Source organism: Eschrichtius robustus, chromosome 4 (assembly GCF_028021215.1).
Source record: "Eschrichtius robustus isolate mEscRob2 chromosome 4, mEscRob2.pri, whole genome shotgun sequence".
Lineage (NCBI taxonomy): Eukaryota > Metazoa > Chordata > Mammalia > Artiodactyla > Eschrichtiidae > Eschrichtius > Eschrichtius robustus.
The window spans coordinates 65,878,196-65,944,792 of record NC_090827.1 but is presented as its reverse complement, the minus strand read 5'-3'; the positions used below and the strand labels follow the sequence as shown (position 1 = coordinate 65,944,792).

Genomic DNA, 66,597 nt, shown 5'->3' with positions numbered 1-66,597 from the left:
CCGTGGTCCATTTGTCAAAACTAAGAAATTAATACTGGTACAATACTATTAACTAGCTACATACTTTATCTGGATTTCACCAGTTTTTCACTAATGTCCTTTTTTCTGTATGGATCCAATCCAGGATACCACAATACATTTAGAATTGCCCCATCTTGATCATCATGTAAGTGTACATTGTAATGAATATCTTCCTGAAATTTTATGTACAAATTGGATTTCTGCAAATTAAATAGTAAATTATCATAAATTATAAAGATAATAAATAACATCTATATTGTGTTTTATAATTACAGAGGCTATTTACATGCATTTTTTACTTCATTCTCCTAAGTTATTGACTATTAGCACAGAAAGGATATTTAGCAGTCACCTCAGTATACAACCCTATTTCTTTACAGAGGATGAATCAAAGAGGTAAAGAGTTTAAATGTCTTGGATAAATTCACATCATTACAGGTACAGAGCCACAACTAGCTTCATCCCTTGTTGAGTATTTCTCTAGTATATTATACCCAGATCCCAACAATTGGAATACCTGTTCCGTGACTATCATAAAGAATAGGGAGTACTACGTCCTGAGGTCAGGCCTTCATGAACATGGTTGGAAAGCAGCCAACCTCCTGAGTTTTGAAGCAGGCGTCTTTGTCCAAAGATGTTGCGGTAACACTTGAACTGGCTTGAAGCTGATTATTAGAGACTATTTAGAAGAACCTAGAGGGAATTCCTTTGCGAAGGAAATAAACCTTTTCAAAATGTGAATAATTATCATCTTAAGTGGTCTATGAATTAGGATATATGCATATCACATTTTCCTGAAATATTTTTAAAAAATTGGCCATAGAGCAATAAAAAGACAAGTCACTGTAGATTAACGATTGAAATATATTTTTCAAGACACTTTATTGTTTGATTTAACTGCTTATGCAACAGTGACTAGAGATAAAATATAATAAATCATGCTCCTAAGTTTAACCTTCTTCTAATATTGGTAGAAAACAGATGACAAACCTGAAAATCCCTAAGTGGGACTTCATGTTTTTGTGTCTTTCTAGGCACTATGCTGTAAATGCACCTGGATGTGCCCTAATTGGGTGATAAAGGCACCTCAACCCCTTTATGAAAGAGGATGCTCAGAGCCCTACTCCAAAGATCCGAATTCAGCCACAGTCACTGTTCACCATAGACTCAAACTATACTATCCAATTTCACATCTTTTTTCTTGACTGAAACAATGTTCAGATCATCTCCCTTCTCATCTTCGGCTTGTTTTCTCATCTTTAGTTTGGCAGCCAGCACCTCTAGCCTGGAGGCATCAAACTTCAGCACACACCAGAATCTCCTGGCCTGCCTATTAAAGCAGATTGTTGGACCCCCACTAGCATTTATGCTTCAGTATGCTTGGGTAGGGGCTGAGAATTTGCATTTCTGACAAGTTCCCTGGTGATCTGTGCGCTGCTAGACCTAGGACCAAATTTTGCGCTGCTCTAACTCGCTTCCTCTAACTCATTCTTTGGGCTACCTCTAAACCTTCTTTCAGTACTGCTTTCCTTATTGCGTTCTGGACTGCACCGATCTTTGTGTTAGTCTTTTGTTTCTGTTGCTTAGTTTATTTGCGGTCCCATTCCTCTTGGCTCTGATGTCATTTTATACTCTGGATCCTGCCTTTAGACATGCCTTATATTTACCATTACAAGGTAATAGAAAAAGAATTAGTAATTTCTGCTACAGAAAATGTTTGTGATTGGTTTTTCTAGCAAAGATAACTGGGATATATGTGGACAGAGGGAGGTAGGTATGGAGATAGAGAAAAAGTTAGTATGGAATTCTGTCACATAAATGTGCAAGGCATCATAAAATCTGAGGGAAGCAGTGATGGAGAATACAATCCTGTTGATAATGTGGTTAAGGTTATTGTATACTGAGTGCTTGTAATTAAGGTTTTTACACAAATATAGGTAGCCCCATTATCTCATATAAAAGCACAATCATAATACTCCAGAGTAGATGAAGTTGAAGACTTCAGATACAGCTAAGAAAAACTAAGAAGCTGGGTAAATGGAGAACTGTTCCTATAATCAACTATCAGCAGGAATGAGAAATAGAAACTGGCTTTACAACCAACCAGCAGAAATCCAAGAAAGCCTGAACCTACACTCAGGTCAGCTAGCTTCTGAATCCTGTCCAACGCTAGGTCACTGATTTCCTCTTCAATGATGTAGTGCCTAGAGGCTCAGCTATTTGCAACATCTTCTTTGCCAGTGATGGCATTCTAGAGAGACCTTCATCACTTACAATTCGTTGTACGTCTATCTATAAACATTCTTGTGGGGACATACTAGACAACACTATTCTCACTGAAGAAAGTATTGAAAGAGTCATCTCTCACAATCCTCTTATCACTGGGCTTTGGGTGGGATGCTGGATTTTACATTCCAGGAAATAGAGCTCCCAGCAGCTATTTCTATTCTGGACACTAACCTCACCAATGTGATTAGGGATGCTTTAATGCAGGGTGGTAGAAACAGGAAGCAACGGTGAGGGAATAGGTACTGAGTCCAGGTTATCATCTCCAATAAGGTAGGAAGAGAGATATCTGATTTAATAATTAGTAAAATGACAAGTTTAGAATAAACATACTCTAAAGATTCTTTATTATCAATTAAGGTAATATTAAGTAACAATGGCAACAACAACAAATTACCTGCATGAATCCTCAGCCCTCTGCTGGTGAGATTTCATGTTTAGTTCCAAATGTTGGGCAATTCTGGATGAAAGGAATAGGCAAGAAATAGATTTGCCTACTACCAAGTTTCGTGGATAGATCTGGTGATTGCTTCAAAATGGGAGATGCTCCCATCACTTTTAATACTTCTACTGAACAGAAATGATGGTCATTGATGACATCTAATCACAGCTTCTCTTTATTCATTCAAATTGCTGAAAGACGGGTTGACAGACATCATACTCCTTCTTTCTTGGTAAGAGATCTCTCTTCTTTCTTGTTAACAGAATATCAATTTTGTTCAGACATAAGGCTGCCATGAGCTTCACGGGAGGCTAGATTTCTCCCTAACCCTAGATACTGAGTTATGATTGGTCTAAAATAGTCAAAATCCCAATCTCCTTAAAGTTGACTGGTTTAGGCATTGGCATGTTAGGCGATTCAGGATAATAAGTGAGAGGTTGTCCTATGGATGGGTTTCTGAAGAAGATTCTCCCTGTTGATAAGAATAGACACATCATGGAAATATTCCCTTTTGTGTCTTTGGACTTACTCTGTGAGGAGATGACTCCTGCAGCCGTTTCAAGTTTTTCCTGGCCAAAATGGACAAGCCTGAGATCAAAAAAACTGATACAGTGCATATGCCAAAATCCTAAATTTCCTGGAACTCTGAGTCAGCTAAGCTCTGGAATGCTTGTTATGTGAAATAGTTTCTTTTTGTTTAAGCCATTTTTAATTGGGTTTCTCATTCTTCTAGCTTAAAGCATCCTAATTGATAAAGGTAGTATTTCTCTCCATTACTGAATAGAAACATTAAGGCAGCAAACTTGTATTACATCTGCACTCTGAAATATCACAAAGAATTTTGCAGAGTTTTACATATTTCATTTCTCTTAGCATATACATGTAAATATATATACAAAATTATAAATATATAAAATATATATTACACACACACACACACACACACACACACATATATTTCCTTGAACCACAGTGTGGGTCTTGCTGTGTCACTCTTTAGGGACAATGATGATATTATACTAATTCCATCCTTTTACTGAAGAAGGAAAAAAGTTAACATTGGCAATGTCCCACAGCCTCTCAGCCTGAAGTCAGAATTGATCATTCAGAGTTGCTCAAGAACACCAAGATAAGAAATTTGGATTTTGTTTTAGGTGGGATGTGGAGTCATTAGAGAGTAAGCAGAGGAGTGACATTTTAATTATATTTAAAACGAGCATTCTGGCTGCTTTGTGGAGAATGGATTATAGCAGAGCAAGAGGAATTTGGTGAGAAGTTTGTGGCTCTAATCAGGTTGAGAGATGATGCTGGATTAGACTAGGTCAGTGACAATAGGAATAGAGAAATAGACAGATTTGGAAAATATTTTGAAGACTGAACTTATTGATGGATTAGATATAAGATACTATGGAGAGATAAATTAAGAATAAATCCTGGATTTTGGCTTGAACAAGTTAGGCATACTTTGGTGCCAGCATTGAGATGGAAAGAATAAATGAGAAAGTGATTTAGGGAAGAAATAAAGAGTTCATTATAACATAATAAAGATATATTGAGTTTAAGATGTGCATGTAGAGGAATCAAGTATAAATTTGGATCTATGAACTTGTAGCTTAGAGAAGTCTGAGCTAAATATATAAATTTAATAATATATAGTATATAAATACGTGTGTGTACATGTGCATGTGTTTGTATATGTGTGTATATATATATACATATATACACATATATATGTATATACACACACACACACACACACACACAGAGGACTGGGTGATATCCCCAAGGGGGAGAGGGTAGACAGATAAACCAAGAATCCCTAGATCTGAGCCCATATAAATATAAGGTAGAATAGAAGGAGAAAAAAATGAAACTGAGAAAGAACTCGTAGTGAGATAGGAGAAAAACTGGGAGGGGATGGTTTCACAGAGCTAAGACGAGTGTCTCAAGTGGGAAGCAAATTGGTATAGGAATTCATCACTGTCCAGTTCCACTCAAGTATTGATGCTGGGCTTTGTTCTTAATTTGTTAAGGAATTACCACCCCCTCTTTTCAGTGGAATTAAAAATATACTAGACTGATGAAAATTGGATTTCTACCCAGAACAGTTATTCAGATGGGGGCTCAGCCTTGTTTTAGGATGATGACTGTTTTCATGAATGGCCAAGGGATATTGTGCTGATATCTGAAAATGGAAGGCCATTCACCAGATAGTGATAAGAAAAACAGCAATGGGGCTCCTCTGTGACGGCAATATTATTTACTCACTTGAAGAGGGAGGGATGGCCCTCAGACATCAATTAAGCTTCCATGTAGCTCCCTGGTGCTTGACAATTTCCCAACCCACCTTTTTGTCTTGTGGTCTCTCCCAAGTTAAACTTTCTCTTTCAACTCCTGCCACTCCAGTATTCTCCAAGATATGGCCCAGTCCTCCTTCACCTGAGCTCCTTACAGAGAGAATGAACAATTGTTTGAATGTTGATGAAAACTACAGTAAGTCAAGAACAGAGAAATCACCATTAGTTTTCATAGTAGGGTGATCTTTGGTGACCTTTACTAGAGTTTCACTGGAGTAGTAAGGACAGACTACAAGGTGACAAGTGTTGAGGATTAAAAGGGAAGTCAGGAAGAGGAGTTATCAGGTGTGGACAACTCTTGAGAAGTTTTCTGGGAGGGAGAGTAGAGAAATGGATTGTGGGAGGTGAAGCTGAAATTGAATATATAGCCGAGGAGGATTTTTTTTAAGATGCAAGATAAAAAGCATTTTCATACAGCAATGGGAATGGTTTAGTAGAAAGGGGGAGATTGATGGTGTAGGAGGACAAGGGGATATCTGAAGTGATGTCCTTGAAAGGTGAGAGAGAATGGTATCCACAACACAAGGGGAGGAATTGGCTTTTAAGAGGAGCAGGGACAAGTCTTCCATTGTAATAGGAGAACACAGAGAACAGGATATAGTTTAGGAAGGTTTAATAGTGGGAAGTTGAGAGAGTGCTCCTCTGATAAATCTTTGTCAGTTTCTGCATTTCTATTTCTTTGGGATCTGTTTTCTATTGAATTTGACAGTGCTATTCTGATAGTGGTTGCATTTTGTCAAATAGCTTGTCATGGGATTGTTATCTGCAATGGACTTGGAGACCTTGTGAAGGTATTCCTGGGAACTACATCTATTGGGGCAAGCAATTGTTGTAGAGGAACCAGCTATCAGTGAATATGGTAAGTGCATCCTAGAAAGTAGAACACATCCAGCATGTTTAGTGATAGATAATTACTAGTTCCAGAGATCAACTAGTAATAGAGAAAGCAGTGGATGAGAGTGCAGCAAGATACATCCTATCAGGTGGGTGGAGCATAGGAATTAAAAATCTATAAAAGTAGGGCGCATTAGAGATTTTGGTACACAGACCAGTATAGTTTGCAGCAGAGATGCCTGAAATAAAATAGCATGTTCTCCTTAGTTAAAGTTGGTTTAGGAGCAGACTTCAGTCCCGTTCTAATGGAGAGGAGGCATTAGAATGGTAAGAATAAGGCAGGACCCCATTCTAGCAAGTCTAGCTTTCTGAAGAGATCACTGGGATAGTGAATTTGGCAAGAAAATAAGATTTGAATCCTTTTACCAGAACTAGTGTATAAGTTTGGAAAGTGGAAAGTGGCCTTAGAAATAATGCAGGGGCTTAGTTCCTATCAGAATTCATGTTTTCTGGGGCCTGAAGTTTTTACAAACATCACAAAATCTAAAAAAAAAAAAAAAAGTAATAATTTTAAGCATTAACTGCTTGACATAACTCTAAAGTACTTTTTCCACTAAATTATTTTGGCTGCATATTCCCTAATTATGTCTTAGTATAACAATGTTTTATAATATAATATTTTATATATTGATAGTTTTAAATTTTTTCTTTCAATTTCAAAATTCTTTGTAAGTAATGACATCCTAACATTTAATCGCATACATTGAGATGCATGAAACAGATGTACTCACTGGCTTTAGTACTGCTACAGTTTTGTACCCTACAAACACAGGAATTCTGATAAATTTTACATTTCCAGTCAAAAATAAAAAATAATGTAGGCATTTATAATTGTATATGCTGCATTGTTGAGTATATTTCTGAAAGGAGAGAATTTCTATTTTAACTAGGATTTGATGAGGACCCAATCTTTTTCTTACAATTTTACATGCTAAGTATATTAGTTTTCCATTGTTGCATAATAAATTACCACAAGCATAGTGATTTGAAACGACACACATTTATCTCACAGTTTCTGTGGGTGCGGAGTCCAGGCATGAGACTGGGTCTTCTGTTTCGGGTCAGCAGGCTGTAATCAAGATGTTGGCCAGGCTGTGCTCTTCTCTGTAGGCTTGACTAAGGACAAATCCACTTGCAGGCTATCAGGTTGTTGGCAGAATTGTTTCCTTGCAACTGTATGACTGAGGGTCCCAGCTTCTCATTGGCTGTCCACCAGAGGCTACCCTCAGGTCCTAGAGGCTGCCCACAATTCCCTGCCACGTACTCTCTGCAAAAGTAGTTCACAGCGTGGCTGTTTGCTTCTTCAAGGGCAGCAGGAGAATTTTGGGCTCAGCTAAGATAATCATATATAATGTAACAATAGTCATGGGAGGAACATCCTGTCACCTTTACCTTATAGCTTAATCAAAGAAATGATATCCCATTACCTTTTCCATAGGTAAAGCATGGTTGGAAGCAAGAGTAGCTTATACAGGGGTGTGATTTATTGGGAATCACTTTAGGGTGGACATGCTAAGGAATGAAATAATTTCTGTAGACCAGTTTCTGTACGTTTTATACCCTACTTTTCCTCCACTACTCAAATAGTTCTGGTGCCATACTCTAGACACCTCCATATCATGATATGACCTCTGGCCCTACACTTTCCTGTCACTATGCCAGGTAAGTCAGTATGGGGGTAACAATATTTTATCTAGTACTATGCCTAGATGCTTACTGTGATGGTTAGCAGTGACTTAACTACACATGAAAGTGACCAAGAACCACAAAATATCCCTCTAGATTCAATGTAAATATATACCTAATTCAAGTTCCCCTTGGCTGGATCCCAAAGCTATCCATGGCCATTCCAACACCACCTCATCTGAGGGATGAGTGTGACAGAGGGTAAGTAAAAGTGAAAAGAGATAGTCTTAACTATTGCAATTATAATATCTTATTTTTATGAATTTTATAAAAACATGTACCCACGGGAAGACTTCTTTTCCAGGGCTCATGAGGGGGCTAAATGAGGAGCTTTGAAATTAAGTTTCATTAGCTTCATGGGAAATCCACTTCAAGTTGCCACTTTTTTTTTATTTTTTTAGTTTTGATCACATTTTAAAATTATTAATTTATTTGGCAATTATTCTCTTGATCTGAAGTGATAGTTAGAATTTTTTAAACTTATGCAAATTTCTTATCCAATGGACTAGTTATAAAAGAAAGTCAATAATTGGGTGGAAGTTACCCTCTATGCATCAGTTGAAGATTCCAACCACAGGAGTTTAAATGTTTGGATTTAGATTGTGAAAAACAATAAAGTTTGTTCTTTTCCCTTAGGGCTACATTTATTGTGTAATTACAATGTACAAGACTATATTTAGCCTTTATTCTTTGTGTTTAAATTGTGTGCTATTTAAATTTTGTGATATACATAGTCCTGATTTTATTTTGAGAAGGTAATTGGTGATTGTAGCAGGTACTTCTGTCTTCTGATCCCCAAAACATTCCCCTCTTGCTCTCACAAAAAAAGAAAAAAAAAAGAGAGAAGAAAAAAAGAACTAAATATTTTTTTAAAGTTATCAGCTGACTAAATGTTCAGGGAAATTGAGTGCTGCTCTTCATAAGATAAAACATACCCTTAAGGTGTTTATCCCTTTCTCCTTTGCTAGTGATAGTTTAGAGGTGGTCATGTGCTCCAGTTCTAGCCAATCTAAGAGGAAGGGCTGAGGGTTCTGGGAAAGAGAGATGTATGGTGAGAAGCCACCCTTTCTTTATGCCTTTGAGACTTCTAGTTGGTGACAAGTAGTTTCTGATCACGAAAGCCTAGAAGAAGCAGAGAAAATGACTCAAAGCTCTGAACTAACCAACTCTGCATGCTTTCTTCTGGACTTCCTGTAAAGTGAAATGGAAACATGCCACGTCTAGTCTGACATTTCTATTGCTTACAGCAGAAAGCACTCTAACAGAAACAGCACAAAAGTCATACAAACACACATATAATATTTATTGTACCTTTTTCTCTTAGAAAAGCAATATATGTTCATTCTGGAAATTTGGGATACAGGTATTCACAAGAAATTTAAAAAATCATTCAGAGATAACTATATCAACACTTTTTGCACATACTCTATTTTTCCTATTCATGCACTTTGTATATTATATAATTTTAAAAATTCGACTTATTGTTTTATACCTAATTTTTAAACTTAATAACCAAAAGAATTAAATTGAAGATTTAAATCAATTAATCTTAGAAATTAAATTGAATCTTATTCTATTTAGTTTCCTATGGACACAATTTATAGTAATTAGACAACAAGAATTGGTTCGACATTTGAAACTAAGCTAAAGGTAAAATAGATGAAATTCAAATGTATTTTAACTGCTCATAAATATTATCTCTTTGTGACTACCAAGTAAGTTCTGAGATCAGGGCACTTAAAATTTTTTTCTAACTCATTTACACTGATTTATGCTGCTGGGAAGATTATGTTTGTAGTACTCCAACATTTTTGGTTTGTTTGTTTTAAGCTATGATATCTCTGTTTTGTAGGCTAAAATTGAATTTGCACAATCTTTTAATTCATTGTTGTTTGTTCATGTCATGTATTACTAAATTGAATTTAGCAAGAGGAAATCCATTTTTTAACCAGTATTATATGCCAAATAGAAGAGGAGATATCCAAGATAGAACCTTAATTATCTGATATATTGGATCAACTCTGCAGAATGTATCCTTTTTTTTACAAGGAATCCTCATCTTTTATTATGACTGAAAATAGAGTAAATGACTGTAATACCAAATATGAAATACTCTATATTGAGTGATGTATCTTTAACTTAAAAGCCACATTTACCTTTTGCACTATTAATTTTGGTATAAATCCATATCCACATTATAATTTACAGACCGCAACATTTATATAATATACTTATTTCTGCCAAGTTTTTTATTACATGTTGAGCCTTAAGAGAGTTTTTAAGGTTGAAAATGGTGAGTGATCAAATTGAAACAATCCAGTACAGTTTCAATATTAACATTATTATGAATATATATATATATATATATATATATATATATATATAAATGTATCAGGTGAATACATTCTGATACATTTTTATTGTAATAAACTTCTTTATGAATGTACAGAATCAGTTGGGAATTCTTAACCTTTTTTGTGACATTGGCTCCTTTGGCAGTGTGGGATGGCCAAAAACCCTTCTCAGGATAATGTTTTTAAATGCATAAAATAATACAAATAGGAATAAAAGTAAAGCAGTTGCATTGTAATACAGTTTTGTGAATGGCCCACAGTTTAAAAACACCTGCATCAAGATTTTGAATAGCCCTTTAGTTAATGTATTAAAAAATGCCTGAGAGTGTATCTAAGTAGAGCAGTTTCTTGAATGTGTAAAAGCCAAACTGACATATGTTCAATAAACACATATCTAACAAAGCCCTTAGATTGTATCTTGTATATTTTTGCCTTTAAATCCATATGTAAGAATTGTTATCAGTTTGGGAATAAGAATACGTATGATAAAGAGATGGTAGAGAAGAATGGTTTTGTTGTGACTTATCTATATTCCTGTGTCATCTAGTGGAACTTTAAATTCTTGGTATTAGTATACACACCTTTAAAGTTAACTTTGAGCATTTTAGCACATTACAAATTTGAGTTCAGCCCAATTCAACTGTAGAGTTGGGGCATTGATTGGCTAATTAAAGTTATGAGTTTAGTAAAAAGATATGAATGAAAGAGTAGAAGGAAGGAGTTCAATAGTGACAGAAATAGGACCAATGGAGACAGAATTGGAAAATAACCTAGAATGTGGAAAAATAACTACTACACACTACAACACTAAAAGACAAAGTATGAGAAGAGAAAAATAAGGAAAGGAAATACCTACCATTAGTTTAATTAGTAGTTTACTTATCACAGTTCCACAGGGCCTGGAATGTGTGGAAATGACATTTCATCTTTTGTGTGGCACTACATACCTCATGTGAATATAATAATATTTTACCTATTTCTTTTAAAAAATAAGTTAAAGAGTGGTTGAATTTCTTTTAATTCCCTTATACGGTTTTCTTATTTAATGGATATTATAGAACCCTTTCATCCTATCCCCTTTTTCATGGAATGGGTGGAAATAGGCCTGAAATAAAAGAGGTATTGTGCTGACATATTTTGGAAACCATACCACTCAATGTGAACATCAGCAGGTATTAGTTATACATTTACAGAGAGTTTTTCTTTTCCCTTTTCTAATACCCTTCTGTCTCCTTTGACCTATATATAGTGAAACTGAGGTTTTCAGAGTTAATTTTACATATCAAATAACTTTTTCCTTGTGCATTTGCTTGATTTCTTATATATATATTTTTTTAGTGATTTGTGGATTATGGATTTAGAAAGATCAGAAGATAGAAAAAAATCCCTGATATTAAAAGAGAAGGTATGCTATTTATAAAACATAATCAGTATATATCTTTTCATGATTGCATTTTAAAACAGTGTTATTATTACTACACTTAATTACCACAAACTCCATAGACTACACAGCCCAAGAGGAATGTTCTAACCCACTGTCCAAATCTGAGCCCCTCTGAAACTCCCTTTTATATGGAGGCACTTCACAACCTGTACCAAGTGAAGAATGGGATGAAAGAGAACTATTTATAAGTCTTGTCAGGTTGGAGCAGTGGACGGTGGGTTGGTTGCTGAATACTCCAAACATCAGAATGCTTTTGAAGCCAAGGAAAAAATTTGATTCATTGCATTTTGTTTTTTTAAACCATAGAAGGGAAAACTGATCACATGGGCAGGGGAAATACTATCTCTGTGCTCTATGTATTTATTGTTTTAGCATAAGATTGTAATTGCTGCTAAGCCCCTTTGGAGAAAAACTCTCCAAGGCATGCTGAGGTTAGGACTGTGTTTCTCAGCGTTACTTTTTGGCATCTGTTTGCCTTAGGCCATGGCTATTTTAAATATTTATATATTATACAAGAAGAAAGTGATTTAAAAACCCATATAATGTGTTATAGGAGCTCAGAAAGTGAAGAGATTAATTTAGAAGCTAATGGTTAAGAGGAAATATTTAATTATTTTTCCTGAAAAAAATTTTCCTAGTAATTGAGTTTCTGACAATGTGATTTCCAAAGGAATAAATATAATACCATAATCTGAAACTCTGCTTTGTTTGTATGTAAATGTGCTGGAATATGCTTTGTGTTTATCATTCCCAAAAGGGGAAATTCATTACCTTGTCCTACATAGTTTACGTGTATGTTTACGTGACTGCCTATGTAGTCTGACAATTACAGAGAGAAATATCCATATATAAGTGGATCAAAGCATGGATTTAAAAAAGCAAAGAGAAAGAAGAAGTGATTTACTGGATCTGACACCCTGTTTACCATTTCAGGATCAAACCAATACCAAATTCCAAGGACATAGTAGGGAGTCCAGCAGACAGTAAATGAAGTGGCAAATGCAACCGTCATCTTTAGGGTCCTCAGTCGAGCTTGTGGTATATTATTCTTGGATTGATTCAGTTGTAGTTCTTTTAGATAGAGAAAAGAGAAGGCATTTAACAACCAGTTTTATTACAAAACCAAAGCAGACAAAAAGGAAAAGAGAATCATAATTCAACCTGATGAATATAATGGAAGCAAATTTCTAATATTTTTAATAATGACAATTTGTTTGAAAAGCTTGTTTATATTTCAAGTTTTCCACTATGTTACATAATAAATAGAAAATATTAAAGATAGTAGTACTCTTAAAATAAATTTTCCATCAAACTAATATGGATTTGAAATAAGGGGCTACTCAAATTCTTAAAATATAAATTTAAGAGAGCAGACTGAGGTTGAGCTGAGTTGAATTCCCTGCCTTTTGGTTGTCATGCCAACATAACCATGTTTACTTTATAAATTTATAAATTCCCCCTCTTTCCCGACTGGCCACGCAGGAGGTGCCATCGCCATCGTGGGAGGCAATGTAAGCTTGGCACATGGAAGAAACACATGCATTGGAACTGGTGTCAGAATCCTAGTTGGCATTAAGGACATTGAAGGACGAGGACAAGATGGTGGAGTAGAAGAATGTGAGCTCACCTCTTCTTACAGAAACACCAAAATCACAACTAACTGCTGAACAAAACATGCTGGAACCTACCCCAAAAGATACCCTACATCCAAAGACAAAGAAGAAGACTCAATGAGACGGTAGGAGGGGCTCAGTCGTGATAAAAACAAATCCCATACATGCTGGGTTGGCAGCCCACAAATTGGAAAGTAATTATACCACAGAAGTTCTCCCATAGGAGTGAAAGTTTTGAGCCCCATGTATGGCTCCCCAGCCTGGGGGTCAGGCAATGGAAAGAGGATCTCCCAGAGGGTCTGGCTTTGAAAGCCAGGGGTTTGATCACAGGAATTCCACAGGCCGGGGGGAAACAGAAACTCCACTGTTGGAGGCTGCACACAGGGTCTTGTGCACACCAGGACTCAGGGGAAAAAACAATGACCTCATAAGAGACTGAGCCAGAATTACCTGCTAGTAGGGGAGGGTCTCTTGTGGAGATGCGTGGTAGCTGTGGCTCACTGTGGGAGCAAGGACACTGGCGGTGGTAGTTCTGGGGAGTACTTATTGGCATGAGCCCTCTTGGAGGCTGCCATTTTCTCACCAAGACCTGGCCCCACCCAACAGCCTGTAGGCTCCAGTGCTGGGATGCCTCAGGCCAAACAACCAGTGGGGCAGGGACACAGTCCCACCCATCAACAGACAGGCTGCTTAAAGTCTTCCCAAGCACACTGCTGCCTGCTAAACACACCCGGTGACACAGCCCTGCCCACCAGAAGGACCAGACCCAGCTCCACCCACCAGCAGATAGGTACCAGTCCCTCCCACCAGGAAGCCTGCACAAGCCTCTTAGACAGCTTCGTCCACCAGGGGACAGACAGCAGAAGCAAGAAGAACTACAACCCTGCAGCCTGTGGAACAGAAACCGCAATCACAGAAAGTTAGACAAAATGAGATGGCAGAAGAATATGTCCCAGATGAAGGATCAAGATGGAACCTCAGAATAACAATTAAGTGAAGTGAAGATAGGCAATCTACCTGAAAAAGAATTCAGAGTAATGGTAGTAAAGATGATCCAAGATCTTGGAAAAAGAATAGAGGCACAGATCAAGACGATACAAAAAATGTTTAACAAAGACCTAAAGAACTAAAGAACAGTGAAACAGAGATGAACAATACAGTAACTAAAAAGAAAGATACTCTAGAAGGAATCAATAGCAGAATAACTAAGGCAGAAGAATGGATAAGTGAGCTGGAAGACAGAATGGTGGAAATCACTGCCACAGATCAGAATAAAGAAAAAAGAATGAAAAGAAATGAGGACAGTCTCAGAGACCTCTGGGACAACATTCAATGCACCAACATTCAAATTAGGAGAGGAGAGAGAGAGAGAGAAAGGACTTGAGAAAGATTTGAAGAGGTAATAGCTGAAAACTTCCCTAACATGGGAAAGGAAACAGTCACACAAGTCCAGGAAGCACAGAGTTGCAGGATAAGCCCAAGAAGGAATAAGCTGATACACATAGTAATCAAATTGACAAAAAATTAAAGACAAAGAGTAAATATTAAAAGCAACAAGGGAAAAGCAACAAATAACATACAAGGGAATCCACATAAGGTTATCAGCTGGTTTTTCAGCAGAAACTCTGCAGGCCAGAGGAGAGTGGCATGATATATTTAAAGTGATGAAAGGGAAGAACCTACAACCAAGAATACTCTACCCAGCAAGGCTCTCATTCAGATTCAACAGAGAAATCAAAGCTTCACAGACAAGCCAGCACCACCAGACTGGATTTGCAACAATGCTAAAGGAACTTCTCTCGGCAGAAAAGAAAAGGCCACAAGTAGAATAAAGAAAATTATGAATGGAAAAGCTCACCAGTAAAGGCATACATACAGTAAAGGCAGGAAATCGTCTGCACAGAAATATGATATCAAACCCAGCAATCGTGAGGAGAGCACAAATGCAGGATATTGGAAGTGCATTTGAAATTAAAAGACCAGCAACTTAAAACAATCTTGTTTATATATAGACTGCTATATCAAAAGCTCATGGAAACTGCAAATTGAAAATCTGCAGTAGATACACACACAAAAAAGAAAAAGGAATCCAAATACAACACTAAAGTTAGTCATCAAATCACAAGAGAAGTGAACAAAAGAGGAAGGGAAGAAAAGACCTACAAAAACAAATCCACAACAATTAACAAAATGGCAATAAGAACATACATATCGAAAGTTACCTTAAACATGAATGGATTAAATGCTCCAACAAAAAAAACAGAGTGGCTGAAGGGATACAAAAACAAGACCCATATATATGCTGTCTACAGGAGACCCACTTCAGATCTAGGGACACATACAGACTGAAAGTGAGGGGATGGAAAAAGGTATTCCATGCAAATGGAAATCAAAAGAAAGCTAGAGTAGCAATTCTCATATCAGACAAAATAGACTTTAAAATAAAGACTGTTACAAGAGACAAAGAAGAACACTAAGTAATGATCAAGGGATCAATCCAAGAAGAAAATATAATAATTGTAAATATTTATGCCCCCAACGTAGGAGCACCTCAATATATAAGGCAAATACTAACAGCCATAAAAGGGGAAACTGACAGTAACACAATAATAATGGAGGACTATAACACCCCATTTTCATCAATAGACAGATCATCCAGACAGAAAATCAATAAGGAAACACAGGCCTTAAGTGACACATTAGACAAGATACACTTAATTGATATTTATAGAGCTTTCCATCCAAAAGCAGCAGAATACATATTATTCTCAAGTGCACATGGAACATTCTCCAGAATTTATCACATGCTGGGCCACAAAGTGAGCCTCAGTAAATTAAAGAAAATTGAAATCATATCAAGCATCTTTTCCGACCACAATGCTATGAGATTAGAAATCGACTACAAGAAAAAATAAAACTGTAAAAAACACAAGCACTTGGAGGTTAACCAACATATTATTAACCAACCAATGGATCACTGCAGAAATCAAAGAGTAAATTAAAAAATTCCTAGAGACAAATGAAAATGAAAGCATGATGATCCAAAACCTATGGGAGGCAGCAAAAGCAGTTCTAAGAGGGAAGTTTATAGCAGTGCAATCTTACCTCAGGAAATAAGAAAAATCTCAAATAAACAACCTAACCTTACACCTTAAACAACTAGGGAAAGAAGAACAAACAAAACCCAAAGTTAGTGTAAGGAAACAAATCATAAAGATCAGAACAGAAATAAATGAAATAAAGATGAAGAAAACAGTAGAAAAGGTCAATGACACTAAAAACTGGTTCTTTGAAAAGATAAACAAAAAACCTTTAGCTAGACTCATCAGGAAAAAGAGGTAGAGGGCTCAAATCAATAAAATTAGAAATGAAAGAGGAGAAAGCTATTATACAATGGACACCACAGAAATACAAAGGATCATAAGAGACTACTACAAGCAACTATATGCCAATAAAATAAACACCTAGAAGAAATGGACAAATTCTTAGAAAGGTACAGTCTCCCAAGACTGAACCAGGAAGAAATAGAAAATATGAATAGACCAATCACAAGTATTGAAATTGAAACTGTAATTAAAAAACTCCCAACAAACAAAAGTCTGGGACTGGATGGCTTCACAGGCAAATTCTATCAAACATTTAGAGAAGAGCTAACACCCATCCTTCTGAAAGTCTTCCACAAAATTTCAGAGGGAGAAACACTCCCAAACTCATTCTATGAGGCCAGCATCACCCTGATACTAAAACCAGACAAAGATACACACAAAAAAGGAAAATTACAGGCCAATATCACTGATGAGCATAGACGCAAAAATCCTCAACAAAATACTAGCAAACAGAATCCAATAACACACTAAAAGGATCACACATGATGATCAAGTGTGATTTATCCCAGGGATGCAAGGATTTTTCAATACCTGCAAATCAATCTGTGTGATACATCATATCAACAAATTGAAGAATAAAATCCATATGATCTCAATACATGCAGAAAAAGCTTTTGACAAAATTCAACACCCTTTTATGATAAAAACTCTCCAGAAAGTCAGCATAGAGGGAACATACCTCAACATAATAAAGGCCATATATGACAAACCTACAACTAACATCATGCTTAATGGTGAAAAGCTGAAAACATTTCCTCTAAGATCAAGAAAAAACAAAGATGTCCACTCTTGCCACTTTTTTCAACATATTTTTGGAAGTCCTAGCCATGGCAATCAGAGAAGAAAAAGAAATAAAGGGAATCCACATTGGAAAAAAGGAAGTAAAACTGTCACTGTTTGCAGATGACATGATAACTATACATAGAAAAACCTAAAGATGCTAACAGAAAACTATGAGAACTCGTCAATTAATTTGGTAAAGTTTCAGGGTACAAAATTAATGCACAGAGACCTTCAAGATGGTGGAGGAGTAAGACGTGGAGATCACAAATACATCAGAAATATATCTACATGTGGAACAACTCCTGCAGAACACCTACTGAATGCAGGCAGAAGACCTCAGACTTCCCAAAAGGCAAGAAACTCCACACGTACCTGGGTAGGGCAGAAGAAAAACGAAAAAACAGAGAAAAAAGAATAGGGACAGGACCTGCACCTCTGGCAGGGAGCTGTGAAGGAGGAAAAGTTTCCACACACTAGGAAGCCCCTTCACTGGTGGAGACAGGGGGTGGAGGGGGGGAAGCTTCAGAGCCACGGAGGAGAGCACAGCAACAGGGTGCAGAGGGCAAAGCGGAGAGATTCCCGCACAGAGGATCGGTGCCGACCAACACTCACCAGCCTGAGAGGCTTGTCTGCTCACCTGCCAGGGCAGGTGGGGGCTGGGAGCTGAGGCTCCGGCTTCCGAGGTCAGATCCCAAGGAGAGGACTGGGGTTGGCTGCGTGAACACAGCCTGAAGGGGGCTAGTGCGCCACAGCTAGCCGGGACAGAGTCTGGGAAAAAGTCTGGAGCTGCCTAAGAGGCAAGAGACAATTGTTTCCGGCTGCGTGAGGAGAGGGGATTCAGAGCACCGCCTAAACGAGCTCCAGAGACGGGCACAAGCCACGGCTATCAGCACAGATACCAGAGACAGGCATGAAACCCTAAGGCTGCTGCTGCAGCCACCAAGAAGCCTGTGTGCAAGCACAGGTCACTATCCACACCTCCCCTCCCAGGAGCCTGTGCAGCCCGCCACTGCCAGGTTCCCATGATCCAGGGACAACTTCCCTGGGAGAACGCACGGCGTGCCTCAGGCTGGTGCAACGTCAAGCCCATCATGCCGGCCTCTGCCGCAGCAGGCTCACCCCGCATTCTGTACCCCTCCTTCCCCCCGGCCTGAGTGAGCCAGAGCCCCCTAATCAGCTGCTTCTCTAACCCCCTCCTGTCTGAGCAAAGAACAGACGGCCTCAGGCAACCTACACGCAGAGGCGGGGCCAAATCCAAAGCTGAACCCCAGGAGCTGTGCGAACAAAGAAGAGAAAGGGAAATCTCTCCCAGCAGCCACAGGAGCAGCAGATTAAAACTCCACAATCAACTTGATGTACCCTGCATCTCTGGAATACCTGAATAGACAACGAATCATCCCACAATTGAGGTGGTGGACTTCGGGAGCAACTGTAGACTTGGGGTTTGCATTCTGCATCTAATTTGTTTCTGGTCTTAAGTTTATCTTAGTTTAGTATTTAGTTTATCATCATTGATAGATTTGTTTATTGATTTGGTTGCTCTCTTCCTTTTTTAAATATATATAGATATATATATATTTTTTCCTTTTTCTCTTTTTGTGGGTGTGTATGTGTATGCTTCTTTGTGATTTTGTCTGTATAGCTTTGCTTTTACGATTTGTCCTACAGTTCTGTCTGTCCATTATTATTATTTTTTTTTTCTATAGTTTTTAGTGCTTGTAATCATTGGTGGATTTGTTTTTTGGTTTGGTTGCTCTCTTCTTTCTTTCTGTCTTTTTTTAAATTTTTAATAATTTTTTTAAATTTAACAAATTTTATTTTATTTTATTTATCTTTCCTCCCTTCCTTCCTTCCTTCCTTCCTTCCTTCCTTCCTTCCTTCCTTCCTTCCTTTTCTCCCATTTCTTATGAGGCGTGTGGCTGACAGGGTCTTGATGCTCTGGCCAGGTATCAGGCCTGTGCCTCTGAGGTGGGAGAGCCGAGTTCAGGACATGGGTCCTCCAGAGACTTCCCGGCTCCATGTAATATCAAATGGTGAAAGCTCTGCCAGAGACCTCCTTCTCGATGCTAAGACCCAGCTCCACTCAACAACCAGCAAGCTACAGTGCTGGACACCCCATGCCAAACAACTAGCAGGAAAGGAACACAACTCCACCCATAAGCAGAGAGGCTGCCTAAAATCATAATAAGGTCACAGACACCCCAAAACACACCACCGGATGTGGTTCTGCCCACCAGAAAGACAAGATCCAGCCTCATCCACCAGAACACAGGCACTAGTCCCCTCCACCAGGAAGCCTACACAACCCACTGAATCAACCTTAGCCACTGGGGGTAGACACCAAAAACAACAGGAACTACGAACCTGCAGCCCACGAAAAGGATACCCCAAACACAGTAAGGTAAGCAAAATGAGAAGACAGAAATATGCAGCAGATGAAGTAGAAAGGTAAAAACCCACCAGACCAAACAAATGAAGAGGAAATAGGCAGTCTACCTGAAAAAGAGTTCAGAGTAATAGTAGTAAAGATGATCCAAAATCTTGGAAATAGAATGGAAAAAATACAAGAAATTTTTAACAAGGACCTAGAAGAACTAAAGAGCAAACAAACAATGATGAGCAACATAATAAATGAAATTAAAAATTCTCTAAGGGCTTCCCTGATGGTGCAGTGGTTGAGAATCTGCCTGCCAATGCAGGGGACACAGGTTTGAGCCCTGGTCTGGGAGGATCCCACATGCCACGGAGCAACTAGGCCTGTGAGCCACAATTACTGAGCCTGCACGTCTGGAGCCTGTGCTCCACAGCAAGAGAGGCCGCGATAGTGAGAGGCCCATGCACCGCGAAGAGTGGCCCCCACTTGCCGCAATTGGAGAAAGCCCTCACACAGAAATGAAGACCCAGCACAGCCATAAATAAATAAATAAATAAATAAAATTTTTAAAAAATTCTCTAGAAGGAATCAATAGCAGAATAACTGAGGCAGAAGAACGGATAAGTGACCTGGAAGATAAAATAGTGGAAATAACTACTGCAGAGCAGAATAAAGAAACAAGAATGAAAAGAATTGAGGACAGTCTCAGAGCCCTCTGGGACAACATTAAAGGCACCAACATTTGAATTATAGGGGTCGCATTAGAAGAGGAGAAAGAGAAAAGGATTGAGAAAATATTGGAAGAGATTATAGTTGAAAACTTCCCTAACATGGGAAAGGAAATAGTCAATCAAGTCCAGGAAGGGCAGAGAGTCCCATACAGGATAAATCCAAGGAGAAACATGCAAGACACATATTAATCAGACTATCAAAAATTAAATACAAAGAAAAAATATGAAAAGCAGCAAGGAAAAAAAATAACATACAAGGGAATCCCCATAAGGTTAACAGCTGATCTTTCAGCAGAAACTCTGCAAGCCAGAAGGGAGTGGCAGGACATATTTAAAGTGATGAAAAGGAAAAACCTACAACCAAGATTACTCTACCCAGCAAGGATCTCATTCAGATTTGATGGAGAAATTAAAACCTTTATAGAGAAGCAAAAGCTAAGAGAATACAGCACCACCAAACCAGCTTTACAACAAATGCTAAAGGAACTTCTCTAGGGAGGAAACACAAGAGGAGGAAAAGACCTACAATAGCAAACACAAAACAATTAAGAAAATGGCAATAGGAACATACATATCGATAACTACCTTAAATGTAAATGGATGAAATGCTCCAACCAAAATATATAGGCTGGCTGAATGGATACAAAAACATTACCCATATATATACTGACTACAAGAGACCCACTTCAGACCTAGGGACACATACAGACTGAAAGTGAGGGGATGGAAAAAGGTATTCCATGCAAATGGAAATCAAAAGAAAGCTAGAGTAGCAATTCTCATATCCACAAAATAGACTTGAAAATAAAGACTATTACAAAAGACAAAGAAAGATACTACATAATGATTAAGGGATCAATCCAAGAAGAAGATATAACAATTGTAAATATTTATGCACCCAACATAGGAGCACCTCAATACATAAGCCAAATGCTAACAGCCGTAAAAGGGGAAATCGACAGTAACACAATCACAGTAGGGGACATTTACACCCCACTTTCACCAATGGACACGTCATCCAAAATGAAAATAAATAAGGAAGCACAAGCTTTAAATGATACATTAAACAAGATGGACTTAATTGATATTTATAGGACATTCCATCCAAAACAATAGAATACACTTTCTTATCAAGTGCTCATGGAATATTCTCCAGGATAGATCATATCTTGTGCCACAAAGCCTTGGTAAATTTAAGAAAACTGAAATTCTATCAATTATCTTTTCCAACCACAACGCTATGAGACTAGATATCAATTACAGGAAGAAATCTGTAAAAAATACAAACACATGGAGGCTAAATAATACATCACTAAATAACCAAGAGATCACTGAGGAAATCAAAGAGAAAATCAAAAAATACCTACAGACAAATGACAACGAAAACACGATGATCCAATACCGCTGGGATGCAGCAAAAGCAGTTCTAAGAGGGAAGTTTATAGCAATACAATCCTACCTCAAGAAACAGGAAACATCTCAAATAAACAACCTAAGCTTACACCTAAAGCAATTAGAGAACGAAGAACAAAAAAACCCCAAAGTTAGCAGAAGGAAAGAAATCATAAGAATCAGATCAGAAATAAATGAAAAAGAAATGAAGGAAACAATAGCAAAGATCAGTAAAACAAAAAGCTGGTTCTTTGAGAAGATAAAGAATATTGTTAAACCATTAGCCAGACTCATCAAGAAAAAAATGGAGAAGACTCAAATCAATAGAATTAGAAATGAAAAAGGAGAAGTAACAACTGACACTGCAGAAATACAAAGGATCGTGAGAGATTACTACAAGCAACTATATGCCAATAAAATGGACAACCTGGAAGAAATGGACAAATGCTTAGAAAAGCACAACCTTCCGAGACTGCTACAGGAAGAAATAGAAAATATAAACAGACCAATCACAAGCCCGGAAATTGAGACTGTGATTAAAAATCTTGTACCAAACAAAGGCCCACGACCAGATGGCTTCACAGGAGAATTCTATAAACATTTAGAGAAGAGCTAACACCTATCCTTCTCAAACTCTTCCAAAATATAACAGAGGGAGGAACACTCCCAAACTCATTTTACAAGGCCACCATCACCCTGATACGAAAACCAGACAAAGATGTCACAAAGAAAGAAAAGTATAGGCCAATATCCCTGATGAACATAGAGCAAAAATCTTTAACAAAATACTAGCAAACAGAATCCAACAGCACATTATAAGGATCATACACCATGATCAAGTGGGGTTTATCCCAGGAATGCAAGGATTCTTCAATATATGCAAATCAATCAATGTGATACACCATATTAACAAACTGAAAGAGAAAAACCATATGATCATCTCAGTAGATGCAGAAAAAGCTTTTGACAAAATTCTCAACACCCATTTATGATAAAAACCCTCCAGAAAGTAGGCATCGAGGGTACTTACCTCAACATAATAAAGGCCATATATGAAAAACCCACAGCCAACATCATTCTCAATGGCAAAAAGCTGAAACCATTTCCTCTAAGATCAGGAACAAAACAAGATGGTCCACTCTCACCACTATTATTCAACATAGTTTTGGAAGTTTTAGCCACAGCAATCAGAGAAGAGAAAGAAATAAAAGGAACCCAAATCGGAAAAGAAGTAAAGGTGTAACTGTTTGCAGATGACATGATACTTTACATAGAGAATCCAAAAGATGCTACCAGAAAACTACTAGAGCTAATCAATGAACTTGGTAAAGTAGCAGGATACAAAATTAATGCACAGAAGTATCTTGCATTCCTATACTTTAATGATGAAAAATCTGAAAGAGAAATTAAGGAAACACTTCTCTTTACCATTGCAACAAAAATAATAAAATACCTAGGAATAAACCTACCTAAGGAGACAGAAGACCTGTATGCAGAAAACTGTAAGACACTGATGAAAGAAATTAAAGATGATACCAACAGATGGAGAGATATACCATGTTCTTGGATTGGAAGAATCAATATTGTGAAAATGACTATAACACCCAAAGCAATCTACGGATTCAGTGCCATCCCTATGAAACTACCACTGGCATTTTTCACAGAATGAGAACAAAAAATTTCACAATTTGTATGGAGACAGAGAAGACCCCGAATAGCCAAAGCAGTCTTGAGGGAAAAAAGCGGAGGTGGAGGAATCAGATTCCCTGAGTTCAGACTTTACTACAAAGCTACAGTAATCAAGACAGTATGGTACTGGCACAAAAACAGAAATATAGATCAATGGAACAGGATAGAAAGTCCAGAGATAAACCCATGCACCTATGGTCAACTAATCTACGACAAAGGAGGCAAGGATATACAATGGAGAAAAGATAGTCTCTTCAATAAGTGGTGCTGGGAGAACTGGACAGCTACATGTAAAAGAATGACATTAGAACACTCCCTAACACCATACACAAAAATAAACTCAAAATGGATTAGAGACCTAAATGTAAGATTGGACACTATAAAACTCTTAGAGGAAAACATAGGAAGAACACTCTTTGACATAAATCACAGCAAGATCTTTTTGGATCCACCTCCTAGAGTAATGGAAATAAAAACAAAAATAAACAAATGGGACCTAATGAATCTTAAAAGCTTTTGCCCAGCAAAGGAAACCATAAACAATATGAAAAGACAACCCTCAGAATGGGAGAAAATATTTACAAATGAAGCAGCTGACAAAGGATTAATCTCCAAAATTTATAAGCAGCTCATGCAGCTCAATATCAATGAAACAAACAACCCAATCCAAAAATGGGCAGAAGACCTAAATAGACATTTCCTCAAAGAAGATATACAGATTGCCAACAAACACATGAAAAGATGCTCAACATCACCAATCATTAGAGAAATGCAAATCAAAACTACAATGAGGTATCGCCTCACAGCAGTCAGAATGGCCATCATCAAAAAATCTACAAACAATAAATGCTGGAGAGGGTGTGGAGAAAAGGGAAACCTCTTGCATTGTTGGTGGGAATGTAAATTGATACACCCACTATGGAGAACAGTATGGAGGTTCCTTAAAAACTAAAAATAGAACTACCATGTGACCCAGCAATCCCACTACTGGGCATATACCCTGAGAAAGCCATAATTTAAAAAGACACAAGCACCCCAATGTTTATTGCAGCACTATTTATAATAGCCAGGACATGAGAGCAACCTAAATGTCCATCAATAGATGAATGGATAAAGAAGATGTAGTATATATATACAATGGAATATTACTCAGCCATAAAAGGGAATGAAATTGGGTCATTTGCAGAGACGTGGATGGACCTAGAGACTGTCATACAGAGTGAAGTAAGTCAGAAAAAGAAAAACAATTATTGTATATTAACGCATATATGTGGAATCTAGAAAGATGGTGCAGATGAACCTATTTGCAAAGCAGAAATAGAGACCCAGCTGTACAGAAGAAATGTATGGACACCAAGGTGAAATGAATTGGGAGACTGGGATTGACATATATACACTAATATGTATAAAATAGATAACTAATGAGAACCTGCTGTGTAGCACAGGGAATTCTACTCAATGCTCTGTGGTATCCTAAATGGGAAGGAAATCCAAAAAAGAGAGGATATATGTATACATATCGCTGATTCACTTCACTGTACAGCAGAAATTAACACAACATTGTAAAGCAACTATACCCCAATTAAAAAAAAAAAGAAAGATAACCAACAAGGACCTGCTATATAGCACAGGGAACTGTGCTCCATACTCTGTAATAACCTAAATGGGAAAAGAATTTGAAAAAGAATAGATACATGTATCTGTATAACTGAATCACTTTGCTGTACATCTGAAACTAACACAGCATTGTTAATCAACTATACTACAATATAAAATTTAAAAAATTCATAAATTTTAGTATTTGAGAATGCACCAGATTCTTAAAGCAAAAAGGCACAACTGCATCTGTGAAGTTAAAGATGAAATAGTCAATTACACGTTCAAGTTCACATACTCAACACACACACAACACACAAATGTGCATAGTGTGTGGATACATTTTGTGGGTACAGGAGATTTGAATGTGATACAGAAATGCTTAACTTTAACAAGTCTATTGGCTACCATTTAACGAGTTGTACTTTGCTACATTCTAGACATGAGGTGTTTGATAGAGCTTTGTGATGGACCAGCAGGAACAAGTTGCCAATGCTTCTATCGGGTAATTGGAGTAACTGTCCTTTCATTTTTAATTTCATGCTGTAAATTTATAATATTGGGAGTATTAAATTACCTCGTCTCTAAATTGGGGATAATAAAAGTATTGCCTCATGGGTTGATTCTGAATATTAAGAGTTAATTAATATACATAAACTGCTTAGAACAGTATCTAGCGCATAGTAAGTGCCACTCTGCTTCTGTACTTTGAGTATTGCTGTTAAAAGCTGTCTACCCCCAATTAACACCAAATCTAAGGAATACATACTGTGGGGATCCTGATGAAGGACACTTGTCAGGGTGAAGATAATTTTTGCATTGCAGATCAACATGATGAGAAGAGGGATGATGAAGAGGCAGGTGAAGGTGAAGAAGTTATAAAAGGCTTGATGCCACCATTGTGGAAAACTGCAGTGTGTTACACATTGAGAGAAACCTTCTGTCTGTCCAGAGTCATCTGCTACATGGATCATCCTGAAGATGTATAACTGTATGAGAAAATTTTTAAAAAAGTGATGTTGCTTATTTTCAAACAGTATTTGCAAGTTTTCTTGAAAGTTTTCTCTTCTGTATTCTGCTAACCTTCTAACATGTTGTTACCCAAAGCAACTACTAAGCATCTTGATATTCTTTTGGCATTTCTATAAAAAGTTATAAATGGATTTTACTTAAAATATGTTTCGGTAATGTGAATGGATCTGTAGGATTTTGGATTTCTTTTGCAGTTATTTCAACCTTGCAGCACAATCATCAACCAAAGATTTAAACCTTGTTTGTATTTCAATTTCAGACGCTATTATGCTGAGTAAACTTTTTGCAAGTGATTTTGCAAGTGATTTTATTGTTATATCCTCAGCACATAAAACTGTGTCTGGTATTTAGAATATACCCTCAAAATACAAATTTAAATTTTATTTTTGAGACACAAAATATCATTAAAATGGTCATAAAACATGAACAGACAGTTCGCAGAAAAGATATAACAGTGGCCCTTAAGCATATGAAAAGACGTTCAATCTCACTTATGAGAGCAGTGCCAACCAATTAAGGCTACAATGATATGCCATCTTCTACTATCAAGATTGGCAAAATTAAAAAAAAAAATAGAACACTTTCATGGCAAGGCTGTAGGGAAACAGGGACTCTCATACATTGCTAATGGGCATGCAAATTGGTACAACCATTAAGGAGGGGAATTTGGCAATAACTAGCATAACTACATATGCATTTACCTTTGACTCAGCAATCTGACATTCAGGAATTTACCCTGAAGATACACCCCTACTTCCATTATATGAAAATACATATGCACAAGATTATCCATTGATGCATTGCTTATAATTGAAAAACATTGAAAATAATCTAAATAACAAATCATTGAATAGTAACTAAATAAACTACAGTTGGCCACACAATGGGGTGCTGTACAATTGTAAAAAAAGAGTAAGGGTAATTTATCTGTGTGTGTGCATGTGTACACATAAATACATTTATTCCAGCTCTGCCTGTGGAGAGAGCCTAGGAATAATGACATCCGAGTAGCAATGAGCACACCCAGCACTCCAGCACCCAGATCTTATTTTCTAAGTATCATTCTCTACCAAAAGGAACCAGACCTAACTGGAGAAATGGGTGATCCCAAGGCTGGGGAAAGCAAAGTACAATATGTCCTTGGAACAGCTCTTTTGCTGAGAAGTCAGGAAATGCCCAGAGAATGATGGAGCATGTGAAAAATGTTCAGGCACCAGCTAGAAAGAGCTTCAGTTGGCCAAATCTGGGATAGTTTAAGCATGAAAACAAACACTGATAGAAAAGAATGATAAACTATCGAATAAAGAAAGAAACCATGACTCCATGCTGATATAAATTACAAATCAACAATGACAAATAAATGGGGAGAGGAAAAAGCTCTTTACTGTAGAAAGTCAATTAATAAATGTAAAAGGTATAGTGGAAGTAGTGAGTACCATTTTGTAATCACTATAATAATAATTGATTCAGGCAAGAATCACCAATGGATGGTAAAAATATGGGTGTAAGTTTGAGGAGAGTAGTTTATTTATATCATCTCAAAGTATCTACCTGCAGGATACATGTCATTATAACGTTATTATAAAATAACTTTACTGGTCGAGAAATAACCAAATAATTAACATTGCCAATAATGGGACCAATCGACAGCTTCTGCTACCTTCTAGAATGTGCTGTGAAGGAAGTGTCACCTCTTAGGTATTTTTTGCTAAAAGTGTGTGGATGAAGAATGTCACCTACCATATCAGTAAACAAAGGATGTTGTGGCCATCAAGCCATAGCCACTGCAGCCACCCCCGACTGTGCACACTGAGGGGATTCAGGATGGAAAAAGGCAGGATACTGGCTCTAGATAGTTAAGGTGCATTTCAAAGGGATGATTTCAATAAGTCTGGACTCTTGTACCTTCCCATACTTAGAAAAGCGCTAAGTTCATTAACTTGAGATGTATCATTTTTCTTTAATTAACAATAATCTTTTGATGTTCCGACTACCTCGTTTTTGTTGCAAAAAAACCTATACATCCTGGCTCCTCCCTTGCTTCTTGGGAACGGTCCCTCAGAGTTATCTGAGAGGCTGTCTTCCGGGCTTACGTCCTCAGAAAATCTACTGAATAAAACATAATTCTCAACTTTTAGGTTGTACATTTTTCTTCAGTCGACAAGTGCATAACCTGAATCTACCCAAGAGCAAACATCAGACAAACTCAAATTGAGGGGCATTCTACAAAATAATTGGCCTGCACTCTTCAAAAATGTCAGCATCATGAAATTCAAAGGAAGACCAAGGAATGGTTCCAGTTTAAAGGAGACTAAAAAGACATGGGAACCGAATCCCTCGCATAGTCTTGGATTTTCTTTTGCTAAAAGGGATATTATTGAGACAGCGAGTGAGATATGGATAAGGTATATAGATAAAAAGTAGCACTGTATTAGTGATAATTTCCTGATTTTGATAATTTGTATTGTGGTTATGTGCTAGAAAAAACACAATGAAGTATTGAAAGGGACATCACGTCTGAACTTACTTTTAAACAATCCAGAAAAAAATGTATACAAGAGAGAGAATAAGGCAAATAAGCAAATGTAGTAAAATGTTAATATTTGGGGAATCCAAGGGAAAGGTATCCTAGAAATCTTTGTATGATTCTTACAACCTTTCTCTAAGTGTGAACTTATGTTAAAAAAAGAACAAGTTGAGTTAACTATTAAGGAAACGTTGCAAGTGGTTTTCAAAAACAAGTTCTAGTGGACATTTATTCATCCTTTCCCCATCCGTCAAGCACATTTCTTACTTCGGTTTTTCTATTGAAAAACTTCATTTTACCGTGAAACATTATTAAAATGAAAAGAGTGCCCAAGCACTTTAAAACTGATAGCAAGTTAATTCAAGCAAAAATGTTACGGGATTTTTTCTTTTATTTTAAGCAAATGAGGCAGAGCATACATTTTCTTTAGCTGTTGATTAAATTAGTAAATTTAAATTACATTTAATTAACTTAATAGGCCCAGAATTTCTTTCCTTTTTGGGAGGGGAGGAGTAGGAGTAGATTATGCCTTAAAAAAAATACTGTTTTTCCTCTTTGCTTGTAGAGTAGAAAAATTTTACTAAATGTAAAATATAAATATAATAAAATATATACAAATGTAATAAAATGTAAGTATAATACAAAATATAAACCTATTTCTTTTATTTGTAATTAAAATGTTGATTTTCAGTTTCAGATCTTTTCAGCGTCAAAGGCAAAAAAGAATTTTGAAATAAATCCACTAGAGGGCGCCAATGATCATATTATCTATCATAAAGTCGAAAAAACATACATTCAGCTAATTCTATTTTATGATCCAGACCAACTTTTCCCACATTACAAAGTGACCCTTTCAGTTTTTCCATACTTCTTTGCAAACTGACCTTATTTAAAGTTCAGTTTGAATTTGACTCAACAGGTGTTGTGAGTTGAAATCCTTGGAAGGGTTCCTTCGCATAGAATCCGAGAGTCCTGTATTTCTTAAAAATATTTTTCTCTCTACCTCCCCAATCAGCCTTGGAACCAGATGACCTGAATTTGATTTTCTGCTCTGCACTGGGTCACATTTTCACTTTAATATTTTATGTTTTTAAGTTATAACGATGAAACTTTCGATAAAATTGACTTTATAGTACTATGATTTGAATTTGGTTGTCATCTTTATTTATGCAACAAATGCTAGTTTTTAAAGCAACTCATTGGTCAAAACACTATACTAGGCACACTCTGTTGTAAAGGATGAACTACATATGTCCTGCCATCAGGGAATTAAATTTTTGGTAGGGGAGATATAGCATGTATGTGACACCTGTAATACAAGATAGACAGTGATAAGTTCCAAAGGAGAGGTATAGTGTTATGAAAATTCAGAATCTTACTTGCCCATAAATTAATTTGTTTTAGGCTTGGTTCCGTTCATTTTCAGCTCCAAGGCCATGTTCATTTGAATGATTGATATAAGGATCCACTTTACTTCCTGTGGTTCTTTTGTCCTTGGATCATATTTTTAAAATTTCTTTATGTTTCTTTACTCTCATGCCTGGCCCCAGTTCTCATCGGTGTTTGCTTTACTTTGCCCTCAACAATAGCAATCTGTTTTCCATATTTACAGTCCTTGCAGATGCTATTCCTCATAGCATATTATTTTTAACCTTCACCTTACCCACTCTAGTGACAACATGACCTAATCTTTTCCAAAGGTGATTAACTTTAGATGATGTGCTTCAGGTTCCTCTCATCTATAAAAGGGATATATTAATAGTATCTGCTTCTAGGAGCTGTCATGACAATTAACAAGTGAATACTTGCACTTAGAGTAGTGCCTGGCACACAACACTATGTAAATTATAATCATTATTAAAATAAAAATTTAGAGGCACACAACTTATAAATATGTATCATATATATATGATATATATATGTGTGTGTGTGTGTGTGTCTGTGTTTTTTGGCCGTGCCATGGGGCATGCGAGATCTTAGTTCACTGACCAGGGATTGAACCTGTACCCCCTGCATTGGGAGCACAGAGTCTTAACTACTGGATTGCCAGGGAAGTCCCTCTGATATCTCTCTCTCTCTTCTTTTTTTTTATAATTTGTAAGAGTCTTTTTAAAAAATTAATTAATTAATTAATTAATTTTTGTCTGCTTTGGGTTTTCGTTGCTGTGCACAGGCTTTTCTCTAGCTGTGGCAAGCGGGGGCTACTCTCTTTGTTGTGGTGCACGGGCTTCTCATTGCGGTGGCTTCTCTTGTTGCAGAGCATGGGCTCTAGGTGCACTGGCTTCAGTAGTTGTGGCACATAGGCTTAGTTGCTCCACGGCATGTAGGATCTTCCTGGACCAGGGATCGAACCTTGTCCCCTGCATCAACAGGCAGATTCTTAACCACTGTGCCACCAGGGAAGTCCGTCCCTCTGATATCTCTTAACTATCTATTCTCACCTTAAGATTTTCCTGTCTTTTTCTTCTTCAACCTCCTACAGGAAGAAAGAAAATAGACAATATTGTATAGTGTGATACATTGTAGTCATTAAAAACTCTGGGTATGGAGTTAACTGGATGTACTGACACCTCCACTTACTAGATGGTAATCTTGGGCATGTTACATAGCATTCATAATCTTAGGTTATTCATGAATAAAATAAAAATAATAATTGTATCTAATTTATACAGTTATTGGGAGCCTTACATGAAGTAATGAACACAGAAGGGAGTTCCCTGGTGGCCTAGTGGTTAGGATTCTGGGCTTTCACTGCTGCGGCCTGGGTTCAATCCCTGCTCGGGGAGCTGAGACCCCGCAATCCGTGCAGCATGGTTGAAAAAAACAAGACAAAATAAAAACACAATACAGAAGAGGGACTTTCCTGGTGGTCCAGTGGTTAAGACTCTGCACTCCCAATGCAGGGAGGCCACATTCGAACTAGATTCCTCATGCTGCAACTAAAAGATCCCTCATCCTGCATCCTGCAACTAAAGATCCCACAGGCGGCAAAGAAGATCCCTCGTGCCTCAACTAAGACCTGGCGCAGCTAAATAAATAAATAAATAAATATTTAAAAACCCCCACAGAAGCATTTAGCACAATTCCTGGCACATATTTATGTACTGAATAACTATTATTTATCAAAATCATCATCATTATTGTTATTTTTGCTACTAGCATGCTATTACTATGTTCCAGTACTGTTTTGGGCATATTGTACACGTGTAACGAGTATTTATTGAATTTAAACTGCTTGTCAAGTTCAGAAGTGCATTCTAGCCCTGTAAATTCTGTGTGTAACAGGAAAGCCTCCACATTTATTCAGACCACATGTCTTCACACCAAAGAATAAAGGATTGCTCATATACAACAGACCCTCCAAATCTGTGGGTTCCACATCTGCAGATTCAATCAACTGCAGATGGAAAAATATTTGGAAAAAAAATTTCAGAAAGTTCCAAAAAGCAAAACTTGAATTTGCCAAGCTACAGCAACTATTTACATAACACTTACATTGTATTACACTTACATTTGAGTAGGACAGCTTGGTGACTAGGGAGTACATTGGCCAAATTTACTTATCAGTCAGAATAAATGTCATAATTTGAGAAATATGAAGTAATCTTTATATAAGCAAATTTCTTTGCTGTTTCTTAAATAATTATTTAACTTTCATACTCATATTTCCCTATTATTTTTTTCTCCTGACTTCAAAAACTCTGTTATGAAGGAAGTAATGAAGACAGGAAAAGAGGAAGGAATGAACATTGAGTGTTTAAGTGTAAAGTCTTGTACTGGATGATTTTATATATCTTACTCGTTACAATTGAAAATTACAAAAGAATTGTAATTCTTTAAAGTTATCCTTTTAAACTTAGTTAACTAATTTACTCAGATAGCTGGTAAGAGACAGCATTGAGATCTGAAACCAGCTTTGTTTAAATCCAGTATCCATGCTATTTTGACTATCCCATTGCCTTTCAGACTTGCAATGGGATCTGAGGTCTTCAGAGACTATGACCAAGCAGAAGACTGGGGCTCCTTTATCCCTATTTGACCAGAGCAAGTCCACTTATATCTGTTTCATTTACTGAAGCTCCACATAGAATTCCGTTTTAAAAGAAAATTCCATTACTAGCAAAAAGTATGACATTTTGGCCACACTATGCTAAAACTTCTGAAAATATATCCCCAAATCGTCACAGAACTCTGAGGTTATTAGGAAGGTGGAAAAGCCAGGTGGTCAGTTTGAAATTTGGTCATTCTGAGCTCTAGCAAAATGTCATAAATTCTTAGATTCCCGGCAATGTGACAACTAGCTCGTTAGTTTATTTCTTTTCTCAACTTAGGTATGAATTACTCAAGTGATAGAATATCGATATATGCACCAAAAGATGAAGATAAAAGTCATCCTTTCAATGTAAATTAGCCATGACAGGATATGCCTTTGTCAATGGGCTTCTCCGTGGAGCGTGGTGAAGCATGATGTGTACTCACTGTGTATCACATGGTCTGGAAATAAAAAGCCCTCCCTACCTCTTATCTTCCCCATCAGATACACATAACATTAGTCACAGGGTTGAAACCTCTTTTATTCAGAGAGATAGCAGAGAGCTATAATAAAAAGATAAACTGGACTTAGTAAAAAGACAGGAGTCCAACAGGCCAAGTGGCATTGGGCAAACAATGAATCCCTTTAAACCAGTGCTTTTCAAACTGCGGGTTGTACCCATCAGTTGGTTGTAATCAACATTAAAAAAATGAAATGGAACAGAGTAGAATATTTATTTTATGAAAACTTTTCTCAGTTATAAGTGTGTGAGAGAGACAAAGTCTTTAAGTAGTATGTATATCTTTCTGTTACTGTCAAAAAAGTTTGAAGGACATTGCTTTCAAACGTTCTCTTTGTTCTCTTATATGTGAAATGGGGACAATAACACAGCTTTTATGTACCTCACAGAGTCAGTGTAAATACCAAATAAGATTATGACTGTGCGGTTTTTCAGGAAACTTCAGCAAAGTGCTTTATAAATTTAAAGTGTTGCTGAAATCAAAAATGGGTCATTTGTTTTACAAAATGAAAGAGTACTACCATTTTCTGTGGCCCGCATTTACACAAATCTCTCAGGTAGAGTAATGTATTTGAGCTCAGGCTATTACATGAAATTCCTAAACAATTCGAAATTAATTTCAGATTTTCTTTTCATTACATCAAGACAGATCAGTATTTTGCATTTTCTTTCTGTTATTGCTGTGATAGACTTAGATGAAAATAATTGAATTAATACATCAATATTTTATTCATAGTCTCTGGGAGAGTCCTTTAAAAGAAAGTGAAATTGTGGGTTTGTGTTTGTCATTATCACAAATTGACTTATTTAGACTTCTGTCTAGACTTCCATCTGCATCAATATCCCAAATTACCAAATGCTTTCCAAATAGCTCTTTTACTAGCCTGCCTTCTCTCCCCCTTCAAACAAATGGACAGGCAGACAAACAAACAAACCCTTCTGTTCCCAACCTACCTGTCTATTCCAATGGTTTTAAAACTCCTCGGCTAAAAATATTGGAACTTTATTTTACTTTGGTCTATTACTAACCCCCCTAAATCCAATTTGTTGCCAAGCTTTGTTTTTTTGGTTGAAACGTCCCTCATAAATACTATCAACCTCCTCTAACACCATCCTAGCCTCCAGCCTAATCATCTCATCACCAGATGACCTGAAAAGGCTTCTTTGCCTCTCTCCACTCTATTTGGTTTATGTAATTTTCTGAAAACATTTTTGTTAAAAATCATTTTAATAATGTACAACATGATGGCTACAGTTAACACTGATGTATGATGTATAGAAAAGTTGTTGAGAGTAAATCCTATGCATTCTCATCCCAAGGAGAAAAAATTTTTTTTTCTTTTCTTTTTACTGTATCAATATGAGATGATGGATGTTAGCGGAACCTATTGTGGTAATCATTTCACAATATACGTAAATCAAACTATCATGCTGTATCCCTTAAACTTATACAGTGATGTATATCAATTATTTCTCAATAAAATTGGAAATAAGAAAAAAAAACAAAAGAAATATTTTACTACTTGCACAGGACTCATGAAGGCTATATGGCTTCTGCATTATTTTCAGAATTTCCCCTGGATATTGGTGTCTTCTGTTATATACATCCATTCCACCCCCAATGATTGATTCATTTATCCAAACTTTTTTTCTTTCTTTCTTTCTTTCTTTGTTTTTTTTTTGTAAAAGTGAAAGGTCTACTTGATCTGGATAGAAACGGGAGTATCCAAACATTTAAAATTTCTATCTTTGTTGGGTATCTCATTGTGTACTGTGAATATTAAGTTGAACATAACAGTCTTCACTGTTGTAAGAGCAAATACCATAATGGCAAAGACAAACAAATACATAATCATAATGTTTCCTGACAAAGAAATAACGTGCCATGAGGTCAAAGGAAAGACAGCAACCACCAAATCTAATTTCCTGCTACTCTCAACTCTCAGTCTTTCACTTCAGTCAAACAAGTCTCCTATGAAAATTAATCACTTTTCAACCTTTGCTGAGAAATATATGTGATCCTTGGCTTACTTTTTCCATCCAAACATCATTCATCTTTAAAAACTCTGTTCATCCTTCTTTTACCCTAAAACCTTCCTTCACCATTTCAACTCTTGTTCATCTCTCTCTCTCTTCTTACACTTCTAGTACGTTTAAAAAGTTTTTGGTACATAGTTATATTCATTTTATGTAAGTTTTATCTCTACAACTGAATGACACTTTCTTTGAGGGCTGTTTCTTTGTTTCATCAGTACCCGGCTCAGTGTTAGGAGCCTAACTTGTGTTTATCTTTTCTAAGAAAACTGGACAATACACAGCACTCCTACTTTAAAGAAGTAAAATGGAAAATTTCAGAGCATAAGCCTTTGCTAAGCAACCTCATTTTAAGTGACATATTTGCTAAACTAATTCTTGTATATGCAGTCACTGTGAGAATAATTGTAATATGCTTTTTTCCAGGGAAATGAAAGCATTTTGGTTTTTCCCATTTCTTCTTCAATAAAACACACACTAATATACAAAAAATGTTAAGTGAGGAATTGGTAGGAGAATTTAGATATCTAGCTTTCTAGTGCAAGAAAATGCACTAGAAAGAAAGAAAGAAAAATTTTTAAGGGTTACAAATATTCAGATTTTATTATAAATAAAATACTATTTTTTTTAAACATAAAAAAATGTCAAATGTTGCATTTTATTTACTACCCTGGAGAGCAAGACTGTAGATTTTAAGGCAAACAGCTAAAGTGAAGGCACATGGAAAAGGGCCACAGTTGGAATTAAAAGGGAGAATTTCAGGGAATAGCTATGTATGTTCCCTGTGACACCCAGCATTCTGCCACAGCCACCTTGTCAATTTTATTAATAAAATACAGATAACTAGAACTATAGAATAAAATAATGGCTATATAGCAGGAGTGTAATTAAGGTATCATCTTATAAATAACTTTTATTTTAAATATAAAATTCTGCTTATGTGTCCTGGCTATTGTAAATAGAGCTGCAATGAACATTGTGGTACATGACGCTTTTTGAATTATGGCTTTCTCAGGGTATATGCTCGGTAGTGGGATTGCTGGGTCATATGGTAGTTCTATTTTTAGTTTTTTAAGGAACCTCCATACTGTTCTCCATAGTGGCTGTATCAATTTACATTCCCACCAACAGTGCAAGAGGGTTCCCTTTTCTCCACACCCTCTCCAGCATTTATTGTTTGTAGATTTTTGATGATGGCCATTCTGACCGGTGTGAGGTGATATCTCATTGTAGTTTTGATTTGCATTTCTCTAATGATTAGTGATGGTGAGCATTCTTTCATGTGTTTGTTGGCAATCTGTATACCTTCTTTGAAGAAATGTCTATTTAGGTCTTCTGCCCATTTTTTGGATTGGGTTGTTTGTTTTACTGATATTGAGCTGCATGAGCTACTCATAAAGTTTGGAGATTAATCCTTTGTCAGTTGCTTTATTTGCAAATATTTTCTCCCATTCTGAGGGTTGTCTTGTCATCTTCTTTATGGTTTCCTTTGCGGTGCAAAAGCTTTTAAGTTTCATTAGGTCCCATTTGTTTATTTTTGTTTTTATTTCCATTTCTCTAGTATATATGGACATATATACACTACCAAATGTAAAATAGATAGCTAGTGGGAAGCAGCCACATAGCACAGGGAGATCAGCTTGGTGCTTTGTGACCACCTAGAGGGGTGGGATAGGGAGGGTGGGAGGGAGACGCAAGAGGGTGGGGATATGGGGATATATGTATACATATAGCTGATTCATTTTGTTATACAGCAGAAACTAACACACCATTGTAAAGCAATTATACTCCAATAAAAATGTTAAAAAAAATAAAATAAAAATAAAATTCTGTTTAAAAATATACCACACAGATGGAAAAGGAGAAAAGAAACAACAACAACAACAACGAACCCTCAAAATTTCACTGTGGCCTAAGACTTACTGGCGTGAACCTGACCCATAGGCTAGATGGAAAACTACCTTAACAGTTTATCTTCAGTCCTTTTCCTTCAACCTTGACCAAAACATCTGTTAGGATGTGGCCACTTAACAAGAGGAACTAGCTAGGAAACACTGATGTGAACACTTGGCAAGAAAGAGCCATGCTTCCTGTTATAAAAGAGGCCTGAGAGGAGGAACAGAGTGGAAGCTTAGGAGGATGCCAGGTCAAAACACTGGTAAGTCAAATCTGGGATGCAAGGAGGAGATAGAAAGGGGAGGAACTAGGTTAGACCACCTCTCCCTCTCTGCCTTTCCGTAGCACAATCCCTGATGCCCTACAATACTCAGTAATTATGCAGCCCCTCATCAAAATGATCCATCCAGCTCAAACAATTGCCAGAGGGTTTTAATGTCTTGCACTATTTAGTGAGTCCTATGTGACAGTTTTTGTTTGTTTGATTTTTGTTTTTATGCCACCTGGCCAGTTTAGAATGTCTAGATAAATTTCCATTTGTAGTGATAAGTTTTTGGAGAATCACAGTAAACTCTGACTTTACTTCTTGACACATCCTTGTACCCTGGGTTCACCATAGAGTACATTTACAAGCATAGAGACAACTTGTTCATCTGTTATTAAAGGATCTTTGCCATTTTCAAGAATGTGTCCTTTTCTTCAGAGATCTGACTGTTGAAGAGGCAGATTCTGCAGGTCAATCAACCAGGTTGCCTCTGATGAAGACAGTCTGGAGAGATATCTGCTTTCTATAGGAGAGGGCCTTGCCTGAACCAACAGTCTTATAGTTTTGCTAACAGCCTCTTACAGTCTAGCCTACCTCCAGAAAAGCTCAAGTCAACCTCAGGGAAATGTTCAAATTTCCAAAAGTCTGAGATTTCCCACATTTCCTCTTTATTCAATCCCACATAGCTGCAAACTGCAGAACAACATACTAATCAAGGATAGTTCTCTCTAAGCTGCAATGACAGAAGACTCAAGAAGCCCCAAATAAAACAAGTTATACGTACTTTCTACCTATGCAAATTTCATTGTTCCTAAAGATTCTCTCAATTTACCATGTCAACCTGAGTGAAAGGAAAAGTAGATGGAAGAATAGAATGGGGATGAGGTCAAATTTGAGAATAGCTACATTTTCAGGGAGCATTTACTAGGTGCCAGAGATTATGCTAGACACTTTAACACACTATTCATTTAATCGTCACAAAAGGTGCATAAAGTAGGCATTACCTCCATTTTATAAATGAAGGGACTGAACCCCAGAGGGGTCAAGACATTTGCCCAAGGTAACAGAGCAGAGCCAGGATTAAATTCCACACTCTGACTTCTAGAACCCAAGCTCTTAGAGATAATACAACACTGCCTTTGACAAGACCTTCATTCAAATTTATATAGGAAATCTGTGATCTCCATGTCCTAAAAAGTTTATGATACTGGTTTACCTGTGGTCCAGCAAAGATGCTACTGAGGAGCCAGGCCAAGCCAATCAGGAGCTGTCCGAGCTTGTTGTTGCTTTTCACAGCTAGGGGCCTCGTGATGGCCAGGGAGCGGTCCAGGCTGATCACCACCATCACGAAGGCGGGGGCGTACATGGAGAAAAGCTTCAGATAGCTGAGGACTTTGCAGAGGAGTTCTCCAGCATACCATTGCACAGTGATGTTCCACATTCCGTCCAGTGGCATGACAATCAGAGTCTCCAACAGGTTGGCTAAGGTCAAATGTTTTAAAAGCACTTTCATTCTTGAGAGTTTTTTCCCTTTCTCTTTCCTTTGAGTCCACTTCTGAAGTTTCAACAAGAAAGAAGCATTGAAAATTGTGGAGAGTAGAAAAAGGAAGAAAGTAACTGTCACTCGAATCTTTCCAGATAAGGTCAGTGTGGGGAGGTTGCCCTGTGTCAGCGGGATGCTGCTGTTGATTGCTGAGCAGTGATTTTGATTCTGTTCAGGAGAGGCACTGTTTGCCATCCTTCACGGCTGATATAGCTTCAAAACTTGTGTTTCGGGCACTTCTGATGTTTTCATTGTAATTTCACTCAAAGTCCTGTTTTATTTCAGCCTTCTTCGAAGAGAAACGTCACGGGTTTATATTTATGTCAAATTTTGTCCCTGAGATACTTTATATTTAAAGTGAAAGATCAAGGTGAACTTGTTTTGTGGGCTTATAATCCAACAGAGTGCTAAAGCGAGCAAACACTTTCTGAGGGCCAAATGTAACTGTAGTATCTCAGCAGATGGCCTGGTTTCCACAACATTTTTCTTAAGTGAAGAAGGACGTTTGAAACTTAATTTTATATTTAAAATTCACTTATGATACTGTTCAAATAACTCTAATGAAGAGATTTTCTAAAAACTATTACATGTCAACAGATGCAAAATGAAAAAGAAGAAAAATACTAAAAAAAGAACTTGATCCAGTTAAAATTTGTTGTTTTAAGAAATTAATATATTTCTCAAAAACATTTGTTTTCTTTTCAATCACACACTGCTGAGCATTCAAACACTAGATAAATAGATTTATTTAAAACCATCCTCCACAAAACACCAAATTAATACCTTAATAGAATCAATTTGATCTGATATAAATTGGGCTGCATTCAAATTTATCAATCAGTCTTAACAGTCAGATTATCCATGCTTAAGTTAGTAAAATCATTAACTATTTTTTCTGTTATTACCTTGATTTCATAATTGTCTAAATATTGTACCTGCCATTATTGTACATATTGCATAATGTGACTAGGTATTGGAGAGAATACTGTATAAATGCTGTAACCACATCTATGTATGTTTATATATACTATGAATATTTGTTTATATCCCTTTATATGCAATCTGATTGTTTCACATTAGGGTCACTTAGAAACTTTCTCTGAGTTGTTGCTTTAACTTTCATGATGAGTGCTTGATGATGTTGTTTACTAATACTGGTATGACTTAGATTGGAATTGATTAAATCACCAGCTTGATTTGTCTTATATCAACTAGTTTGCTTCTGTGGCAGCCAAAGAAGGAATAATGTTAAGAATAAAGGTGGCTATTTTAATTTAGATGGTCCATTCTTGTTGGTTCATTTATTTGTTTGTTCTGTCTTATATTCATTTAATAAATAATTACTAAATACCTGCTATATATACTCTCTTGGCCTTAGCAGGTGATTAAAACGTGAATACGGCATCATCCAGGCGCTAAAGGAACCTATTTGGTACTATAGAAGATTAGACAAGAGTACTGGATTTACCTTATGTGCCTCCTCAGTTCCTGCTGTGCTGGCTCCTTGGTCTTGAGCAGCTTAGACCAGTTGCTTACCTGGGTTCCCCTTTGGTTGTCACCACATGCCCAGACATACTGGTTTTTCTCACTACTTCTAGACTTGGATGAAATATTATACTGCAGGACATGAAATATGGCTTCTTAAGTGCCTTTCTGAAGGTTCTAGAAATATTTTCAAATGGATTATTTTGGTCCTGAAATAAACTACTTTAGAAAAATTAGTGGGAGGAATAGATGAGTCAGAAATCAAGAGGCATGTGTTTTTTAGCAAAATGTAACAATGCATTTTTAAGCAGAAGTATAGCATAAGTATACAGTTCATGCTACTCATTATTTGTGGTAATTCTGTTCTACAGAGTTGCCATGAATTCTGAGTTAGTGAATACTGAACCGTTGCTGCTAGTGAAGATACAGGGTTAGGTTTCTCCAAACCAAAAACATCATTTGCATCATACAGATTCATCTGCCAATGTCTTTGTAAAACAAGCCCAAACTCATCAGTGTTGAACACCTGCTCCTCCACATAACCCTTTTCCTGTATAACACAGAGCAGATATTTTAAAAATTCTGTAATATAATATTGTAAATCAACTATACTTCATTAAAAAATTCTTCCCAAGATGCGATGCCTGATTTGCAGAAATTGCCTCACCTGCAAGTGTGACATTTTTCACACTATATCACCTTTCATAATGTGCAAACCGGTTACCATAAGTTTCTTTGGCTTTCAGTCTCATAACAGTGCTGTCCACTCTACTTTAAAAAATCAGCCCTCATCTCATGAATCCACAAATTTCACCACTTGTGCAGGTTTTCTGTGGTTTCATCACAAACTATAGATTTCACCTTAGCACTCTCCGAAGTAGCCTCATGTACAGATCAGAAAACTTCCTCTTCCTTTTTCTGGGTATACCATGGTTTTGAGTCATTGACATTGAACCCATGAGCATAGCACTATAACTTTTGCCTGACAAGGCCCATATAACACATCCATTTTCTCCATAAGGCACATCACAGCCTTCTTGTGCTTAGGAACACTGGACAGGACTTCAGCACTATGCTTGGGGGGCCATTTTAACAGTGAAATCACCAACAAAAAGCACAAACATGGTACTATATATACCAAGAAAAAAGGGGTACTAAATATACCATGAAAAGGATGCTAGCTTGGAATATAAGAGCTGAAACAAGGAGGCAGAGCATTGCCTTTTTCATCCTTGGCTGGGAAATTGCACCATGGGCAACTCAAGTATTTCCCTATTCTGTGCATGTACATGCCTGGGAATAATCACAAAATCACTATGAATATGATTTTGGGGTTTGAAAGAAATTTTAGCAAATAGATATATTTGCAAATAATAAAGATCAACCGTAAATAAGAATTGATGTCAAATAGAATAAAGAAAAATTAAAATTCCCACTAGAACTTCCAAATAATTTAAACTGTATTACAAATGAAAATGTTCATAACATTAAAAATAATAGTGTTTTAATCTAGAAGTTCTCAATACATTAAAATATATTTGTTGAACTTGCAGCCATTTTGACTTTATATAGCATATTGAAGAAAGGCATTTTTTTTTTCACATCTGATACTTGTGAACATAAATTTTGTACCTACTGCATTAGCTATAGTAGGTTCCTTAAAATCAAACAGTCTTGATTATAAGAGTTTATTATTCTGAAAAACTCAAAAGACTTTGCATATATATCATGCCAGTTAATCTGATCAAGGCCATATGCTTGAGACAAAACAAAACAAGGTAACCACTGGATAGATTTTATAAATCTGAAAAGCTATTATATGTGAGTCAGCAACCTAAAGAATAAAGGAAAAAATGTTCATGGTAAAATCTGATTACACTGAGGTATATTTTGCCCTTGCCTTCTACATTTAGGGAAAGAAAAACTGACGCATAAAAGCTTCATTGTATCTTTCCTTTCTATTTCTTTCCCTTTCTCTTTCCAAGATTCAGCTTGGTTGAAACTTCTTCCAACATGTATTAGTCCATCAAAGTAAGAAAAAGGAAGTAAAGGAAGATTCCAAAAGAAAGAAAGAAAGGAAGAAAAGAGAAAGAAAGAAAAAAAGGAAGGAAGAAAGAAAGGAAGAAAAAGAAATGAAGGAAGGAAGGAAAGGAGAAAGAAAGAGAAAGAGAACTTATGACAAAGGCAAAAAGGTGATTGGGGGATGAAGTAGATGGATGGGGAGGGCATTCTCAGAAGCTGGAAGAACATGCTCAAATACAATGTTAGGATATTCAATGTGGCTGGAAAACGGAATCTGAGAACAGGAGTGGAAAAGATGAAGCAGCCATCAGATCAGGAAAATCTATATTACATACTAAGAAGTCTGGGCTTTACCTATGCACAGTGTCTTGAGGGATGGAGTAATACGGTGTAGATATGGCCAGAAAGAAAAAGTGCACTTCAACAAACAGTACTTACTTGTAGTGTTATCTGTGTAATATTGAACTTACCTATTTAATAAACTTGGTAATAATTTATTTATATTCAGTGTATTGAGTTTTCAGTATTATTTCAAAGTTCTCATCATGAACTCTTGCCAGGTACTATTTATAGAAGAAATGCCTGAATCTGAAGAGACTCAGTAGTTAAGACACTGATGCCAGATGGGGAGGCACCATTATCATTGACATTACCTATTGTTTTGTCTCTCTTGTAGAGAGGGAAATAGAGTTTATGATCACATAGTATACTATCATGCAGATTAGTTCACTTAAACCATCCCTATTTGGAACTGGCATACTTCTTAAATGTGCTAACAATGTAGCTATTTTCATGTCAAATTATTTTCAAAACACAAATATTAAGTGTTTTGTACTTTCCCCCCCCACAGGAATTTTATATACCTGCTATACACAAGGAAATTAGATAAAGAGGAGTACTATGCCTTAAAGTATTAGTCCATCTTATTTTTTTCCAAGATATCAAAATATGCATAGTGTGACATTGTTTTATGGAAAATCTGATTAAGACAATAAACACATGAAAACATAGAATCTCTGTTGTGAAGTAATATGATTTTGAATAACATATCGATTCAGAAGATAGTACATTTTCCATTGGATAATAAACAACTTTTTTTTTTGGTCTACTAGCATTCTTTTTCTGGAAAAGCCCTTCCCTGACCTGAGAGGCTATCAGTAAAAGGCCCCACCTCCTCCACCACGAGTGGTTCCCTGGGCCAATCATAGGCATCTCAGGACTTCTTTCTTTACTCAAGGCAATGAGTAGGAGGGCTCTATTTTTGAGGGACTGTTAGCCTACCACTAAGGAAAATCTAAGTCTAGAGCCAAGAAACCTCTGCCATTTGTAGATCCTTATATTTTTAATTAGATGAGTCAATATATTTCTTCTTTTCATTTAAGCTACTGTTAATTGAGTTTCTGTCACTTACAACCAAAGAATTCTGGCCAAAATGCATACAGTTTTTTGTTTATTCTTAATTTCTAGACAATAAAAATATAGAAATATTAATTCTGATAAATTTATAACTCAAGATATATCAAAATATTTTAAAACCAATCAAATAATAAACCTACTATATTAACTCATCCCAAAATTTTATGACAAATATTTCATTTTAGAATACTATGCTAAGCAGATACTTAGTTACAACCATATCACATAACATAGCATAGTTGTTATTAAGTGTGGGCTCTGGAATTCAGTTGTCTGATTTTTAATCCCAGCTCAGCTAATTATAAACTCTCTGATCTTGACTTTTCCCTACCTCAGTTTCCTTATTTATAAGATTAAGTTTACAAGGGGACAATCCTCACAGTGTTGTGGTGAGAGTTCAATGTAATAATACATGTAAAGTGTGCCTGGCACATAGTAAGTGGTCTATGAATGTTAGCTACTATTATTAATGCAATTATTCTTTGGGTCCTTGAAAAAAATTATATCATAATGAAGGCTATTAGTGGTAGCTGTAGGAATGTCAGTGATGAAAAGAGAAGGGAAAACTGCTATAGAGATACTGGTGGACTGCAGTCTCGGAAAGCACCCTGATGAAATAGTATTCCAGATAAAAGCCAACTGATCTGCTTATTTGGCAAGTTGGCATGAGGCATAACAGTGCATTTTATAGATATATATGCCATCATCTAGAGTCTTTCTGTATGGGCAAAAGGAAAGTAAAGTAGAAGCAACATTTTCATATTATTTATTCTGTTTGATAATTTGTATTGTTGAGGAAATTTAAGAGATTGGAGACACGTAATATGGTGTTATTGACATAGTGTATTTAAGCCTAATAATGAAATATAGCCCATGTGTCTGAGGATAATTTTACTATTGTATGTGTATATGTGAGAACTGTCTTCTAGCCTCACTTTCACATGAAAGAGAAATAGGGACAAATCAACAGTCATCAGCATACGTCAAGGGATCCATCAACGATTATCATGCTATTGTGCGTCACTCAAGGTGAGGAAGCCATAAATAGAGAAGGGATTAGCGTTGGTACAAAGACTAGAAAGAAAACAGGTAGACAGACTTTCCTGAAAAATTTTTATAGTCAGTATTATTGCAACTCACTAGCCAAAAACCCACCAATATTGGGATCTTGTGGAGTCCATGTGATTCAGCAGGGGATTGTTTATACACTCGGAAGGTAGTTTATTGCTAACACCTAGTCTGTGATTTCTCAAGGGACCTGGATCTGCAAATCAATAGAGAAAAACTCCTTAGTAAATTGTAATCCACATTTACTCATACGATTCCCTTCAGTCTAGAAAGGATAAAAGGGGAATTATATGGCCTGGTCCATCATTATCACTAAACCCTTGTCAAAGTCTAATACACAAAAATTTGTCATAATTCTAAAATTATATATGTTTAAATTTGAGACATTAAATGTACATAAAGAGAGGTGATTCTAAGTTAAATGTGGTTTGAAATTACAAACATATTTAATAAAGGTATAATTTTTGAACTTTAATCTACAAAGCATTTATGCACTAGAGACCAGTTTTGGACATGATCCAGTCTCTATAGTATATCACTCGAGTGTAGACTCCAGGTTTGTTTGGAAGGGCACACTCATCTCCCCAGCTTATAATACCAGCAAGGAACCAAGTGCCTATATAATCTGTACCAACCAGAGGTCCACCAGAGTCACCCTAGAGAGAAAAAGGAAATATACAATTAATATAAAGATGAATACTGCTTATTTTTCTCTTCTGTAGTAAAGACAAGGAGAAGCAGAAGGAAAAAAACCCTAGATATTTCAATATTAAAATGATTCTAGTCAAGAACACTTTTGTTTTGTTTTGTTTTGTTGCTGTGCCACGCAGCATATAGGATCTTAGTTCCCTGATCAGGGATTGAAACTGTGCCTCTTGCAGTGGAAGTGTGGAGTCAACCACTGGACCTCTAGGGAAGTCCCCAAGAACATTTTTGAATTCTATAATCATTTATTTAAATCAAAGACATCAGTACATGTCTTCGGATATAACAATATAATAATAAGAAATATGTCTGAAAAATTTCAACTCAATTATTACCCAAAAGAGATATTTAAGGTATTGTTGCTTATGGCATCATCAGTATGCTGAGGAATTCTCTGATTATCTCCCCAAACTCTCCTATTTTCACTCAGATGTTGAAAAAAGAAGTAGTTTATATTTACTCACCACCAGCACTGGGCTACTGCTCTTCCAATCTTGTGGAAACATCGCTCCAGTTCTCAGAATTGTGTAATTTGGCTAAACTACCCTCTATACTCCTTTATGGTTTTCATTTACTGGTGTTTAGCCCATTCTTCCAGAATGATGGGACACCTTGGCATCTGGATTTTCCTTTGCTCTAATCTTTCCTATCATCCTGGATAACTTCAACACCCATTGGATGAAAGCATAGTCTTTTGGTTTCTTTGATTCTAATCATCTTCATATTTATTAAACATTTCTATGTCACTCCTTGTCATCACCTGGACCAGCTCCACCTCTGAAATGCTACTACTAGCATTACAATTGCAGTGTTTTCACTCCACTACTTTTTAACTCTACTTCTGCCCTTCAACCTCTCAACCATTAAGAATGCTAATTTTTGACTCCTCCGTTTTCTCCTAGTGTATTAACTTACCTCTTACTTTCCATCTTTCTTTATGTGACAATATTCCATGATTTATCCATACCACTACTCTTTCAACAAGATTCTTAGCTTCTTACCTTCCTCCCTACTGTAATCTGGACCAACCATACACTGTGAAAGAAAACCATGTTACAAATTTACATCCTCAAACCAACACCTCTCCCCAGTAGTTATGTGTCCCTAGCCATATTCCTTTCTCATTTTAAAAAAAATCACTATTTATTTTTTAATTGTGTAAAATGCACATAACATAAAAATTACCATTTTAACCATTTTAAGTATGCAGTTCAATGGCATTATATACATTCATATTGTGCGATCATCACCACCATCCATTTTCAGAACATTTTTCCATCTTGCAAAACTGAAACTCTATACCCATTGAACAATTACTCCCCATTGTACCCTTCCCCCAGCTCCTGGCAAACACCATTCTACTTTTGGTCTCTATGAATCTGACTACTTTAAGTACCTCATATGAGTGGAGTTGTACAGTATTTGTACTTTTGTGACTGGCTTATTTCACTTAGCATAATGTCTTCAAGTTCATCCATGTTGTAGCATGTCTCAGAATTTCCTTCTTTTTAAGGCTGAATAATATTTAATTTTATGCGTATATCACATTTTGCTTATCCATTTACCCATCAATGGAAATTTGTGTTGCTTCAATCTTTTGGCTATTATGAATAATGCTGCTATGAATATGGATGTAAAAATATCTGTGTCCCTGCTTTTAATTCTTTTGGGTAAATACCTAGAAATGGAAATGCTGGATCATATGGTAATCTATTTTTAATATTTTTGAAAAATTGCCATGCTGCTTTTTGTATAGGCTCACCATGTTATGCTCCCACCAGCAACATACAAGGCTCATTTCATAATTTTTAAATTTCTCACTCTGAACCTAGTGTCTTACTTCATTTTAAATTCATAGAATAAGTAGAGAGTAACAGGTAGCAATCTCTCCATTTCTTGTCCTTGCCCCTTTTGATTTCCCAGCTCAACTACATCAGCCTACCATCTGTATTTACTCTCCTTTTCAGACAAATGGATGTATTTTGTTCTTTCCAAGGTTAATCCCCCCATCTGTTCTTTGATTCAAGGACCTTGTTCTATCAATAATTGTTTTGTGTATTTGTTTTTTCCTAATATGTCTTCATTTCCTCCACTGTCATTTATCTCCAGGAATATACATTTTTTTGTTTGTTTGTTTTTGGTCTTGCCTGCCTGAAAAATGACAAACTTTCTGGATTTTAAGACCTCCTCTATTGCCCTAATTATCTTTCTCTCATAGCTAAGTGACTTGGAGTAGTAGTCTATACTGAAGTTTCCAGTTTCTCATTCCATTCTCCACTTACTTCTTTTTTTATTTTAAAATTGAGTTATGATTAACATACAATATTATGTTTCAGGTGTATAACATAGTGATTTGATTTTTTATACATTATGAAATGATCACTACAGTAAGTCCAGGTACCATCTGTCACCGTACAAAGTTGTTACAATATTATTGACTACATTTCCTATGTGTATGTTACAACCTTATTTATTTTATAGTTGGAATTTTGTATCTCTTAATCCCCTTCACCTATTTCATCAGTCCCCCCACCCCCTCCCCTCTGGCAACCACCAGATTGTTCTCTGTTCCTATAAGTCTGCTTCTGTTTTGTTTTTCAGATTCCACATGTAAGTGAAATCATATGGTAATTGTTGTTCTGTCTGGCTTATTACACCTAGCACAATACCCTTCAGGTCCATCCATGTTGCTGCAAATGGCAAGATTTCATTCTTTTTTTATGGCTGAATAATATTCCAGTGTGTGTGTGTGTTTGTGGGTGTGTGTGTTTGTGTGTGTGTGTGTGTATACACCACATCTTCTTTATCCATTCACCTACTGATGGACACTTATGTTGCTTCCATGTCATATGGTAGTTCTATTTTTTATTTTTTGAGGAACCTCCATACTGTTTTCCATAATGGCTGCACCAATTTACATTCCCACCAACAGTGCACAAGGGTTTCCTTGTCTTCACATTCTCTCCATCACTTGTTTCTTGTCTTTTTCATAATTGCCATTATGACAGGTGTGAGGTGATATCTCATTGTGGTTTTGATTTGCATTTCTCTAATGATTAGTGATGTTGAGCATGTTTTCATGTGGCAAGAATAGTATGCAATGGGGAAAAGACAGTTGTCTCTTTAATAAATGGCTCTGTGGAAACTGGACAGCTACATGCAAAAGAATGAAGCTGAACCATTTTCTTACACTATATACAAAAATAAACTCAAAATGGGTTAAAGACTTAAATGTAAGACCTGAAACCATAAAACTCCTAGAAGAAAACATTGGCGGTAACCTCTTTGACATTGATCTTAGCAATATTTTTTTGGATATGTCTCCTCAGGCAAGGGCAATAAAAGCAAACATAAATGAGACTATAGCAAACTAAAAATCTTTTACTCAACTTACTTCTAAATGGTTTTTCCACCAATGCACCTTTCCAAACTTTACCAATAAGCAATTGTTGAATTTGATAGACACTTTCCAGCACTTACCTTACTTGACTTCTTGATGTCATGTGTCACTATTAACCATCCCCTTTTTGTCTGATCCCTGGACCCCCGTGAGACCAATTTCTTATGCTTTTCTGTCTTTCTGATCTTTCTTATCTCTTACTGTTAGCCCTTTAAAAGCATGTGTACCTGAGTTCTGTTACTTAGCTGCTTCTTATTTTATATACTTTATCTGAGCTATTGTATCCATACTCATGAATTTAACTACCACCCAGATGACAATGACTTTTAGGTATATATCTCTAGCCAAACTCTTTCCTGAGCTCAAGGTTTTTATTTACAATGATATAATGGACATATGTACCTGGATATTCCACAGGCACCTCAAATTTAGCAAACCCCAAACTGAACTTTTACCCTCCTTAAACCTGCTCTTTCTCCTATATACCCTCTCTCCAGTTGCTCAGGGAAAAATATAGAGTTAGCAGGTATAACTCCATTTTCTTCTTCCTCACATCTAATCAGTCTCACAGTCCTGGTCACTCAACTGTCTTATGGTCTTTTCATTCTTACTGTGTCTTAGTTGAAGCCCTTATTACCTTTCACAGGCAACATATTTTAATAGAGCCCACTATCTCTAGCTTTCTTGCTTCTGGTCCATCTGACACTCTGCGTGTATTGAATCTGGCAGCTAGAAAATCATTAGTAATCTTGGCTAGAATACTTTCAGTGGACTAGTAGGGCAAAAGTCTGCAAGCAGTGGGTCAGAGAGTGAATAAATTGAGAATGTGAAACATTGTTGTAAACTATTCTTTAAAGATTTGACCAAGAAGGGAATAAGAAAGACAGAGTAGGATATATTAAAGGAGAGACCTAATAATGTTTGCAGAATATGTGGAAGAGTGTATTAGAGTGGAAGTTTGGAAAATATGGGAAAAGTTCAAAATTAATGAAAAGTTCAAATACCTGTGTAGATGAAAACAGAGTGGATAAAGAACACAGGTAAGAGATTAGCTTTTCTTTTCTTCCTAATAGATTTATATTTGTACTTATCCTTACCTTCTAAGCTGAGGAGGAACAAGTTTCTTCTACTATTCAATCAGGAAGGAAAGAAATTAAAGGAGTAGTTGCTTTCATTTTTTTTTTCTAGTTAGTAGGAGGAAATGTCATTTGTTAAGGAATATAAGGGCGTGGTGGGATACATTCAAAGAACATAATAAAAGTTTGACATAGCACCATAAAAGATGCATTAAAGGATTCTACAGTGTGTTAAGGACCCAGCTGTAACTACATGACACAAGGCTTTACATTTATAAGGCTGTAAGATTTCATCTAGCTGTGCTCAGGAGATCGCATATAAAAGCAAATAAGGTAAATAGATTGCTATGTGTTTGGAGATTAGGATGTGTGTGGGGGAATTAGAAGATGGTGAAATCATTGAGGGCGCTGTCAATAGAGTGGTTGAAATAATAAAACATGGGCTCTAGGCTGCACAAAGTTAGAAGACAGTCATGGGTTTGAGAGTGATGGGCTGTGAGAAAATTGAGAGAAACAAGAATTTAAGTTTGTCATGACTTTGAAGAATAGGTTTAATGGGACAGTTGCGAAGATGGGAATCTGTAATAAGAAATGATAATTATGTATTACAAGTGTTTGTTTGCATGTCTTCTAGCTCCTAGAGTACAAGAATAATGAGTAAATTGAATTGAATGAATAAAATAAGGGTCCTTCTGGATTTATCACTGATTCTGAATGCTTAGGTAACTTACAGTAGTACTTTAGTAGTTCTAGGACTATTGCTTATAAAGAGCATCAGAGGTATTTGAAGTATATTAAGCATATGGAGAGGCAACTTAGTGTAGCATTCAGAGTATAGGCTGTGGAGTCTAATTTCCTGAATTTAAATCTCAGTTCTGCCACTTAATACCTGTGTTAGTTTAGACAAATTACTTGACCTCTTTGTCTCAGTCTCTTCATTTGAGAAATAGGGTTTATAATAGTATAAACAAACATCACAAGATTGTCATAACTTGACTAAATTATTATTTGTAAAGAGCTCAGAAACAGTGTCTGGCACATGAAGATGCTATATAAGGGTTGTCAAATAAATAAAACATTTAGGATGTTGGAGCCACCCTAAATCAGGAAAGCTCCATGATCCATAGGTTTGTTGTTGGACCCAGTTGTGATTCCCAGTCAAAGAGGGCCAGTTGAACTAAAGTCACCAATATTCAATTTCATCTCTTCATTGCTTATTCCATATTGAGTCTCATCCCCACTCCCATTCAAAGCTTCTTATAACAATAAGGGTTATTTAGCTCTATAGTACTTTAATGAGACCTATCAGATAGCAATATAATTTTAATCAGGTTCTTTGGCTATGAAACACATGTAAGTCTTTAAAAATTGTCAGTCTTTTGAGACAATTGAACAGGTTAATTGGAAATTAAAAACCATATGAAAAAAATCTTTTTGAAAATGGAATAAGCAGATTTACCTGGCAGGCATCCACACTTCCCTTCAGGAACCTGGCACACAACATTCCAGGTTTGATTGCACCACCATATACCACTTTACTGTGGCAGGCCTTATTATCTATAATCTTCACTAATCCTTTTTGGAGTATATTAGGATTTGTTCCTAAAGGAAAAAATATATATATAACATTTGCTAAAGTCAATATTAATCTCTCTGGCTAGGTTATTAGTATCTAACACTATGTAAAATTTCCAAATCAATGTAAAACATGTTCTAATTAAACGTATTTGTGTGCTTTCTTAATAACAAAGAAGTAATGTTATGAATACACCAAGCTATTGTTAAAAATCATCATATTTAGAAATACTTAGTGTGTCCATCCATGTGTGATGGGATGGTTTTTACTTTTGAATTGTTTTAGAAGTTTATATTTATTACCTGTATGGTTTAGAAAACAAAACAAAAAATTCATATTCCAGAAATATACATTTTATGATCATTTTTAGATTTTCTACTGTTTGTTACTACAATTCTGAGTCTTGGAATTTTGTGGTTTATTTTTTTCTGCTTTCAAATGCATTTATGAACACAAACAGCCACTAAATCTTTACATTATTAGGGTCATGGTTTACATGGTCTTTGCTCAAGTATTGCTTTGTCACAGAGAGCTACTCATTTTACCCCATCAAAAATGTCCAAATCCCCTGTAGTTCTTACTTTTGCTATGGTACTTATCTGCATAAAATATGCTATGTAATCTACTTATTTATTGTATCTCGTGATTATTGTCTGTCTTTCTTTGCTAAGAATGTAAGCTTTGTAAGGGCAGGAATATTTGCCTATTTTATTCATTAATATATCCAAACGACCTAGGACAGTACTTGGAATAAAAGTCGTAATCAAAATAAGTGTTTATTGAATGAGTGAATGAATAAATGAAATGGAGGAAAATGAATTACTTATTCAAATAATCATTTCTGTAAAAACTGCCATTCTTAAGGGAAATTAAGGTAAACAGCTCTATGAAATTGTAGTTTCTAGATGAATGTTGTTGAGGATGATTTTCAACCCATTGCACATTACCTCCTTTAAAATGACCCAGAGAGAGAGAGTATTTCTCAGGTTTAATTGTGATTCTGAGTATTTTTTTTGACTCCTAAAACTCAAACCATGTAATGATGGAAGGTTAGGAACTCACCATCAGACTTTGATGTTCCCTATCCAGTGACCACCACATCGGAACTGGGTGGGAATGCATAAGAAGCTTCTGGAAGACATGCTCTTTGGATGTTGCTTGTATATAATACTGGTGAAGATAGATGCACAAGAGCAATGTCATTATCGTGTGCTGCTGGTGTAGTGGTAGTTTTCATGAATTATAATATCCTTGACACTTTGCTGTATTTGTGGATCACTTAAAAGAAGCCTCAAACTAACATTCCATTCTTTGGGATTCCTGGCCCTAAAGAAAATAAATTTATTTATTAAAAGTCCTGTATATTGGAGTTGTAGGAATTAATATCTTTTACTTTTTTAAAGAACTAGATAAGTTTTGAATTCCCATAGTGCATATAAACACACAAAAGCAAAGATATATGTAAGAAAAAAATGAAAATAATGATAACATGAATAGACTTTGAATAACTCAATAAGCTCTATTTTAAAGGATAACTCATGTAAACTACATTTTATTCTTTTTTGTACAGAAAAGACTCAAGGGGATTTAGAAAGATAAATATAACAACACAAGATAATAAGATTAAACAAAAAGTGGGCAAGGATATGGGACAAAGTGAACTTGTGGAAATTAAGGAAATAGTCTAAATCCTCTTTTATACGCATTAAAAACTATAAATAGAAAATATTTCTGACTTTTACTATTACTTGTTTATCAAGGGTTGTACATTAAGCACTGAAAGTAGTACTGCCGGAACACTTTAAAACTCTCAAGTTTGAGAGGGATTTTTGTTTACATATAAAAACAATAAGTGCTATATAGAACCAACAGAAATTAGTGAAATGAACCATCAAACAAAAGGGTAAAAAACTTTTAGGTATAAAAAAGTAAACTTTTGGTGTAATAATATATCCTTTAAAGAAATAATCATTTCATGTAGAGATATAACATATATGGGAGGATACAGGTTGGATTCAAATACTTATGATTAAGTAAATATGACCAAATGTAATAATGATGAGAAAGGAATAGAAGACCTGTACTCAATTTGGGATTTATAATTTCCTTATAAAATTGATTAAGTAGATTTAGCTTAGTGATTCTCAACTGAGAGCTATTTTGTCTTCCAAGAGACATTTGCTAATGTCTAGAGACATTTTCGGTTGTCAGTCTTGTCCTCTAGACACTGACATTTGGTGTTTAGAGGACAAGGATGCTCCTAAACATGCTATAATGCACAGGCTAGTCCCCCACCACAAAGAATTATTTGGTCCAAAATGTCAGTAGTGCCACTGTTGACAACCCTGCTCTAGTCTGAATATATATATATATATATATTTTTTTTTCTTTTTACTGATAATTCATTGAGTAATTTTGAGCTATATCTCACAATATTGTATTGGAATATTGTATTGGAATTGTATTGTATTGTATTGTATTGTATTGGAAGCATAGTTGTATGACTATATTCTTGAAAGATATGTATCAGACTTTTAGGTACTTGAGTGAATTTGAGGCCTTTAAGTGGTTCAGAGCTTACTTTAAGAAACAGTGAGCAGCAGTGACAAGCCAGCTGTTACTAATCAGAGAGGCTCCACATTGGTGGACATTGTTCTGTTGAAGGCTAGCTTGCCAGGGCCATTCCCCTTCCTCGGCATCCATGCCCCCAGCTATCTTGTTGCCAGAGGGAGTTATTGCGTGTTGTCCACAACCTTTTCAAAATCGAGTCATTAGCATATAATATTGATACCACTTATGCATGCATTCCTATAGTAAACAACCTTCCTGTAATATGGGTTACTGTTAACTTTTAACTGAGAAAAAACACAGTCTTGGAAAAGTCAGGACTAATATACTAATGACATGAGATTTCCTGAGAATTCATTCAAAATAGATTGACATCTTTCTCCCCCATCCTCATCACTCACATACATCTTTTTGTGTGTGGTTCGGCCTTGCTATGACCTGTTGAAAGAGGTAGGTGGAATTAAATGTTTAAATTTGGAAGATAATTGTATAACAAATTACAAAGTTGCATGGGGAAATGTGTGCTTTTTAATTTTGTGAACAGTTGTTTAAAGCAATAATTGCTATTAAACATTCATAAGAAAGTGTGAATGAGATATTGATGAGAGACAGAGTAGATAGAAATGTATTTGCATTCAAGTTACAACAAACAATACTTGGATAAAAGGAAAAACACATGAAGATAGCCAACACTTTTCCCAAAGTTATATGCTTCTCTGTATCAGGACTGTGCTTTAGTGTCAATTTAGATCCAGAGAAACTGCTAGACTCTTAAGTCTTTAAAGCAAATCTGCAGTAATAGTGTAACTTCACTATTATTCTACCCATCTGACCCTCTGTCTGATTCTCGTGACTATCTCGTCTTACTCCAACTAAAGCACTGAGCTTGTCGCTTAACAGTTTATGGTACCTTTTGCTAGAGATCGTCAGCCTCACTAATAAATATTTTTAGAGGGCAAGAATCGTATCTTTAAATTAAAATGTATCTCCAGAACCTACTGGAGAGAACCCATCACATAAAAGGAGCACAAACAAGTTCTCAAATGTTTGTAGAAATGAAGTCTGTATAGCGTAATCCATGAGACATCTTAAAATAAAAATATTTGACTGCAAAACCCTCTTCTGTATTAGGTTTGTTCCTAAGACTTTGGAGAGTGAATAAAATTTGCCAAAATCAGTGCAGTGGGCATAGATTAAGGTAGTGGTCTCAATCAGTGTCAATTTTGCATACCACCTCCCATCCCCAGGAGTAATTTGGCAATATCTGGAGACATTTTTGGTTGTCATAACTGGGAGGGGGGCAGTGTTGGGCTACTGGTATCTAGTGGGTAGAGGCCAGTAATCCTGCTAAAAATTCTATAATGCATGGGACTGTCCTTGAAACAAAGAATTATCTGGCCCAAAAAGTTAGTAGTTAGGGTTGAGCAACTCTGAATTAAAGAAAAGATGTTTGTATCAAGAATGAGAATATTTAAATTAATTGGAAAGGTTAGATGGTCAATTGCTTCACAGAGATGTTGTTTATTATATGTGACAAGAGGTATCTTGAGATATTCTCTCCTGAGGGTGGAAAGGATTAGAAGAACAGGGGAGGGACATGTAGACTTTTAAAAAACCTTCACTAGCCCTTTGAAATCCTTAAGTTTGTATATTGCTTCTGATTCTAGACTGTTCTCTTTGATGAAATCCAAACTTCAGGTTGTAAGGCATCCTCTTGATAAACATCACTGAATTTGAATGAGACAGCACTCACATTGACTCACTAAGTGTGACTCCCTTTTCTTTCCCTCTTTCTATCCACTCCCTTATCATGGACGCTACAGAGGATAAAGAAAATAATGCAGAACCTGAATATATAAGGGTTCCTGCTGATCTTCCTTTCTGTTTGGACAACTCCTAAAGGAAGTTGGCTTTTACTCAACTTCCTTCAGAGGAATGTGAAAACAAAGATGATTCTCTGTGGGCTAGGAGAACCTCCCCTGGGCGACTCTACTTCTCTGTTTCTGCTCTTACTCAGAATTTTAATCTAATTTATATCCATGCACCAATTTTTATTCTGAGTTTTTATTTACTCATGATTGTTGTGTCTGTTAAGCTTTTAGCCGCCACCTCTGCAGTACTACCTTGTTATTACCTCTGCCAAAATCTTAACTGGCACCTTAGAGCTTTTGTTATGTCAAAAGAGGTCATTTGACAAATTTCAAGGATTTAAGGAATATAATGAAGACTCTCTGGGTGATACTTTCAGAAAAATCAGATAATCTACCAAGCTCTTACAGTCTCGCTACCCTTCTAACTTCTACTCCATCAGCTATTACTGCATTTAAAAAAATTTTTTTATCAAAGTATAGTTGATTTACAATGTTGTGTTAATTTCTGCTGTACAGCAAAGTGACTCAGTTTTATATATATATATATATATATATATTCTTTTTCATATTCTTTTCCATTATGGTTTATCACATGATATTGAATATAGTTCCTTGTGCTATACAGTAGGACCTTGTTGTTTATCCTATTACTGCACTTTAATATACTTTATGTCACATGCCAAACTCTATTCTCTTCAACTCTGTTCGATTTTTCTTGCCTACCTCTCCCTTCTCCCTTCTTATTTAAAGTACAATTAAAATCTCAGATAAACCAAGGCAAATTCAGGATACTGGTCTGGATGGTTGTTTAGTGTCCCAGATGGGCAGATGGACAAATTGGCTAATCTCTTTCTTACCACTGCTTTTATTCCTGTGTTGACTACCTCTCTCTACCAACCTGACAAATTCCTAATTGTGGATTTTGATCATATCAGTACTGAAGTTTTTAACTGGAATAATTGACTTAAAAATGTCTAATTAGTTGCTTAAGCATTGTTCAGTCAAAATATATCACAGAGAAAAACAATCTAATACAGATTTGTGTTTAAGTTTTGCCCAGGTTGCTCAGAAATAACTATGATGTGACTGAAGGATAGCAAGAGCAATTGGGGTCGGTGTCACCTGGCTCTGGAGGGCAATTCCTCTAATCCAGTTGCTCCAATCAACCTCAGATAAGAGGAGTGCTTCTCCTGACAGTGTGCTCCAGGTTCTAGCAACCTTGGGGATCACATTTCCCAAAGCGGCTAGTGGGAGAGTAGAAACAGAATGCCTTGGCCAACAAGCAGCTGCTTGCATGTAAGGCAGCTGACTTCTTAGCACACTAAACTTGGCTTCTAGGATCAGAATTCCACAGTGAGTTCCTAGGCCTGAAGTTTTCAGCGGCAGAGTAGAAAATGCAAAGGGCTGACATCTTTTGAGTGCTTATCATGAGCGTATACTCTTTTAAGTACTTTACTTGTACCTTCTTTTATCATCACAATAACTTGGAACGGAAGGTTTGAGAAGTTAAATAACCTGTGTAAATTCATCCAGTTAGGAAGTGCTAGATCTGGGGCTCAAAACTAATGTGTAGCTAGTTGTAGAGTCTAAGTTCTTTCTTTTTTTTTTTTAAACATCTTTATTGGAGTATAGTTGCTTTACAATGGTGTGTTAGTTTCTGCTTTATAACAAAGTGAATCAGTTATACATCTACATATGTTCCCATATCTCTTCCCTCTTGCTTCTCCCTCCCACCCTCCCTATCCCACCCCTCTAGGTTGTCACAAACCACCTAGCTGATCTCCCTGTGCTATGCGGCTGCTTCCCACTAGCTATCTATTTTATGTTTGGTAGTGTTCTTAATTATCACTGCTGTCCTTAGATCCCCTCTGCCATCATGGCATGAGATAATGTGTTCCTCATTTTAAATCCATGATATCAGTCAAAAACCATCTACAGTCACCTTCATACAAGTTTCCAGAAGAAAGGTTCCCATTACACCTTTACGGTTACCGCATTGACTCTCAAGTGGATGGTTGGTTTTTTTTTTTCCATCTAAGGAATTTCTTACTAGAAAATAACTCTTTATTAGTGAACTTACAGGTATTGAGAAGATTTTCTGCTGTTGGCATTGCAATGTCTAAAAGTCAAGGGGGAAGAAAATGGAAATAGTTACATTTATGAACACATTTTGTTTTAATATTAATTCATATTAATTATTTTGTTTTGGAGAACACATTATTCTGTAGGCATAATCATTTTATTCAATCCTGACTATGTAATTTCTATGTTCATAGATTAGCATAGAGAGTAATAAAATCTTAGTATTTATTATTCTGTTTCTAAAAAGACTCTCAAGTTCCCCATCACAAGATATTTGAAAAAGAGGTCTGAGTTCTAGAAAGTACTAAAATATATGAAAAATGGTAATCAGTCACCACATCTTGAATACAAACCACCAGATACTGAATGCATTTGACACTTTTTAATGCCATTTTAAATACTCTTGGCCCATCTTATCCCAGCCACAGTATGGTGACCTATTCCACACAGATTTGGATCTTCTCTACTCAGGAGTAACAAATGCCCTTCTCAAGTCAGCACCTAAGACTTCTCACTTTCTGCTAGAAGGAACCCACTGGACATTCCAAGATGGACAATAGGAGATGTGGGAGGTAACTGTTGGAGCCAGAATTGGCTGAGAGCCGATGGACAAATGTTTCCCCCTTTAGTCACAGGGGAACACAGTTCTGAAATACAATTAGTAAGGTCCTACTGGATGGAGCTAGAGTTGCTGCTAGTGATGACCAACTTCTTCTCTCCATTTTACTCTTTCTGTCCTTTACTCTTTCTCAAATCAACTACTGAATGCAAGTCTCTGTCTCAGGCTCTGCTTTTGAGGAACCAGGTTAAGACACTCAAATAACTACATACCAGAAAAAATAATGCTTGTAATTAGGAGAGAGTACATAAATTGTTATAGTTAGTGCATTTTTCAGTGTTGTGTGCATTTTGCTATATTTTGCTCATTTAAAAATAAATACATTTTGTGCAGTAAATTTCAATTATTCAGAACATTCAATATAGCATGCCATTCCATTTCTCATTCATTTTGGATAAAAATATATTTTAAGAAGAGGGCACACTTCAACATTGTCTACTCATTCCTAGACATCTAGGGAATATTATAGAGTGAGATTTACTCCTGATAATTTTGGTATGGGCCCACATCGATGCAGAACGGCAAACTTGTTTAATTCATGTGCAAAGTGTGTGAGGAGAGGGTAAGTGAATTACAATTATGTCCCAAGTTTCAGATGCAGAGAACTGTAAATCCAGTAGCCATTTCGACTTATGAGTTTCTCTTCAAAAAGAAATCACCAGTTACTCTATAAGTTAAACACTGTAAATGTCAAAGTAGGTTTATTTTTATTATGCTCTTGGATTTCTATAAATCCAGGAGGGAGTATCCAGTTATATATGCCAATTACAATTACACACTCTTGTATTAGGTTGCACAACAAATCAGGGAGACAAAAGAATCCTTTACCAGAAAGTCAACCTGTCTGAACAAAAAGGCAGGAGCAATTCAGCAGTCAGAAGGACTAGGAGTAAATGTGTGCCACACCTACTTAAACCGATGGCGTATTTCTGTCTAATCCTTTATGTCTGCTTTCCAGAGGCTAATTTTTATTCAACATGATACCAGTAGAGTTTGATTTTGAGCTTTGTGTGGTTGGTAAAATATATCAAACCATATCAAGATTTTGGGAAATAATTAAACTACTATAACTCTACTGGAAAAATGTTAATTCCTATATCTTAAGAACTAATTATTTAGAAACCCTACTTTGTTCACAGACTTTCTTCTTCCTTTGAGGTTTTCTTTACTGATGCATGACTTTTTTTTTTTTTTAAGGTATGATTAACACTACAAAAGTTACAGCTTTATTCTGATATGGCCTCAGTACCTAATTTATTTTTGTATTTTTTAATAAATCTTTATTGGAGTACAATTGCTTTACAATGGTGTGTTAGTTTCTGCTGTACAACAAAGTGAATCAGCTATATGTATACATATATCCCCTTATCCCTTCCCTCTTCAGCCTCCCTCTCACCCTCCCTATCCCACCCCTCTAGGTGGTCACAAAGCACCGAGCTGATCTCCCTGTGCTGTGCGGCTGCTTCCCACTAGCTATCTATTTTACATTTGGTAGAATACATATGTCAATGCTACTCTCTTACTTCGTCCCAGCTTCCGCTTCCCACCCAGTGTCCTCAATTCTGTTCTCTACATCTGCGTCTTTATTCCTGCCCTGCCACTAGGTTCATCACTACCGTTTTTTTTAGATTCCACATATGTGCATTAGCAATGCATGACTTTCTAAAGAGAAGAAATGTTTTTGAGCTAGAACTTACATTTAATAGTTGTATTATTTCAGAGCTTAATACAGTAACTATCACTTGGTTAGGTGGAAGACAGGTACCATGAATGGGGAAATGACTTAAGCTGTCATTGTTTTCGACTGAGTCACCGCTCTGGCACTTTGTGTGTCCTTCCTTTTTTTAATTATTTTTAATTTAACATCTTTATTGGAGTATAATTGCTTTACAGGGGTGTGTTAGTTTCTGCTGTATAATGAAGTGAATCAGCTATACATATACATGTATCCCCATATCTCCTCCCTCTTGCATCTCCCTCCCACCCTCCCTATCCCACCCCTCTAGGTGGTCACAAAGCACCAAGCTGATCTCCCTGTGCTGTGCGGCTGCTTCCCACTAGCCATCTATTTTACATTTGGTAGTGTATATATGTCCATGCCACTCTCTGACTTCGTCTCAGCTTACCCTTCCCTCTCCCGTGTCCTCAAGTCCATTCTCTACGTCTATGTCTTTTTAAAAAAATTTTATTTATTTTTATTATTATTTTTTTAACATCTTTATTGTAGTATAATTGCTTTAGAATGGTGTGTTCGTTTCTGCTGTATAACAAAGTGAATCAGTTTTACATACACATATGTTCTCAAATCTCTTCCCTCTTGCGTCTCCCTCCCTCCCACCCTCCCTATCCCACCCCTCTAGGTGGTCACAAAGCACCAAGCTGATCTCCCTGTGCTGTGCGGCTGCTTCCCACTAGCTATCTATTTTTCGTTTGGTAGTGTATATATGTCCATGCCACTCTCTCACTTCGTCACAGCTTACCCTTCCCCCTCCCCATATCCTCAAGCCCATGCTCTGGTAGGTCTGTGTCTTTATTCCCGTCTTACCCCTAGGTTCTTCATGACCTTTTTTTTTTCCCCTTAGATTCCATATATATGTGTTAGCATATGGTATTTGTTTTTCTCTTTCTGACTTACTTCACTCTGTATGACAGACTCTAGATCCATCCACCTCACTACAAATTGAGTTATTTGTAGTGAGGTGGATGGACCTAGACTCTACATGACTCTTTTGAATTATGGTTTTCGCAGGGTATATGCCCAGTGGTGGGATTGCTAGGTCGTATGGCAGTTCTATTTTTAGTTTTTAAGGAACCTCCATACTATTCTCCATAGAGGCTGTATCAATTTACATTCCCACCAACAGTGCAAGAGTGTTCCTTTTTCTCCACACCCTCTCCAGGATTTATTGTTTGTAGATTTTCTGATGACGGTCATTCTGACTGGTGTGAGATGATATCTCATTGTAGTTTTGATTGGCATTTCTCTAATGATAAATGATGAGCATTTTTTCCTGTGTTTGTTGGCAATCTGTATATCTTCTTTGAAGAAATGTCTATTTAGGTCTTCTGCCCATTTTTGAATGGGGTTGTTTGTTTTTTTGATATTGAGCTGCCTGAGCTGCTTGTAAATTTTGGAGATTAATCCTTTGTCATTTGCTTCATTTGCAAATCTTTTCTCCCATTCTGAGAGTTGTCTTTCGGTATTGTTTATGGTTTCCTTTGCTGTGCAAAAGCTTTTAAGTTTCATTAGGTCCCAATTTTTTATTTTTGGTTTTATTTCCATTGCTCTAGGAGGTGGGTCAAAAAGGATCTTGCTGTGATTTATGTCATAGAGTGTTCTGCCTATGTTTTCCTCTAAGAGTTTGATAGTGTCTGGCCTTCCATTTAGGTCTTTAATCCATTTTGAGTTTATTTTTGTGTATGGTGTTAGGGAGTGTTCTAATTTCATACTTTTACATGTAGCTGTCCAGTTTTCCCAGCACCACTTATTGAAGAGGCTGTCTTTTCTCCCCTGTATATTCTTGCCTCCTTTATCAAAGACAAGGTGACCACATGTGCGTGGGTTTATCTCTGGGCTTTCTATCCTGTTCCATTGATCTACATTTCTGTTTTTGTGCCAGTACCATACTGTCTTGATTACTGTAGCTTTGCAGTATAGTCTGAAGTCAGGGAGCCTGATTCCTCCAGCTCCATTTTTCGTTCTCAAGATTGCTTTGGCTATTTGGGGTCTTTTGTGTTTCCATACAAATTGTGAAATTTTTTGTTCTAGTTCTGTGAAAAATGCCAGTGGTAGTTTGATAGGGATTGCATTGAATCTGTAGATTGCTTTGGGTAGTAGAGTCATTTTCACAATGTTGATTCTTCCAATCCAAGAACATGGTATATCTCTCCATCTATTTGTATCATCTTTAATTTCTTTCATCAGTGTCTTATAATTTTCTGCATACAGGTCTTTTGTCTCCTTAGGTAGGTTTATTCCTACATATTTTATTCTTTTTGTTGCAATGGTAAATGGGAGTGTTTTCTTAATTTCACTTTCAGATTTTTCATCATTAGTGTATAGGAATGCCAGAGATTTCTGTGCATTAATTTTGTATCCTGCTACTTTACCAAATTCATTGTTTAGCTCTAGTAGTTTTCTGGTAGCATCTTTAGGATTCTCTCTATATAGTATCATGTCATCTGCAAACAGTGACAGCTTTACTTCTTCTTTTCCAATTTGGATTCCTTTTATTTCTTTTTCTTCTCTGATTGCTGTGGCTAAAACTTCCAAAACTATGTTGAATAATAGTGGTGAGAGTGGGCAACCTTGTCTTGCTCCTGATCTTAGTGGAAATGGTTTCAGTTTCTCACCATTGAGGACAATGTTGGCTGTGGGTTTGTCATATATGGCCTTTATTATGTTGAGGAAAGTTCCCTCTATGCCTACTTTCTGTAGGGTTTTTATCATAAATGGGTGTTGAATTTTGTCGAAAGCTTCCTCTGCATCTATTGAGATGATCATATGGTTTTTATTCTTCAATTTGTTAATATGGTGTATCACATTGATTGATTTGCGTAAATTGAAGAATCCTTGCATTCCTGGAAGAAACACCACTTGATCATGGTGTATGATCCTTTTAATGTGCTGTTGGATTCTGCTTGCTAGTATTTTGTTGAGGATTTTTGCATCTATGTTCATCAGTGATATTGGCCTGTAGTTTTCTTTCTTTGTGACATCTTCGTCTGGTTTTGGTATCAGGGTGATGGTGGCCTCATAGAATTAGTTTGGGTGTGTTGCTCCCTCTGCTATATTTTGGAAGAGTTTGAGAAGGATAGGTGTTAGCTCTTCTCTAAATGTTTGATAGAATTCGCCTGTGAAGCCGTCTGGTCCTGGGCTTTTGTTTGTTGGAAGATTTTTAATCACAGTTTCAGTTTCAGTGCTTGTGATTGGTCTGTTCATATTTTCTATTTCTTCCTGGTTCAGTCTCGGCAGGTTGTGCATTTCTATGAATTTGTCCTTTTCTTCCAGGTTGTCCATTTTATTGGCATAGAGTTGCTTGGAGTAATCTCTCATGATCCTTTGTATTTCTGCAGTATCAGTCGTTACTTCTCCTTTTTCATTCCTAACTTTGTTGATTTGAGTCTTCTCCCTTGTTTTCTTGATGAGTCTGGCTAATGGTTTATCAGTTTTGTTTATCTTCTCAAAGAACCAGCTTTTAGTTTTATTAATCTTTGCTATCGTTTCCTTCATTTCTTTTTCATTTTTTTCTGATCTGATCTTTATGGTTTCTTTCCTTCTGCTAACTTTGAGGGGTTTTTTTGTTCTTCTTTCTCTAATTGCTTTAGGTGTAAAGTTAGCTTGTTTATTTGAGATGTTTCCTGTTGCTTAAGGTAGGATTGTATTGCTATAAACTTCCCTCTTAGAACTATTTTGCTGCATCCCATAGGTTTTGGGTCATCACGTCTCCATTGTCATTTTCTTCTACGTATTTTTTGATTTCCTCTTTGATTTCTTCAGTGATCACTTGGTTATTAAGTAGTGTATTGTTTAGCCTCCATGTGTTTGTACTTTTCCAGATCTTTTACTCTAATTGATATCTAGTCTAATAGCGTTGTGGTCAGAAAAGATACTTGATACGATTTCAATTTTCTTAAATTGACCAAGGCTTGATTTGTGACCCAAGATATGATCTATCCTGGAGAATGTTCCATGAGCACTTGAGAAGAATGTGTATTGTGCTGTTTTTGATGGAATGTCCTATAAATATCAATTAAGTCCATCTTGTTTAATGTATCATTTAAAGCTTGTGTTTCCTTATTTATTTTCATTTTGGATGATCTGTCCATTGGTGAAAGTGGGGTGTTAATGTCCCCTACTATGATTGTGTTACTGTTGATTTCCCTTTTTATGGCTGTTAGCATTTGGCTTATGTATTGAGGTGCTACTATGTTGGGTGCATAAATATTTACAATTGTTATATTTTCTTCTTGGATCGATCCCTTGATCATTATGTAGTGTCCTTTTTTGTCTCTTGTAATAGTCTTTGTTTTAAAGTCTATTTTGTCTGATATGAGAATTGCTACTCCAGCTTTCTTTTGATTTGCATTTGCATGGAATATCTTTTTCCATCCCCTCACTTTCAGTCTGTACGTGTCCCTAGGTCTGAAGTGGGTCTCTTGTAGACATTATATATATGGGTATTGTTTTTGTATCCATTCAGCCAGTCTGTGTTTTTTGGTGGGAGCATTTAATCCATTTACATTGAAGGTAATTATCGATATGTATGGTCCTATTCCCATTTTCTTAATTGTTTTGGGTTTGTTTTTGTAGGTCTTTTCCTTCTCTTGTGTTTCCTGCCTAGAGAAGTTCCTTTAGCATTTGTTGTAAAGCTGGTTTGGTGGTGCTGACCTCTCTCAGCTTTTGCTTGTCTGTAAAGGTTTTAATTTCTCCATCAAATCTGAATGAGATCCTTGCTGGGTAGAGTAATCTTGGTTGTAGGTTTTTCTCCTTCATCACTTTAAATATGTCCTGCCACTCCCTTCTGGCTTGCAGAGTTTCTGCTGAAAGATCAGCTGTTAACCTTATGGGGATTCCCTTGTGTGTTATTTGTTGTTTTTCCCTTGCTGCTTTTAATATGTTTTCTTTATATTTAATTTTTGATAGTTTGATTAATATGTGTCTTGGCGTGTTTCTCCGTGGATTTATCCTGTATCAGACTCTCTGTGCTTCCTGGACTTAACTATTTCCTTTCCCATATTAGGGAAGTTTTCAACTATAATCTCTTCAAATATTTTCTCAGTCCCTTTCTTTTTCTCTTCGTCTTCTGGGATCCCTATAATTCGAATGTTGGTGCGTTTCATGTTGTCCCAGAGGTCTCTGAGACTGTCCTCAGTTCTTTTCATTCTTTTTTCTTTATTCTGCTCTGCAGTAGTTATTTCCACTATTTTATCTTCAAGGTGACTTATCCGTTCTTCTGCCTCAGTTATTCTGCTATTGATCCCTTCTAGAGAATTTTTAATTTCATTTACTGTCTTGTTCATCACTGTTTGTTTGCTGTTTAGTTCTTCTAGGTCCTTGTTAAACGTTTCTTATATTTCCTCTATTCTAGTTACAAGATTTTGGATCATCTTTACTATCATTTTTCTGAATTCTTTTTCAGGTAGACTGCCTATTTCCTCTTCATTTATTAGGTCTGGTGGGTTTTTACGTAGCTCCTTCATCTGCTGTGTGTTTTTCTGTCTTATCATTTTGCTTATCTTACTGTGTTTGGGGTCTCCTTTTTGCAGGCTGCAGGTTCCTAGTTCCCGTTGTTTTTGGTGTCTGTCCCCAGTGGCTAAGGTGGGTTCAGTGGGCTGTGTAGACTTCCTGGTGGAGGGGACTAGTGCCTGTGTTCTGGTGGATGAGGCTGGATCTTGTCTTTCTGGTGGGCAGGTCCACGTTTGGTGGTGTGTTTTGGGGTGTCTGTGGCCTTATTATGATTTTAGGCAGCCTCTCTGCTAATGGATGTGGCTGTGTTCCTGTCTTGCTAGTTGTTTGGCATAGGGTGTCCAGCACTGTAGCTTGCTGGTCGTTGAGTGGAGCTGGGTTTTGGTGTTGAGATGGAGATCTCTGGGAGATTTTCTCCGTTTGATATTACGTGGAGCTGGGAGGTCTCTTGTGGACCAGTGTCCTGAACTTGGCTCTCCCACATCAGAGGCAGAGCCCTGATGCCTGGCTTGAGCACCAAAAGCCTGTCATCCACAGAGCTCAGAATAAAAGGGAGAAAAAATAGAAAGAAAGAAAGAGGATAAAATAAAATAAAATAAAATAATTAAAAGAAAAAAAATTA

At 36.5% G+C, this 66,597-nt stretch overlaps 1 protein-coding gene across 2 annotated transcripts; it reads right to left on the bottom strand.

Moving 5' to 3' along the window:
* Positions 1-12,310: 12,310 nt before the first annotated feature.
* Positions 12,311-39,093, bottom strand: GNRHR (gonadotropin releasing hormone receptor). Of its 2 annotated transcripts, none has more exons than XM_068542185.1 (3): positions 38,572-39,093; positions 25,818-26,037; positions 12,311-12,555 (listed from the first exon to the last, which is right to left on the bottom strand). In XM_068542185.1, the coding sequence occupies exons 1-3, from the start codon at positions 39,091-39,093 to the stop codon at positions 12,311-12,313; spliced, it is 987 nt and encodes a 328-aa protein (XP_068398286.1). The 2 variants fall into 2 exon arrangements, with proteins under 2 accessions (XP_068398286.1, XP_068398287.1); XM_068542186.1 differs by having other exon boundaries at positions 12,528-12,555; positions 25,818-25,909.
* Positions 39,094-66,597: the final 27,504 nt, after the last annotated feature.

What these genes read in the sequence shown, in the direction of transcription:
- GNRHR (XM_068542185.1), bottom strand. Translation starts at nt 39,093, where the DNA reads ATGGCAAACAGTGCCTCTCCTGAACAGAATCAAAATCACTGCTCAGCA. An exon ending in GCATCTTTGCTGGACCACAG is followed by an intron (nt 26,038 to 38,571) that starts GTAAACCAGTAT and finishes TTTCTCATACAG; the next exon opens with TTATACATCTTCAGGATGAT. An exon ending in CCTTCATCAGGATCCCCACA is followed by an intron (nt 12,556 to 25,817) that starts GTATGTATTCCT and finishes TCTATCTAAAAG; the next exon opens with AACTACAACTGAATCAATCC.